At 37.0% G+C, this 72089-nt stretch overlaps 1 protein-coding gene and 1 pseudogene across 15 annotated transcripts; one reads left to right on the plus strand and one right to left on the minus strand.

Annotated features, from left to right (window-relative positions):
* Window positions 1-8107: 8107 nt before the first annotated feature.
* On the plus strand, window positions 8108-16634 carry LOC112923643 (ubiquitin-conjugating enzyme E2 variant 1 pseudogene; annotated as a pseudogene).
* A 3250-nt stretch (window positions 16635-19884) lies between these two features.
* Window positions 19885-57587, minus strand: YTHDC1 (YTH N6-methyladenosine RNA binding protein C1). Of its 15 annotated transcripts, none has more exons than XM_072748850.1 (17): window positions 57057-57587; window positions 47085-47186; window positions 46415-46743; window positions 45863-46295; window positions 41386-41475; window positions 40862-40915; window positions 40222-40316; window positions 38547-38655; window positions 38348-38465; window positions 30512-30596; window positions 29142-29308; window positions 26582-26664; window positions 25279-25315; window positions 25143-25206; window positions 24974-25036; window positions 23347-23481; window positions 19885-20891 (listed from the first exon to the last, which is right to left on the minus strand). In XM_072748850.1, exons 1-17 carry the CDS (start codon window positions 57082-57084, stop codon window positions 20667-20669), a joined length of 2217 nt encoding a protein of 738 aa, XP_072604951.1. In that variant the 5' UTR covers window positions 57085-57587; the 3' UTR covers window positions 19885-20666. The 15 variants fall into 15 exon arrangements, with proteins under 15 accessions (XP_072604951.1, XP_072604953.1, XP_072604950.1 ...); XM_072748852.1 differs by having other exon boundaries at window positions 25143-25182; window positions 57057-57505; XM_072748849.1 differs by having other exon boundaries at window positions 46412-46743; window positions 57057-57474.
* Window positions 57588-72089: the final 14502 nt, after the last annotated feature.

Raw genomic sequence — 72089 nt, forward strand, 5'->3', positions numbered from 1 at the left:
CCCTGGGCCAAAGGCAGGCGCCAAACCGCTGCGCCACCCAGGGATCCTCAAATGGACAGTTTTTATTCATATCACTGCAGCAGGGGAGATCACAGTATAAACTGAGTTCAACTCCAACTAAGACAAAGGTGACTGATGTTTTTAAGGGATGGCAGATAAAGAACAAAAAAGATCCTGGGCGGCTATGTGGAAATGGAAAATCACAGAAAATCACAGAGTAAGTAGAAAATTACTGAAAATGGCATGGCAAGATGAGTTAGACAATGTATGTGTTGTTGTCAGGATCACATTTTCTTGAGCAAAGATTCAACGTGGAAGGTGGGGACATTTTTAAGGACACAAACCATGACCTAAGTACAAATGGAAGAGAAGTTAAAGTTTGGTCAAGTCCCTTAACACAGTGTTTAAGCAAGTCCTTGTGTTTGTAGTTCACACAAAAATATTCTTTCCTGTAAATTTTCTTTGTTACAGGAATTCTAAGTGGTTCTAACTGGCTTCCTACCTAAACCTATGCAACCACTGAAATCTCTGGTTAAAAGGACTAAAGATATTTCCCCCCCAAAGCTTTGGATGTCTGAATTCCTGTTCTCATTTTATTGAACAACTCTTTATAACTGGATAGGAAGACACCAAAAAAAGCAGAGTAATAATGATAGGTGGGGCCCAGTGAGATTTTAGTCCAATCCCTATGGATTATAGTGTTAGATTTCCCTCCCCCTCCAATAAGATCTCCCATTTTTTGGCCTTACCTTGTCAAGTCAAATATTTCTAACTCCTTTAATACCTGGGATACTGAGGATATCAATACAGAAACTTAGGGACGCCTGGGTGGCTCAGTGGTTGAGCGTCTGGCTTTGGCTCAAGTCATGATCTCAGGATCCTGGGAATGATTCCCACATCGGTCTCCTCACAGGGAGCCTGCTTCTCCCTCTGCCTGTGTCTCTGACTCTCTCTCTCTGTCTCTCATGAATAAGTATATTTAAAAAAAAAACAGAAACTTATGTAACCTTTTATTAATTCTTTTCTCACATCACATAGAAATATAAATTGCAGATGGCATAAAGAGCCAAATACTGTAACAATTTTTGAAGTCCATGCATAACAAAGTATTTAAATAGCAAAAAGGTCTCCAAAGCTTTCCTTCAAATACTGGCAATAGAGTCTTTTTTTTTTCTTTTTAAGATTTTTTATTTATTTATTCATGAGAGACACAGAGAGAGAGATAGAGGCAGAAATACAGGCAAAGGGAGAAGCAGGCTCCATGCAGGGAGCCCAATGTGGGACTCAATCCCAGGACTCCAGGATCACGCCCTGGGCCAAAGGCAACCACTGAGCCACCCAGGGATCCCCTTAGAGCCTTTAGACTTAGAACACAACTTACAAAGTGAATCACAAAAAGAAAAAAGAAACCAAGTTAAGAGCAGGTCTTCTGCCTGACAAGAGATGTATTTAAACAGTTGGATGGGGTAGCCCGGGTGGCTCAGTGGTTTAGCACCACCTTCAGCTCAGGGCGTGGTCCTGGAGAACTGGGATCGAGTCCCACGTCAGGCTCCCTGCATGGAGCCTGCTTCTCCCTCTGCCTGTGTCTCTGCCAATCTCTCTCTCTCTCTCTCTCTCTCTCTCTCTCCTCTCTCTCTGTCTCTGTTTCTCCCATGAATAAATAAATAAAATCTTTAAAAAAAAAAATAAATGGATGGAAATGAGGCACACTTAGCACTTTTGATTATATGGAGATTTTTATAGCATTCTTCTATACAACAAAGATTACTTTTAGCAATAATCACTAATAAAACTAATGATAATATCCAGAAAGGAAACAATGAATATTTTTATTAAACTTGGAATATATAATTATGTCACTAAAAAGTAAAAAATAAATAGCAAAGTACAAAGAAAAAAGTAATGTATTAATGTTCTTCAATTGCATTAATATCTTCTTAGAAAAAGTCAGGTAGGGGAGGGGACTGAGGAGAGAAACCCTACACATACACATTAGCCTGAAGCACAACTCTGTGTGTACTACCCAAGCTGAATTTGAATTTACTTGTTTAATGAAGTAACTTCTACAAATAAGATAATGACCTTGTCAAAGTTGATCTTTGCAATCCATAGACCATATAGCCAGATACATAAACCTATGTCCAATCACAGGTGATCAAGAATTCTCTCATTACTTTTAATTCTGAAAGGCTTCATATAAAGCAATATAATACTTATAGTTAGAAAAGATGTAAACATAAAGATACATTTAGCAGAGTCACAAAAATCCCGTTATAAATTCTAAAAATTGCAGTACTATCCATGTGTTTCTTCAAGACTGATTCTAGCAGCTTTCAAATGTCTAAAAAGTCCAAAAAACTTAAACACAAAACTCCAAGTGGTTACACAGAATGACAGAACTGATGTAATTTTTTCATCTTTATAATCCCTGTACTAGTATTGTTTATTTCAAATATATTGCTTACAATCAGAATTATGTAAGCACCATAAAGGTGGAAGACAAAAATCAAATGATTATGAACTTAATAATAATGCAGGAAGCTGGGTCCATTAAGTCAGGAATTGTGTAACTAAGAGTTTTAACTTCCATATTCCATATATGGAATGTTTATCAAAGGATAAGTAATTCAAATATACTACGTTTTTTCTCATATTTTTAACTACATATTTAGGATTTCTTTCATTGTTAAAAATTCTATTTACTTGAGAGCTTGTGCACAGCGAGAGAGAGAGAGAGAGAGAGAGAGAAAGAAAATAGGCAAAAGCAGGGGGGAGAAGAGAGGCAGATGGAGAAGCAGACTCCTAGATGGGCAGGGAGCCTGATGGGGCTAGATCTCAGGACCTGGGATCATGATGGGAGTCAAAGGCAAATGCTTAATGGATGAGCTACCCAGGTGCCCCTCAGATGAGTAATTTCAAAATGAAGTTTATGAAATGGCAGCTATATAGAAGTCCAGCCTCAAAGATGGGGCTGAAGAAGTCTGTAGCCTCACTGATCTCAAATGTATAATCAGAATAGACACACTAGCAGGCTAGATTCTTTAGATTCTTTGTATGAGTGGTAGCTAGCACAGTAGTGGTTAAAGGGAGTCATTTTGTTAGGCCCCCATGTAACCATCTCTGTATATCACCAATCTGTTCAAACAGCCATCATAGTAGCACTAGAGTGATCAGTTACTTGGTGCCTCTTCTCTGGTGGAATCATTCTATTGCTTCATTCTTAAATATGAATGGATAACCAAAGATGAGCAAACATTTGGAGAAAACTAATAAAATGGCAGAGGTAAGGCTAAAATAGACACACACACATATAGCCCACCCCCTCAGAATAGACATAAGAATTTTGAGAAATGAAAGATTAGTAACTTCAGATACCAAAAATACTTCATTCATATAAAAAATAATATACTAATATAAAGAATATACTATAAAACAAAAAAGGGAAGGCTCTTGTATATTTTACCCCTCTTATGACCCATCTCGTATCTTTTCAGTCCATTTTTCCCTCCAGTTTTTGCTGGGACAAGGAGCTTCTGAACGGTTATAACCTAACAGCACAGAACTCTCACATTCTGCACTGACTGCATACAACTACTGACAAAACTCACCTCACACTCACATGTGTATAATCTAGCAGTATGTTCAACATAATCTCTCCTACCCTCTAGGTAGTCATTTGCAGGTATATTCCACACAGTTTTTCACTGGGTCTCAGTGGGATTAAATCCCAGATGTTCAGGCATAATCAACTTGGTAATATACTTGTACTGACTTTCCTCCCTCCCCTGGACTTCCCTGTTTCACCTTTCCCTGTCCCTTACTCCTGTAACCTTCGGATTTCTCAAAATACACTACTGCATTCTCATCTTTATCTCAGGCTCTGAGAAGAACACTGAGATCATCTGTACCAGAACTGGCTTTGTTATTATTTATTTATTTATTTATTTATTTATTTATTTATTTATTTATTTATTTATTTCTGGCTTTGTTATTTATTTACTTACTTACTTACTTACTTACTTACTTATTTATTTATTTATTTATTTATTTATGAGAGACAGAGACAGAGAGAGGGGCAAAGACACAGGCAGAGGGAGAAGCAGGCTCTATGCAGGGAGCCTGATGTGGGACTCGATCCTGGGACTCCAGGATCACGCCCTGGACCAAACGCAAGGCACTAAACCGCTGAGCCACCCGGGCTGCCCCAGAGCTGGCTTTATTTTTTTTTTTTTAATGAATTTATTTTTTATTGGTGTTCAATTTGCCAACATATAGAATAACACCCAATGCTCATCCCATCAAGTGCCCACCTCAGTACCCATCACCCAGTCCCTCCCACCCCCCGCCCACCTCCCCTTCCATCACCCCTAGTTCGTTTCCCAGAGTTCGGAGTCTTTCATGTTCTGTCTCCCTTTCTGATATTCCCCACTCATTTTTTCTCCTTTCCCCTTTATTCCCTTTCACTATTTTTTATATTCCCCAAATGAATGAGACCATATAATGTTTGTCCTTCTCCAATTGACTTACTTCACTCAGCATAATACCCTCCAGTTCCATCCACATTGAAGCAAATGGTGGGTATTTGTCATTTCTAATGACTGAGGAATATTCTATTGTATACATAGACCACATCTTCTTTATCCATTCATCTTTCGATGGACACCGAGGCTCCTTCCACAGTTTGGCTATTGTGGACATTGCTGCTATAAACATCGGGGTGCAGGTGTTAAAAGCAGATCCAAGGCAGCCCGGGTAGTTTAGCAGTTTAGCGCCGCCTTCAGCCCAGAGTGTGGTCCTGGAGACCCAGGATCGAGTCCTGCGTCCAGCTCCCTGCATGGAGCCTGCTTCTTCCTCTGCCTGTGTCTCTGCCTCTTTCTGTGTGTCTCTTATGAATAAATACATAAAATCTTTAAAAAAAAAAAAAAAAAACAGATCCACAAGATGAAACTTGGGAATTGGACAACTAGTAACTGGCAATAATCATCTCATTGCTGATGACATGTGCAATGGTGACACTCCTAGAATTCAGTAAAATCACAATTTATGATTCACATAGAGGAGTAAAGAATAGGGAAGGTAAAGTACTGATTTATGGACTATATGGACATAATAGTAATTACATAGTATATAGAACGGGAATGGCTTTTTTAAGATTTTATTTATTCATGAGAGACACACAGAGAAAAGCAGAGACAAGGAAAAGGGAGAAGCAGGCTCCTCAAGGAAAGCCTGATGTGGGAGTCAATCCTGGGACTCCAGGACCACACTCTGAGCTGAAGGTAGATGCTCAACCGCTGAGCCACCCAGGCATCCCCACAAAAATAGCTTTTGTTAACAGTTTTATTTTTTTTTAAGGTTGTATTTATTTATTCATGAGACACACACACACACAGAGAGAGAGAGAGAGAGAGAGGCAGAGACACAGGCAGAGAGAGAAGCAGGCTCCCTTTACAAGCCTTTTAAAACTGTTAACGTGGGCAGCCCGGGTGGCTCAGCGGTTTAGCGCCGCCTTCAGCCCAGGGCCTGATCCTGGAGACCTGGGATCAAGTCCCACGTCGGGCTCCCTGAATGGAGCCTGCCTCTCTCTCTCAATCCTCTCTGTGTGTTCTCATGAATAAATAAAATCTTTAAAAAAATAAAAGGCTTCTAAAAAGAAAACAACAGCTCAGTTTAAACAAATATCAAATCGAAACATGCTGTGAAAGCCAGAAGTTCTCCTTGGCAGTATTTAGACTTCTTCTGAAAGAGCAGAAAACCAAATTTAGAATTTAATTGCAAACATAACAGAGCTACAATGGAGACCCAATTCACAACTTCAACAGGCCTCCTACACCAAAATCAGCCCCTGGCTAGAACAATGGAATCCTGAGACCTAAGGCGGGGGAACAAGCCTGAAAATATTGAATCCCCATATTTTTCTGGGTTCTGCTTCTGGGGGTAGGGTGGTAAAGAAAAATCTATCAGGGAACACAGTAAGGTTTCTACTCAACTAAACCTATGACTTGGTCATTCTGGACTCATATCACTGAAACAGAAAATAGTTATTATAAGTGGGGACAAAAGACTCTGACAATTACCCTGATTAGGATCACAGTTCCAGGATAGAAACAACAGGGATTTTTCCACAACCCAGAAGATGTAGAGGAATACCTAAAATTCAGAGTGGTAAGAACTCGATGCCAAATGATAACTCTTAAGGGTGTACTTACAGCAACCACGATCCAAGAAGGACAAGGCAATAACTTGGGAATGAAGGCTCATGTCATCCCATCACACTAATAATTTAGAACAGCCAAACTGGTGGCCCAGAGAGGGAAATATGAAATTTGTAATAGAGGAGGAAGATGATAAATACTTATCCCCTCAAGCCCAGGTGCATAATGGGGACAAAAGTTTGTTATTAACACCCCTTTGTAAAAGCTGAACTTGGCCACCATTTTGAAAACTCTATCATTGATTGGACTTAATAGAGGGCACCAAGGGATAAGAGTATTGCAAAATGTGGACTATATTTATCATTCATTTTGTCCCACCTTACCTCTTCATTGATTTCTACCTCACCACCACTCTCATTTTCCTTCAGCCATTGCATTGCCAACCAATTTCCTTAAAAATTTAAGGGGTCACTTATCACCTGTCCTGACAATTTTGCTTTCTGCCCCAAGTTTCTCTGTTACTGTGTAGAGCATCTAATAAGAAGCTATGTTGACCACATGAATATCCAAATACGGCAGAGAGCACCATTCGCAAGCCTTGACAAATGGGAGACAAAAGCCAATAATACATTCTCTTCTTTACCATTTTTTAGGTGGCCTAACCTAAAAAGCATTCTACACACCACTTTAGATGGTCCCAGCAGGACAGAAACCACAGCAGGGACCAGGATGATAATGAAACTTGGTACTGGCTTTCCCTTCCTCCTTTTCCTACACACCTGTTTCATAGGATCAGTTCTAGAAACAAGCCCCTTTCTTAACTTCAGCTTTCTACAGGAAAATAAGCTCAGAGAGAGACTCCTAGAAGATAAATTATAGTAGCTGAAATGGAAATACATGAAAACAAGACATTTTGAAACATAAGGAAATCTCTGAAAATGTATAAACAAAAAGACAAAAATGACAGAAATTGTGAGAAAGTATTACTCTAGGTAGGGGTCCAAGTAAGATAAAATGAAGAAAAAAAGAACTGAGAAGAAAAAGAGCAGCAATTAGCAAAACAAAGCAATGAAGTTTTCCAGAATACAGACATGAATGTGATTTTCAAAAACAGCCAATGGAGAATCAAGCTGGATGCATAAAATATTCATCACCATAAAATTTTAAATGAGGATAAATGGAAGATCCTAAAAGATTTGAGAAGAAAAACTTTTGATTATCTGCAAAGGAATAGGAATTGCACTTCCCTAAGGGTCTCATCAGCAACAAGAAAGGCTAGAGGACAACAGAGCAATGTCTTTATTTTTCTGAGAGAAAAGCATTTTTTAATCTAGAGTTTTATATCTCTCCAAGTTAACTATCAAGTATTCAGAAAGTAACACAATTTCAAATATTTTAGAAATTAAAACAAACTCACATATCCTTCCTATATCAAAATATATTGTTATGCTGCAATAATAACTCAAAAATCTTCCAGTCTTAAAACAATAAAAGTGTATTTCTCTCTTATGTTTCATGTCCACTGCAATTAAACTGAAAGTTCTGTCAAATTATCCTCATCCCAGAAACCAGGCTGACAGAACTGCCACTATCTAGAAGATTTTTGGTAACTCTCACATAAGACAAGAGGCTTTTTCACTAAGGGAAAAGCAAGTTAATTTTAGACAACAGAAACATACAAACTTACAGTGTGCCTGGAAGGTCGGTGGTGTGTGCAGGGGAGAAAAATATATGGTAAACAGCACTAATGACCATTAAACTTTCTAAAGCAGTTATGTGAAGAATTTGCTCCAAAAAAACCCTCTAAATCAAGAAACAAAAAGAAATTGGAACCACTAAACAGTGGACTCTTGGTGCATTTGCTGTGCCAAGTCGTATGGTTAGGTTGGAGAAGGAAGATACACATGGCTCCAGGTAGAAGACCTCTTAGTTAAAAATGAATGAAAGAGAAGATGACTGAAGAACTGGAAGAAAGGGAGGACATGAGGAAGAAAATTATGGGGGGGCGGGGCTACAGGGAGTTTGAGGAGGAAGCAATGGCAAAGAAAGAGGAAAAAGAGGAAGAAGAAATATGGGGGTAAAGGGGTGAAGGAGTAAAGAAATGCAATTAAAATTTACCTTAGGAATATTATCCATTCAGGAGCATGGGTGTCATGACATGTGACACGTACAGAAGTAAACAATATTATTTGGCTTCGGAGTGGATAATAGTTGCAATATACAAAGCAAAGAAAATTATATTTACTGACTGTTAAGAATCAATCTACAAGGGATAGAAACTTTAACTATGGTTACAAAACAATATAAATGTCATTAACCTTGACAATGTAAAAGCAGTACATTTTAGAGTAGTTAGTTGAAGGCAGGAGGTTAATGGAGGTACAAAGATAGGTGCAAGGACAGAAGAACCAATGTCCTCATCTCACAAAATAAAGAGACGGGTAAAGTGATCTCTAAAAAAAGACATAGTGGTTGCAGTTTCTCAGTGAAGGAATGGAGACGAAAAATGTGGCTGATTTGGAAAGAGGCAGTAAGTTTTATGAAGGTTGGGTAAATTTATTAAATACATGTACATTATCTAAAATACAAATCTTGGAATAGCTATATATTATTTAGCTTTAGAGATAAACAACTATCAGCAAAAAAAAAAAAACACAAACTGAAATGGTTAAATAAGGCTGATTATCAGAAGATACATCTCTTTCAATATAAGCCTATAGATACCATTTTATCTGTCTAACCACATGGATGAATTCTTAAGTTTTTGCTAAGTTGCTTTCTTTTTTTTCCCCCTTCCCCAATGAAGTATTATCATTAAAATCAAGAATTAGACAAGAATGTTTAGTTGTTAGTCTCTTACTCAGTATTGTACTGGAAGGCCTGGCCAATTCAAAAGAAAACTACGTAAACATAAAATTTGGAGCACAGGAAGAAAATTTGTCCTCACTTGTGGGTAATATGGTATCAAGAAAAATCAAACACAACAAATGAAAAGTTACCACAGGTTATTTAAGTTCTCAGTATTAAAACAGTGTATTTCTGGGGCACCTGGGTGGCTCGGTGGATTAATAAGCTCGTGATTTCGGCTCAGGTTGTGATTTCATGAGTTGTGAGATTTAGCCCTGCTTTGCTTTGGGCTCCACATTCAGTGGAGAATATACTTAAAGATTCTGCCCCCCTGCCCCTCCTACCCCCGCACCTCTAAAAATAAATAAATAAATAAATAAATAAATAAAAATCAGTATATTTCCTAAGAGAAAAGAAGTCCATCATAAGGTATTGTAGAATTTGTCACAATAGCAACAGAAAAATAAAATAAATAAAAATAATCCGGGTGGCTCAGCGGTTTAGTGCCGCCTTCAGTCCAGGGCATGATCCTGGAGACCTGGGATCGAGTCCCACCTCGGGCTCCCTGCATGGAGCCTGCTTCTCTCTCTGCCTCTCTCTCCCTCTCTGTGTTTCTCATGAATAAATAAATAAATTAAAAAAAAAATAATAGTCGTAATGAGAAATGTGTAACACAAACTGGAAGAGAAATATAAAGATTTACTTAAAAACATAAAGACATGAAAAAAAAATGGCAAGAACTACCATGTACCTGGATGGGTAACCTCAAGATTTAAATTCTTCTCTCCAAATAATTAATGGGCTTGATAAATTTATTCAAAATCCTGAAAATATCTTTAAAAGGCATAAAAATGTTATAGTTATTATGGAATAATCTTAAATGCACAAAAATAAAAGGAAGATTGAGAGTGAACAATACACAGTTATAAAACACTGTGGCCCCTGGTGCAAATACAGATATATATGTAGATCAAAGAACAGACTAGCATCCAAAATTGAACCAGGTGTATATAGATACAGTGTGTATGATAAGAGGCTTGGAAAATCATTCAGACATGATTACTCAATGATAATGGTGTTGGGACAACATGCAATGAGATCTCAGAGCCATATTCTTACAAAATCAAATTTTAGGTCTGAGTATTACAGATTTAAAAAACAAAAACAAAACTTTAAAATTTAAAAATTTATGAAAAACTGAAAATGAAAACAGCAGAAAAATCAAGAACCCATAAATGAACTAATTACATATTTAAATGTATGAAAGATTTAAACTTTTAAATGAAGGATGATACCATAAAAAAAGATAACTATCATTAGTAGAGAATATATATCAGAAACCATTAATATTCATACATGTATTATTCATGCATAAAGTACTCCCAAATGTATGAGCAGGGACTAGGAAAAGGCAATTGCCAGGAAAAGAAATATAAATGGCTAAATGAATTTATGAAAGATGCTCAAATTTATAAATAAATACAAATTAATACAGAAATGAAATGCTGTTTTTCTCCTGTTAAACTGGCAGGAATTTTTTTTTAATATTCTATTTATTTATTCATGAGAGACAGAGTGAGAGAGAGAGAGGCAGAGACAGGCAGAGGAAGAAGCAGGCTCCATGCAGGGAGCCCGACGTGGGACTCGATCCCAGGTCTCCAGGATCAGGCCCTGAGCCAAAGGCAGGCGCTAAACCACTGAGCCACCTGGGCTGCCCCAAGACTGGCAGGAATTTAAGGGCTCTAAATATTCCAGTACTGACAAGAGAATAGGGGCAAGTCCCAGAGACTTATAAGTAAATTGTACAACTGTCTCAAGAATGACTTGACAATGCCTATCAAAATGTAAAATGAGGGATCCCCGGGTAGCTCAGCAGTTTAGCTGAGCAAATATGAATTTGCTCACCATTTTTAACAGAAGCTCTAAGACTAGATATTTGTGTTGGGACAATATGCAACGCAGTTCAAGACGGTAATGCAGAAAAGATCCTGAACTTGCCTCCTCCCACAGACACATGGAATCTACAGCTACATATGTAATAATTTCCTCTGAGAAAGACTTGAAAACTAGCTGAGCAACTCTTTTACATAGGGCAAATGAGAGAGGTCACACATTTAATAAGGCAGACAGGAGAGCCTGAGATCCAATTCCACCATAAACCCCACCCCCAGTGCACTGAACCACAATTAGAAGGGAACTCACAACCCCAAAGCTTCTTCCTGAAGAGCAATAGCTTAGTTTCCCAAAATTGGATACCCCAACTTTTAAGACCCCCAAAACATACAGTTTGAAAGCTCATGTCCATAAGACCCAAAGGACTGTAATGAACTGAGAACAGCTCTTAAAGGGTTTGCATGCTGACTCACCCACCACAGAGCCCAGCACAGAAGCAGCCATCTAAAAAAACCTCCAAACCTATGTGAAAGAAACATTTGCTAACCTTAGAAGCACTGGCCAGGGGGCAGGAGTTTTTTGGGATACTCTCAGGGGATGGAGGTTGCTGAGAGCCACTTTTGACACTTTATCTCCCCTCTCCTCTCATCACCTTCAGACTCTCTACCACTCTCCAGAGAACCAGAACCCCCCAGAGGGAAGCTTTTACACTCATCGGATGCCCAGGTCTTACAGCTGGTGTCCCTGATTTTATGGCTGCAACTCAAGGGAAGCTCTTGATTACTTGGCCCTGGGAGGCCTGTGGGGCTTGCATTTCTGGGTTCCCTGGGACTTAACAACTGGAAAGGCAGCTAGCTCTTGGCAGATTATTATCCCAAGGGTATTGCACAGATAGCAGACTGAAGCACATCCTCTTTCTGAGACAGAGCCTATCTCCAGGAGCTTTGGCTGAAGGGCCAGGCTTCTGGTCTGGCACACTTCTAGTGGCTAATGGAGATGCTCTCAGGGAACTGTTAAATAAATTCAGTAAAGTTAATAAGCTACAAAATCAGTATAAAAAATCTGCTGCATTTCTATACACTAATAATGAACTATCAGGGAGAAATTAAGAAAAACAATCACAATTACAATTGCATCAAAAATAAAATACACAGCAATAAATTTAACCAAGGAAATGATTGGCTTGTGTACTGAACACTACAAGACATTGCTGAAAGAAACTGAGGAAGACGCAAATAAATAGAAAGATATTCTGTACTCACAGATGGGAAGAATTAGTATTGTTAAAATGTCCATACTACCCAAAACAGTACACAGATTCAATGCAATTCTTACCAAAATTATCATTATCACAGAAATATTATCATTATCATTTATCACAGAAATAGAACAATCATAAAATTTATATGGAAACAAGTCTCTGAATAGTCAAGGCAATCTCTTAAGAAACAAAGCTGGAGGCATCACAATCCCTGATTTCAAACTGCATTAAAATGCAAACATAATTAAAACTGTAGGCTATTGGTGGGGCACCCGGGTGGCTCAGTCAGGTAAGTATCAGATTCTTGATTTCAATCAGGTATTGACCTCAAGAGTGGTGAGTTCAAGCCCCACCTTGGGCTGTTTTACATCAAATACAAATTAACACAAGTTGGATTAAAGACCTAAACTTAAGACGTGAAACCACAGAACTCCTAGAAGAAAACAGAGGTGGCAAGCTCCTTGACATTGGTCTTGGCGACGATCTTTTAAATAGGACCCTAAAAACAAAAGCAAAAATATACAGATGGGACTACATCAAAGTAAAGAGCCTCTGCACAGCAAAGGAAATCAAGATGAAAAGGCAACCTACAGAAGAGCAGAAAATATCTGCAAGTCACTTATCTGATAAAGGGTTAGTAACCACAATATAAAAAAGAATTCATAACAACTCAAAAGCAGAAAAAAGAATCCAATAGGGCAAAAAGAGGCACATGGGTCGTTCAGTCAGTTAAGCATCTGCCTTCAGATCAGAGTATGGTCTCAGGGTCCTGGGATCAAGCCCCACGTCAGGCTCCCTGCTCAGTGGATAGTCTGCTTCTTCCTTTCCTCTGCCCCTCCTCCCCACTCACGCTGTGTCTCAAGTATGTAAATAAAATCTTTTTAAGAAAACAGGCAAAATATCTCAATAGACATTTCTTCAAAGAAGGCACACAGATGGCCAACAGGTACATGAAAAGTGCTTATATTGGGGATCCCTGGGTGGCTCAGCTGTTTAGCGCCTTTGGCCCAGGGCGCAGTCCTGGAGTCCCGGGATCAAGTCCCGAGTTGGGCTCCCAGCATGGAGCCTGCTTCTCCCTCCTCCTGTGTCTCTGCCTCTCTCTCTCTCTCTCTCTCTCTCTCTCTCTATGTCTATCATAAATAAATAAATCTTTAAAAAAAAAGTGCTTATATCACTAATCATCAGAGAAATGCACATTAAAACCACAAGGTATTACCTCTTATCTGTTAGAATGGCTATTATCAAAAAGCCAAAAAATAACAAGTGTTGGTGAGGATGTGGAGAAAAAGGAAACTTGTGCACTGTTGATGGGAGTGTAAATTGGTTCAGCCACTGGAGAAAACAATGTGAAGGTCCCTCAAAAAATTATACAGTTGGGCAGCCCATGTGGCTCAGCGGTTTAGCACCACCTTCAGCCCAGGGCGTGATCCTGGATGCCCGGGATCAAGTCCCCAGTCGGGCTCCCTGCATGGAGCCTGCTTCTCCCTCTACCTGTGTCTCTGCCTCTCTCTCTCTCTCAGTCTCTTATGAATAAATAAAATTCTTTAAAAAATTATACAACTACCATGTAACCTAGCAATTCCACTATTGAGTATCTACTCAAAAACTGAAAACACCAGTTCAAAAATATATTATGCACTCCCATTTCACTGCATTACTTATAATAGACAAGACATGGAAACAACCTAAGTTTCCATCAGTGGACAAGTGGGTAAAGATATGATACACACACATATATGCATGTGTGCACACACACAGGAATATTACTCAGCCATAAAAAGAATGAAATCTCATCATTTGCAACAGCATAGAGAAACCTTGAGGGTATTATGTTAAGTCAAATAGATCTAACAGAGAAAGACAAAGATCACATGATTTCATTTATGTGAAATCTACAAAAAAAAAATCAAAACTCAGACTCAAATACAGAGAACAGATTGGTAGTTGCTAGAGGGGAGTGGGGTAGTGGTGGGAGAGCATGGTGAAGGTGATTAAGTACAAAGGTCCAGTTATAAAAGTAGTCATGGGAATACAATGTATACCACGGGGAATATAGTTATATACACAACACACTGCATTAACTTTGTAAGGTGACAGTAACTGTTGGTGGTGACCATTTTGCAATATATACAAATGTCAAATCACTATCATGTATACCTGAAGCTAATATGTCGTATGTCAATGATACCTCAATAAATGTTAAAATATGATTATTGGCTATGGAATTAAAACAATGAGGCTCAAAATAAAACAAAAACAATGAAGCTCAAAGCCTGACTTTATTAAATGCAATAAAGTCTGAAGCACCCACCAGAAATGCTGTGATGATTAAATGACATCATAAAAAGTTTTTGCTTTTCCTGATTTGCCTTGTGCTGAACACCTTTCCTCCACATCCACACTTAGATCTGATGGGTCTAGTTATAAAACATATCGCTGTAGGACTTCTGGATGAGCTGAAATGTACTTTAAAATGATGTTTGTCCCTATTGATCCTGTGCCCTCACCCTCTATTTTATCCAGATCCATGACCTCTTCCCAAATGCTTGTCTGTACTTTAGTCTTTGTTTCAAGGTCTAGTGAAAAAGCAAAGTTCCTCAAATATTAAAAAAAAAAAAAAAAGTTTCATTCTATTCTATCATGCAACACAATTTTGGCTTTGTCTTCTTGCTTGTTGGATTTATCTTAAACCAGTTTCCTGAAGCTGGCAAAATAGTTTAACAATTCCAGGCTTCAGTCACATAATTTAGTTCCCCGAGGTGAAAAAGGTTATTTCTTCCCTGAATGTCTCCTGAGAGCAAATAAACCTCTTTCCCAGAAATCCTCAAAAAAACTCCCATGGCATTTCACTGGCCTATCTATGTATGGTAAACTGCTCAGTTCTAAGCCAAGCCCTGGCAAAAGGAATGCCATGCCCTGACAGATTTAGGAGTTCCTAGGGAAATAAACTAATATAGGCCAATCAGGTCTACTCTGATGATGGGGCTAGCTAGTCTTGAATGACATGGGTTATAGTGGGACCAGATATGTAAGTGATAGTTAAAGAACTGTTTGGATAAAAGAATGAAGACCATATAGGAAATCAGTAACCCCATTAAAATTATTTAAAACTATAAATAAATAAATAAATAAATAAATAAGTAAATAAATCTTATTAATACAGTCAGTAGTGTCTGTTCTCAAAGCTCTCAAAACTGTGTGCTCTCATGGCAGCAATGACAGACAGCTGCTATACTACAATGTATAGTTCTAAAGATGTCTACTTATAAAGTATAATAGTCCGTTTTTGAATGACGTTTCCTATACTCCAGAACATGGGTGTGTAATTTTGAAATAAGACACGACAAAAATGAGGATTTAACTTTACCCAAAATCCCCAGAAGGAAATCTCTATGTAGTACATATAGATTTCATGTGCACTTAAAGTTTGAAAATACAAAAATAAGAGCAAAAATTAATCTCAATTAACATTCCATCCCCATAGACTTCAGTTAAAAACTCTTTAAACAGATGGAAAACACTTCTTTCATCTGATGAGAATGTTCTATGAAAACCACTTGTCTTAATTTGTACCATAATTCTCATCCACTTCTGAAACATACTACAAACTGGGAAGCATGCAGTTTTACATTCTATAAACTAGTTATTTGCCAACGGATATATATCAGCCAAAAACTGAGCTTATATTTCAGAATTAGAGTCCCTTAGAAACTTTGAGAGGCTAACTGCAGCTTCCTGTCTTCTCACCATATAATTTAAAAACAAAGTTCCTTTCACTATCATTCAAAGCCATATCTCTAACAAGCATTTACTGACCTGTTATACCCTGAATATCACTAGTAGGATTGAACAGTCTTTTGGATGCCACACAGAGACACACAGAAAGAAGAAACTGAAAGGGAAACAAAAGTAAAGATTTAGAAACAAGGAAGAAGCAAAAAATTAGATGATTTGTATGACTATAAATCAAGCTTTAAAATTCCTCCTATTCCTACTACAATGAACTTGAGGTCTAAAGTTTGCATCCCACCCCACAAAAAAAAGGTCTGGGCCAATGTCACACCTCATTTTTAATAAGCATATCAAATTGGATTAGGCATTTTTTCTATACGTTATCTAACCATTTTAAAAATCAGGATAGGAGCGACAGCGACGCAAGATGGCAGCCACCACGGGCTCGGACAATTTATGAAAACCGAATATACAGCCTTAAAATAGAATGTGGACCTAAATACCCAGAAGCACCCCCCTTTGTAAGATTTGTAACAAAAATTAATATGAATGGAGTTAATAGTTCTAATGGAGTGGTGGACCCAAGAGCCATATCCGTGCTAGCAAAATGGCAGAATTCATATAGCATCAAAGTTGTCCTGCAAGAGCTCTGGCGCCTAATGATGTCTAAAGAAAACATGAAACTCCCTCAGCCACCCGAAGGACAGTGTTACAGCAATTAATCAAAAAGAGAAACCACAGGCCCCCCACCTCACCCCCCATTCGATTTAAGCATTTTCCACAGTAGTACATTTTCTAGATACGTCTTGTAGACCTCAAAAGTACTGGAAAGGAAGCTCCCATTCAAAGGCAATTTATCTTAAGATACTGTAAACGATACTAATTTTTTGTCCATTTGAAATATATAAGTTGTGCTATAACAAAAAAAAAATAAAAAATAAAAATAAAAATCAGGATAAAATGATTTATATTTCAGTCACCCTTACCTTGAAGTCAGGGAATTCTAGAATAGTCAGGGAAATGCAGGCAACAATTCTCATTTCCTTCTTATTCCATACATCCAACATCCCCCGGGATAGTTTTAACAGTATGACAAACAGAATCTATGTCCTTCAGAAGACTGACCAATGCATTCTACAGCAGGATGAAAAGAAATATCCAGAAAGAAGCTATGCCTATTACAAAATATTCTCAGTGAGTGTAAAGTCAGACATTCAGATATTAGTTCTATATGAAATCATGCGTTTGATCACACATCTGTTACTTTGATTTGGAAACTGCTTTCTGATGTAATTTCCCTGCAGCTGACCATATTATCACCTGCTTCTTTTGCTTTCCATACTGCCTGGTCAAAGAACCCCACTTCCCTGAATACACATTTTATCAGAGCTGGCTCTGTGAAACTAGCATGGCTATTCAGTCCTTTTGAGGAAATGATACAGAAATTCAGCAGAAAACTGACACTGGTAAGTATATGGATGATGGAAGCCTGGAGGTGGTGACAGACTACAACTAAAAATAAAGCCATTATAGGAGAAAGGCCAAAAGAGAAGTGACATACCTGAATTCAATTTCATTCCCTTGAACTTTTACTCTAGCTAATAAAATTCCAGACTGATTTCTAAATTTTGGAGGATCCCTGGGTGGCTCAGCAGTTTAGCGCCTGCCTTTGGCCCAGAGCACAATCCTGGGGTCCCAGGATCGATTCCCGTGTCGGGCTCCCAGCGTGGAGCCTGCTTCTCCCTCTGCCTGTGTCTCTGCCTATGTCTATCATGAATAAATAAAATAAATTCTTAAAAAATAAATAAATTTTAAATACAGAGATTTTTAGGCTTAACATCATAGAGTTCATGGAAGAAATCATGCCTCTTACAGTAAGAAAAACTATCATGTCTTCAACTAATCAAACATTTCAATTTTACAGGTCTATTATTTTGACTCCTCTTCACAGGGGGTAAAAAATTTATAAAGCAATCTTTTACACTATGTTCCTGTCAGTTTTGTCATCCAAGAGAGAGAGAGAGAGAGAGAGAGGTTTTGGGAAAATTAAATGAGCTAATAGAAGTATACAGAATTAGTAAGAAATCAATAAATGTTAGCTCCTTAGAATTAAATGGAGAATTAATAAGCTTAACACCCAAAACACAAAGCATAGGGTAACATCTATGTGACTGGACAGGTCAGGAAAAGCCTCTCCTTAATAAGAAAGCTTGAAGAAAATATGTTTAATATCCTTAATAGAACCTACCACCAGTTTTAATAGATGTTCTATAAATTTATGTTCTGTTTCTTTCCAAAACAGATGAGGTAACTTCTTTAGAAACACCAAATTAGATAAAATATGGATGGAAACTTGCTCATCAATTGCTACTTTTGTACTCTGGGGCAAGTTTAATCTCTCTGACCCTGCCTCTCCCATCTATAAAAATAGGCAGTAGGATGTTACAGGATGAAATGTCAGTAATGGAAGCAGCACAAAGTACCTTTACATCCTGTTAATTTGATTTCTAATTTATTACTATTATTTCAGGGACATGACTTTAATATTACGTATTTTTGTATAATTGGTTATTTCTTAAAATAACATTTTTGGGGATTCTTGTACATCTCAGAAGATTTCAGTTTAAAAACCCTTAGCTATTAATTTCTGTAACTTATTGATGAATACAAACATCAGTGAAGTAACCTCCCTTGTATTACTATTTCCAGGCTAATTAAAGGCAATGCTGCCACTAGAACCCAGGTTTCCTAAAACACCCAGCTAAATGTTCTTTCTTCTCTACCACACTGCACACATTTAAAATAAATCCTTAGGCTTTTTGAAACATGTAAGTAAAACTACTAATTATGAATGCATGGAAAAAAATTTTCTAAATGCCACGGAGAATATAAAGCAGTAAACTGATAGTTTCAAATATCTTTCAAGAGTTAAGTTCCCTCAAGTCCTTTTCAGACCAATAGAGATTAAATGTAAAATTGTGATCGTGACTTGGAACAGAGTGCAATGTAAATAGGTAAACAGGACACTATGTGAAAAAAGTGGTCAAATATTTATATATCCCAAATGTTTAAATATTCAACCTAATAAAAGCCAAACTTTCAGGTATAACTCAAACTGAAATGCAAAAAAAAGGCTTTCATAAACTACATTCTAGCATGGCCCTCTATTTTATATACCTTGTTACCACTGGGAAGGATTGATGGTTAACTTAAACTACGCAACTGGGATCCCTGGGTGGCGCAGCAGTTTGGCGCCTGCCTTTGGCCCAGGGCGCGATCCTGGAGACCTGGGATCAAATCCCACGTCGGGCTCCCGGTGCATGGAGTCGGCTTCTCCCTCTGCCTGTGTCTCTGCCTCTCTCTCTCAATCTGTGTGACTATCATAAATAAATGAAAATTTTAAAAAAATTTAAAAAAACTATGCAACTGTAAAAGGTTAATTTAAAAGTGCATTTTAAAAGTAAAATAGGGGATCCCTAGGTGGCTCAGAGGTTTGGCGCCTGCCCTTGGCCCAGGGTGTGATCCTGGAGTCCCATGATCGAGTCCCGCATCGGGCTCTGCATAGAGCCTGCTTCTCCTTAGGCCTGTCTCTCTGCCTCTCTCTCTCTCTCTCTGTGTGTGTGTGTCTCTCATGAATAAATAAATAAATAAAATCTTTAAAAAATAAAGTAAAATAGAAAAACAGCTTTAAGGTAATTCACTTATCAAAGATGAAACAACAAAAAACCTGAAATAAAACAATCCTGTGACCAGAGTAGATCCAAAGCTGTTATCAGATGAATACTTAACCAAATATCAACATAATCCCATCTGTGCCATTAGTTCTTAGAATAGAACTAAGCTTTAATATAATTGGCCTAGTCAATCATTTCTGCTAAATAGGCAAGGGAGGAGGGGAGCAACCAGGGCTCCTACAGTTCCTAAACACAAAGCATTATTTTATGCCAGTAATGGTTAAAACAAACTTGCAAACAGACAAGAAAGAAGTACAAAAGGTAAGTGTCAATCTTTACCAATTTATTTTATACAAAACAGTAGCAATGTAGAATATGGGAATTATCTTCTGCTGCCACACACGCAAGTTGTGAACATTCCAAGCCAATGTATACAGTTTGGAGGGGAAAGCTAAACGAAAGCATTAACCATGCTACTGAACATAGGAATTTTTTATTTAAAAAGATTAAAAATTAGATAGCAATGTCTTCTTAATATTGCTCTCATCATTGAAGACTGAAGAAAAATAAAAAGTGACTTTTTAAGATTAAAAAAAGAGGAAAAGGGAGAAACAAAGAGGCTGCTACAACACTGCCATACTGTCAAACCATCATACTTCAATATTTGCATACTTGATAGCAGCATTATTTTTACTGAACCATGTGCAACTACATTTAGAAACACATCAAAGCAAAGTATCATGGCAGTCATCAATCAAGATCCAAAAGAAAGAAAACAAACAAAAAATAACTCTAGGATAAACACACTATAAGTAGATGAACATTTATGGAGAATGAATCAATATCTACATTCTTGGACTGTTCCATTCTGCTCCAATAAAAGTGTCAACTCAAATTGTCAACTGTGTATTTTTGGAGGATCTGAGTTTTTCCAGTTCTTATTATACTGCATGCTTGGAACAAAGAGGGATATAATAAACCCTTCTACACAATGAACTTTAAGTAGACCGCTGAAAATAAATTTACTACTTGTAAACACACACAAAAAAAAAAAATACAAGATTTTTTTTTTATCTTTAAACAATCAGTGCTTCCAAAAGCGCATTATCTTCTATATCGACCTCTCTCCCCTCGGTCTCTGTCCCGGTCACATAATCGCTCTCTTTCTCTTTCTCTATCACGTCCTCTATCTCGTTCTCTGTCTCTTCTGTTATCTCTAGGGCGGTCTCGCTCTCGCTCTCGATCTCTTTCACGAGGTCTACTTCTCCGACCACTGACAACAGCTTGTGTGCGACGAAGGAAATCATCCACCCTCATGTCATAATCATGCTAGAAAAGGTTAAGAAATGGGTTAGCTATGTCAAAAGTCAAATGGAACTTATGAGTCCCTATATTATGAATTACTGTAAAGAAAAAAAATCTACAAAAAGGCACTAATGCATTAATTTGCAAATGCAATTTTGACACTGCTTAGAAAAAAGACCTTGATGTCTTACTAACTAGACACCTACAACAGAGTATTTAAATCTTATTGAAACTTACTTCATGCAGTTTCCTATATAACTTCAGTGATTTTTCCAACCAATCTTTTTAATAAGATTTAGGTCAAAGTAATCAACCTAGTGATGATCATCAACCATCATGGATACAAGCCTGATGCCAACTATGCTAAGTATCACCAGTGTTTTTCTACAACTGAACCCTTTTTTTCCTTCTTTGATTCTACAAACTAACCCGAACCCAGTCTGCCCTCTTATGGTAAAATCAGGAATTCTTACATTACAGATTTTCTTTCAAACTAAACCACTGTTAATGACAACTTATGAAATACAATAGAATTTTAAGAAAATAAGTACTCTAGTAAGATTCTCCACATAGATCTACTCCACATAGATCTAATAATACATAAAAGGCTGATAATACATAAAAGGCTGAGGAAGACAAGAGAAGGTAAGATGAACAACTGTCCAAGTGAGGTACAAATTATCATAGTGGCTACTTCTAAGCTTGAGCTCTGCTCTAGCTTTCTACTCTTAGTTCTCATCTTTACTTACTGACCTTGGTCTTTTTTCAAAAGTCATCTTAAATATTCAGAATATAAGGTTCAAAAACACAATGCCACCTTACCTCTCACACACAATGAATACATGAATATTAGCATAAAATATATATACTAACCAAAAATTTACACAAAAAAGACAAATACCCTTTAGTAAAAGACACTTACAAAGAATTCCTATTTTGAAAATCATGTAATCATCTATATAAAGCATTTTTTTAAAATACAACTCATCGGGGATCCCTGGGTGGCTAAGCAGTTTGGCACCTGCCTTCACCCCAGGGTGTGATCCTGGAGTCCCAGGATCGAGTCCTGCATCGGGCTCCCTGCGTGGAGCCTGCTTCTCCCTCTGCCTGTGTCTCTGCCTCTCTCTGTGTGTGTCTCTCATGAATGGATAAATAAAATCTTAAAAAAAAAAAAAAATACAACCCATCTAGCCAACTAAGATTTCATCATACATAGGCTGTGTATGTCTTCCTGTGTGAATGAAAAAAAGCCTCTTAGGATTCTCAAATTGTTTCACTATTAAAGAACCTAATATGATTTGGTTTTGAATTAGTATCTTTATGAGAATAAGAAAATAAGTAACATAAAAGTATTTCAAAGATAGGCTAGGCTGCTCTGACTGGCCCTCTCAAACACGCATGCTCTTCAACTAAGTGGGAAGATTAAAAAAAAACTCATCACCTCAAGGGCGGGGGGGTGGGGGGGGCGCACAGGAGGTGTCCAAACTGTACATCCTATTTTTAACAACTACTTTTCTAAGACTATCAAATTTACACACAAAGGAACTGTAATAACAAGTACAAGGAGACAATTTCAGTTTAAAAAATAAAAGTACTATTAAGGGGAAAAAAATGAACATCAATCATTTAATGAACACACACCCAACTAGTATAATAAAAACCCAGAAATCTCTAACTAGAGATTGCCTTTCATTCATCCTGTTTTGAAGTGATCAAAAACACTTTTCAAATCAACCATATCAAATTATTATTTTTTAAAAGACTATTTATTCATGAGAAACACAAGAGAGAGACAAAGACACAGGCAGAGAGAAGCAGACTCCATGCAGGGAGCCCGATGTGGGACTTGATGCCAGGACTCCAGGATCATGCCCTGGGCCAAAGGCAGACACTCAATCACTGAGCCACCCAGGCATTCCCATATCAAATTATTAGAACCAATAATTACTAAAGGACAACCATTCATCTGCCTTCCTTATTAATATGTTTATCGTTTGTTAGCATCATCTTAAGAATCAGATACAGGAGGAGAACTGACAAAATTTGGAAGAGAAATAATAAGTAAATGAGACTAGAGATGACCTGTTAATTCACTACATACCATCTATCCTATGAAAACTGAGTCAAAATATACAGAAATCTTAGAAATATCTATTTGCAATAATATTACAGTTATAATTGAAGACCCCTATACAGAAATAAAATATCCTAGTATACTTTATCTCTAGGATATTACCTAGGACTTATATGTAGGAGTTGCCTCAACATATACATCTGTTTGATCAGTGGAAATACAGCCTATTTAAATAATCCAAAGGGATTAGCCATTTCTAATAAAAACAAGTTGTAAATTACTTCAAAACAGTATGCACTATGAATATGAAACAATCTACCACTCAACATACTCTGGTATCCCTATAGTTATTATCTACAGAATTCAAAGTAGTTCCCTCACACTTGAGCCTTCTCGTGCACTTACTACTCGTTTATCTCTGTATCTTGCTTCATGTGGTACTGGGTGATGTCCTGAGTAAGGGGGATGAGCTTGAGGAGGTGGAGCATGGTGCTGATAGTAAGGATGGTGTGGAGGTTGTTCCATTCCAGGATAAGGAGCCTAAAAAAGAAAACCACTTCCATAAACATCTATCAAATACCCTTGTAAATAAACTGTTCTTAGAATTCCCCTACCCAAACTACCTATCCCAAATAAATAATTTAATAATCTGTACTATCCATTTACTTTGATGGCATTAAGGTTCTTCAAAAACCTTCCTAATGTACTTGTTGAAAATATATGTGTGATGAATTAATTATACATCCTTTAGGATTTAACATGCTTACACTTTCAGACCATATCATTTAAATAACAGAACACAATGAACCCTCACACAGTGCTTACAATGAGCCAGGCACTGTCCTAAGCACTTTCCACATCTTATTTCTCACATCAACCCAATGAGATTGGTACTGTTATTCCTAGGTTACATAAAAGAAAACGGAGCCACCAACTGGTTAAGCAATTTGCTTAAAATCAGACTGCTAGTAAAAAGGTGGAGCTGGGTACATCGTCAGGCATCCTGCCTCTAGAATCAGTCTTGACCACTATGTAAACATCTACCCTCCAGGACCTAATTAATTTTTAAATGCCATTATAAAATAAGTAAAGGCAAATCAAAGGTTACTTTCCTAGTTGGCACCAAGATAATATTTTGGCTTTTTAAAACTTTCACAGAAAAGGAAAGTAATCTTATAATTCATCTATCTGTATACAGTACCTTAAGTGAAATAAGTCAGATGAAGAGACCACATTACAGGCAGCATTTAAAAAAAAAAAAAAAAAAAAAAAAAAAAGATGAACACAATAAGAACTACTTAAACATCCAAGTTCTTTATTTCTCAGGAATTAATGCTTCAGCTATCCTCAAAACCTTAAAAGATACTCTAAGAATAAAATTCAGCTTTCTTACAGAAAGAAAAAAATTAAAAATTATATATGGGAAAAAGTTATGTGCAGGATTTAATCTTATTTTATAGAAAGAATTTACTAATAAGCACTGGGATCAAGCACTATGCTAAACTTTACATGTATTTTGTAAATTATCTTCTCAACACTCGCATGAGGTCAACATTGATATTCATTATATTTCAAACCACACAAAGATAAGCACAATGCCCGTTTAATTCACCAACCCAGTGTAAAGCAGAGCACCTTGCACAGAATGAGTGCTAAATACTAATTTGATGGGCCAAAAAATGGACAAATACCGAGTTTTATAGATAAGGAAAACTAAGGAACATATGAAACTTGCCCAAGGGAAGAAAAGGGAATTTGCAGAAAAGGGAAGGCATTTGAATCCAGTCAGTTTGCAATACTAGCCACTACAATAAACCATAACACTTATCAAGCTTATATTAACACAAATCAAATTATTCATTAGTCATTTTTTAAAAAAAAAAGCCTCCATCTATTTATCACTGAAGATATTTATTTTAGGTCTCTTAATGGGTAACTTAACAATCACATTCTAAAAAAGCATTCAAAATAAATGAAACTGTGAATGAAATTAAGTAATTTGCAAAAAAAAAAAAAAAAAATGAATACAAACCATTCCTTGCCAAGGTGGTGGTGGTCCCATGTTATGAAACTCCCTCACATAATCATTGTAGGACTAAAATGAAAAATATTAATGTCAATAATAAAAATCCAACCCAGCACTATAAAATAAATCAGATCCTGGTTTTGTGAACATTAGATATATAAAATGAAATACTTACCCCATTTAAAAACACATCTCGGCGAACTCCTGAAAATCGTCTGTTGGGAATAAGATTTGTGAAACTAAATTCAGGTAATTCATAAACTAGTTCCAAGAATGTAATTTAAAACTAAGCAAGAGTGAACCCAACTTACCTGTCTACTTCCTGGTATCGAGGATCCTTTAAATACCCTGTTCAAACATCAAGCATTTTAGTAAATCAAATTTATATTTTTTATTATGGCATTACAATTAAGCCTTCCTTACCACTCATTTCAATTCTTCCCATGAAATATAGTGATGCTATTATTGTATTATTCCATTTTCATTTTCTTCTCAGATTACATGATAATCTAGGAAGTAACTAAGTAACTTACTGATATCACAGAATTATAAACTGCTAGAGAGGTTTTCATATGAATCTTCTAAATCCATACCCCAATTCTCGCTAGATAGAAAATTTCTTCATTCTGCACCATAAGGAAAGTAAGGGCAGAGGAATTATCTTGAGGACACTGTAACAGGACTTCCTTAAAACAAATGTTTACCTTCCATCTTAGGTATGCACAAGCTTTGCTAAGTCAACCAGATAGTTTTAAAAAATGCAGACTTAAGGGGGAGAAAAACAAAATTGCAAAAGTCACAAAAACGAAGCTTAGACATTAAGTGAAAGAGCCATAGTGAAAAAAGAAATATTCTTTCTCAAAAAAAAAAAAAAGAAAAGAAAGAAAAATATTATTTCTCCCCTTCTTTAATAAAGGACTCAGCAAATTAAAATGTAAAAACATTTGCGTGGCCATGTTACTCTCTGGAATGTCCCACTTTGAAGAATGAGGTTTTGTTTATCAAGCCACTTGTTAGGTAAAAATGCTGTTATGCTAACACCAATTTTCAAATTACCTAAATTTTATATTACGGTTTTAAGTATTATCTTCTCTTAAATAGTTTGCCTTTTTAAATTCTGATTAGAGGGAACACTAACTGAAAAGCTGCTATGTAAATTACAAACCAAAATATTTCTTATTCCCTCTAAAAACATGTTAAAGATTTTTTTTGTTTAGAAAAATATGGTATAATTTCAGTTTCCAATTAAAACTATGCATCTCTTAAGATACTAAGCATATTAGGAAAAATAAGCATAATAAAGTGTAAAATCACTGCTTTCCCTAACCACTTTTAATCTTGAAACATTTGTGCAGTTTCCATTTGTGAAATAATTATAAATTAGCAACTCTGGGTAATTAACGAATTATGATAATAAGTCACACTAAAATAGATTAGATAACCTTCACAAAGTAGAATTTAAGTGACAACTATTGATAATTTCTTATGTTTAAGTAGTCCTGTCCTAAAGTTTTCTCACTTTTAGAAATACAGGATTACAATAAAATGGTTTTGTGTTGTTGTTGCTGTTTCATAATTTTAAGTCAAATATCTGCAGGATTATAAAATATTAACCTGGTCTCTGGTGAAACTCAGGGGCATAGTCAATCCTTGGTTTCTTTCTGCTGTTATGAATATCATAATCTTCTGGTCGACGCCTACACAAATTAGACACATTAGAAATTAAACCAAAAACTGCTGGGAGAACAAACAGCAATGCAAGAGTTTCTGACAGAAGTACGTACAAAGAATAGCCCATTATTTCCTTTAAAATAACATCCTAATTTCTGGTAAACAAATCTTAAAATTTCTAAACTTTACTTCCTCTAATTATTGTGAATCAATCGTTGAATGTATTGCTGGAAATAGATATTCTCTATAATCCTCATACTATAATGAAAAACTTGGAAAAAGTAGTCTGCTCAAAATATATAAATCAAATTTCAGTATTCTAAACAAAAGTAAATGAGCTGCCCTCAAATTAATGTAATTTCCAGTTTAACAGAACATTTTCTCAAAATCTCCATTCAGATGAAAAATAAATTTTAAAAAACTATCATCATTATACAACAGGTAACTCTATAATCTATATATTCAAACTTAATACCATTTTAGAAGAACTCTAAACAAAATTAAGAATTTCTTAGCTCTTTTTGTTTTGCACAAAATTAAGCTTTTCACATGATCATACAGAAAATTTGATACTTATTAAAAGTGATTTTACAGGAAAGTTTTGAAAATCTTAATACTTGGAAAAACTAATTTCTATAGTTAATAACATTTAGGAATTAAGGGAATTTTTTTCTAGAGACAATGTCTTAAGATAAAATTGGAAAGTAATGGGTGGTTTTTAACAGAGTTCATAAAACATGTTCAAATTCTTTTACTGTCTTCAGAGGGCTGCTCCTTTCAATCTCCCATGAATCTCAATGGTTACTGTAATACATCATCAGTATACTTCATTTTATTTAGCATTTTAATAAAGAGCTACACAAAATAAAAATTCCAAGTATTTTTGGTATTAAATATATCTTTTTACCCTTAATGTCAAATAAAAACTCTATAATAACCTGGCATCACTAGTTTTCCAGCTATTTCTTTGAGTTATCAACTGCTTTCATTATCTTTTCCAACACAAGTTCACTTAAACTTCAAAGTGCAATAACCCCAAATCCCCCCAACAAAATAAAAACAGTTGCATCTACAATAAATAAGACTAAGAAAATTAAAAGCTGGTTTAAAAAATAAACATACCGCTTTCTTGTAGTTTGGGGAGTGCATTTACGACCGGTATAAAACATGATAGTAACAGTTCATATAGTAGTCCAACTACTGACTTTAAGCTGTAAGCCACATACATATATGGAGGCCCTGGCAGGCTTGAGAGAAGGTGTAGTGGTGTAATAAGTATAGTTTGCAGTCCATTGCAAAACTGAGGTAAAAACTTCACTTGTATATATTGTATTGCACTGGAAACCTCTTAGCTTAAAACTTCAAAAGACATCTTGGTGTTCAGTCCTTTAAGGCCAAAAATAAGGGGGCTCTGCCAGGTTTCCTCCTACCTACTCGACAGTGTCCTTTTTAAGCTCAAAGAAATGGGGACTCTCTTGTTGGATTATCTGTACCTACCACAGGATGTTTCCACCAAAAGGAAACTTAACCAAAGGTTTCATCCCATCAACCATACATCCAACAGTCTTTAGCAGAATATTTTAGGTTTAGCTGTATGCAAATCTACACAGGGGAAGGTGTTGGGTAGAAGGGCTTAAATCAGTCCTTTGCAAAGACTTCTCCAATTCTGTAACAAGTTAAACCCCCTTTTCCTGGAAAATGCTGCTTAGTTCATAAAGTAGTGATCAATAACCATGGCGATCCTCTAAAAAACACTTTAAGTCCACAGGTACTGCCAGCATCTGGAAAAGTTGTAAACAGACACAGCAACAGCCCTTCTTTTCGGTTTGTTGCCGGGTCTCCCAGGGCCACTTGATCCCCTTTGGAAAGAACCTATTGTTTTCAGAAGCTCAGCAAGATGTGTGAATTCACTGGGTACATGTTAGAGAATATCTGGCAATGGGGTTAACACATCACGGTGATAAAATTTGAAACAGTCCCAATAATGCTCCTCTTGAATATCAAAATAACTTAAAATATTTTATCCTCTAAATGAGGCGTCATCTTCTGAAAAAACATTAGTGATCCTTTATAAAAGTCCCATATCTGATAAGGCTTATCCAGAGACACACCTGAAAGAAAAGGCTTTTTACAAAATATTAACAATTTTTGCAAATAAAGACTTCCTCCTCTTCCTCCTTTCTAGCCTGTTCTGAGCAACAAAGGCCTACCTCATTTCAATCGTATACATTGTATAATCAGATTATCTAATTTAAACTGGTTATCACTCTTTAGCAAATTATTTTTTCTGCATAAGGAAAGATCCCCATTTTCCTCTTGAAAAATGACTGAGACCAAGGTGACCATGTGAAATCCTCAATGAAGCCACAAACTAGTCCATGCAGCTTGATTTGAGGATTTTCTCTTTCTTCTTTACCGCAGGACAAACTTTTGACGAATCACATTCCTCCATCATGTTATTCTGATACATGTGCCTATTATCAGTCCAAAGAACGTTTCTAACCTTCCCACATCCCGGACTGGTTCTCGACGGGATGGACGTCCTCTTGATCGGGGCTGAGAATGCATTCTTCTCTTGTGACGCATTTTATGAATGACCTGATACAAGTCAATACTTTCATCAGGGGGAAATAGAAGACAAAGCTGGGTTCCACATTCAAGTTCAATTTCCTAGAATAGGAAAGTAGTAATTTACAAGACGAGAACAGGAGAAACTTTCAATAGACTTGTATTTTCCTGAAGTACAAGAACAAAAACAGACTGACTTGGAGACTTCCTTCTCAAGGTTGATGTTCATACAGGATTCCAAAAACTTCCTTAAAAGATTTTGAAAAAAACCTTTCAAAAGTGTTTCATGGGGACGCCTGGATGGCTCAGCGGTTGAGCATCTGCCTTCGGCTCAGGACGTGATCCCAGAGTTTCGGGATCAAGTCTGGCATCAGTCTCCTGCATGGAACCTGCTTCTCCTCCCTCTGCCTTTGTCTCTGCCTCTGCGTCTCTCATAAATAAATAAATAAATCTTAAAAAAAAAAAAAGTGTTTCATATATTCATAGAAGGATAAAAACTAAAAGTGTAAAATCTCCAAAAGTGTAAAATACACCAATGTAGCTACTTAAAACTCTGACAGTTGTCCTCTGCGAACAAAGGAACATTTCTTCGTGCAAAATACAAAAATATCAGGACAAAGTTATCTACTTTAATTCAGCGGAGGTAAAGAGCATTAGTTAGTGTGTGCCAAAAACTTTGATAATTAGGACTGCTAAATACACTAATGCAGTAGATGAACTACAAAGACTAATGTATGGGCTTTTTTAAATGAATTTTTCACTAACAGTTTCATCTATGAGCAATGAGAGTAGAAGCATCTATGAGCATCTATGAGAGTATACCACTTCTGGTTCAAAGTTACTTATAGAAACTATGAGGGTCAAAGATTTGGGTTTATTTTAAGCCACCACGCTTTTAACTTCGTTTGCAGACTTGAAAACCTGGGCACATATACTTTTCATACAGCTTCCTTCTTATTGAGAAAACCTCAGTGAAGATGGCATATATAATGGCATTTCTAAAATTATACAAAGTGCAGTAAAAACATAATGAAAAACAATTTAAAATTAGGACCAGAATTTCTCTTCAAAAACTTTTCTTTCAATTTTATTAATGAAAGTAACATATAAAGATATCTATCTTTCAACATTTATGGAGGTCTTACTAAATGATCAAAATCACAGTAATCATGAATTCCAAAGAGAACATTTTCCTGTAATCTTTTACATGAATTATTTAAAAATATGGCTTTAAAATGTCCTTCAATAAAAATCTTTAAAAGGATTAAGTGTGTGTGTTTTAAATAATCAATTAAAACAACAAACCTGTCCATCACGTCCAATCTTTACTGGTTTATGTTCATTCCAAGGATTGGTGAGATGAGCTGACTTAGTGAAGGGTAATTCACGCCTAAATACAAAGTAATATCAATTATATTCTTTTCTAGAATCCTTTCGGGACCTTATACTACACTTCAGCAGTTAATCCTGATTTAAATGTGACTAAAATTTAAAGAATCACTTAGACTAGTAGCACTTATCTCCCATAGAGGGAGCCCCTTTAGAGATGCATTCCTTCTGCATTCTCCAGGGTTCTAAAAAAAAATTTTAAAATAAAAAAAATAATAAAAAGCTAAATAATACAGTGCTTAAGAACATGAGCTTAAAAACCAAGACAGTCTGGGTTTAAATCTCCTAATTTCTCTTGAGCCTGAGTTTCTTCTGCTTATAAACAGGGGTATAATTACCTACACTTCAAACTTGTTCTAAACAGTGTGCAAATGAAATGATATATAAAATGTTTAGCTATCTCTTGCTTCTGTGTTCTCAAAAAATTGTTTGTATTAACTCGTCAACAAAAAGCTGAACCTTAATCAGTTAATACCAAATGAAAAGTAAGCATCCCTATCCTTGGTTCAGAGCTGCTCTCCCAGATTCAAATATCCTCCTCCTCTTTTTCAAAATAAATATTTTACTTTTTATTTATTTGAAAGAGAAAGAGCAAGAGAGAACACACTCATGAGCATGAGGGGAAGAGGGGGGCAAAGCTGAGGGAGAAGCAGACTCCTCGCTGAGCAGGGAGCCTGACATGGCTCCATCCCAGGACCCTGGGATCACGCCTGTGCCTAAGGCAGAAGCTTAACTTCTGAATTAACGACTGAGCCACCCAGGCATTCCAGGCCTCCTCCTTTCAATAATGCAATACTTCCTACCACCCATGGAATGCCTCTTGACAATATATTTACTTATAAATTCATGTATCTCCATACATTAATTATGCTCTTCACTTATATTATAGTGCAGTACCTATATAACTTAAATCCTGGCTCTAAACTCTGAGCCACAGGGCAAAATGGTCTCATCTCACCAACATAAAGATATCCTATACTTTTATATTCTTTACCAATCTAGCACAATGCTGAGTGCAAACATGACATGTAACCTGTTACTTGTCAAGGAATAATCAAATTAACATGTAACCTGTTACTTGTCAAGGAATAATCAAATTAACCTGATAAGGTTTTATCTATGTGTGCATAAAGTAAGGCCAAATTAAATAAATGCTTTAAGGAACTATTCATTATATCCATGATACACATAAAATTGCTCAGCCCAAAGACATACAAAGATGAGTAAGAAAAAGAGCTGTTTGAAGGGTGGTTCAGTTGGTTTAGCAGCCAACTCCTGATCTCAGCTCAGGTCTGACTGATCTCAGGGTCATGAGCTCAAGCCCCATGCTAAGCTCCTCACTGAGCATGGAGCTTACTTTAAAAAAAAAAAGAAAAAAGCTGCTTGCATCCCTTAATTTTCTTTCAGTTACCAAAAAAAGAATAAATGAACATACATAATTATTTGGGTAAAAGAATGGTTACCACAAATAGAACAGAGAAGTTTTGTTGTTTTTAATACGGATGGTCATATCTATTTTGGAGAGAAAGAAAATAATCAAAAGATGTTTCCTGGAAGTAGCATATGGAATATGCCTCAAAGAAGAGTGACCCAGGAAAAGTCAAATGTTAGTAGCTAAGGGTCACATTTGAAGCAAAGAGCTTGTGCAAAGGTATAAAATAGAGAAGAAAAAACACAAACAAGTGATTTGATCCAGTGGATAAGCTATGTAACTATTTATTCTGATCTTATACGAATTTTCTTAAAAATGAACACAGAATGCTAAATTTTTTAACTTCTTTAAACCTTGGGAAAAAAGAAAAGTGTATCTAAAGTCAAAGTAACACAGTGGCATACTCTGTGGTGGTGGTGATGTGAACGTACAGGGGATATGGTTATGAATGCTGAAAATGCCCACTAGGTTTTAAAGCTTGAATTCCTAGTGTAACACTCATCTTACTTCACACATCAAGAGTGGTTCAAGAATACATATGTCTAAAAAAATAAAAAATTTTAAAAAGAATATATACATCTACAAAATATATACACTTTTTTTTTTCAACTTTTCAGGCTATCAGAAGTTAGGAAAAATAAGACTATCACTAACAAGTCTATACACAGCCTAGAATATCCAGAGGGAAATCTCTAGTTAATGATTCTTTGTACTTTAATACTTTCTTAGATTTCCCCTCTAAACTGCCAGTTATTTTGTTTCAAAGATTTTATTTATTCATGAGACACACACATACACAGAGAGAGAGAGAGAGAGAGAGAGAGAGACACAGGCAGAAGGAGAAGCAGGCTCCATGCAGGGAGCCCGACATGGGACTCGATCCCAGCTCTCCAAGAGCAGGCCCTGGGCTAAAGGCAGCACTAACCTGCTGAACCACCCAGGATGCCCTAAACTGCCAGTTAAAAAAGGTTCCGGAAAGGAATAAATAACCTACAAGCCACCAAAATTTAGGAAAATTACAATTATTACTGCATAAAGTTATTAGTTATTTAAATATTAATGGAATACTGAAGGTCCAAAGCAAAACCATGTTATGCTGGTTGAGTCCCTTGGAGTTACTAATCTTTGGTGGCACTGGTTCTAACTAGCTAGATTCCAGAGATATTTTACCACGTTGACAAATCTCCACCAGGTATCAAGTGAGAATTATGAGGTCCTTGGAAAAACAAGACTCTGAATACATTAAGAGAAACCGCAGAACTGCAATCCTCACAATTACAGAATAAGCATCCTAAAAGGTACCTTTGGAACAGATGTGTAATGACGAAGCCTACAGATGACTAGCTTTACTGTGAGTACTTTAGAGAACATTGAAATAACTCACTGATTTAAGGGGCCTGGTTAAATGGGGCAAATTTAACAAAAGAACATATAACCATACAAAGGTTCTATTGTACTAGGTAGTGTTTGATTACTAAAGTTAAAAGAAGTAATGGAGAAATTCTAAAAGAAGAGAGAAAATGGGTTATTTGGAATGGACACTAAAGGGGTGATCATAAAATATCAGTAGATTTAAATCTGGATAAATGACATTTCATAGCGTACTGCCTTATTTTGAGCTAACTCTTAGTGACAACTTAAGAAAGTCACTTTTTGTGGCTCCTCTCGTATCTAACATGTATCATGCAGTCGTAAATTTCAGTGTGTCCACAAAATACCTGAACTATCAGAAATTCAACAAGTGTGGGGTGTCTATCAAGATACGGCATTTTGACAATCAGATACTACTGATGCAAGTAATCTATGGACCACACCTAATGAAACAAGTTTAGTTATTAAATTCAAAGGGTACTTAAACAAGTCTATCATGACTTTTGTATCTGAAAAAAAAAAAAAATACTGAGAGCAGTTACTGTTACTGATAGCAAAGCCTTAATTGTTTATAAAGTTTGATACAGAAAACTTAAGAGTACAAGAGACTTACCCTAAAGAAATACCAATGTAATAATTACATGACCCTCCAGAACTTTTAAGTATAATAAAACTACTCTTGAACATAAGTATTTTAAAAATTAAAGTTACATATAGAAAAAGATTAAAGTTATAATTTTATTTAAGAATATTTTTTTCAGGGCAGCCTGGGTGACTCAGTGGTTTAAGCGCCTGCTTTGGCTCAGGGCGTGATCCTGAAGTCCCGGGATCGAGTCCCATGTCGGGCTCCCTGCAGAGAGCCTGCTTCTCCCTCTCGCTGTGTCTCTGCCACTCTCTTTCTCTATCATGAATAAATAAATAAAATCTTAAAAAAAAAAGGAATATTTTTTTTTTCAGGAGGTGCCTATCTACTGGCTCAGTCAGTTTAGTGTCTGACTTTGGCTCAAGGTCCTGGGATGAAGTCCTGTGTTGGGCTCTCTGCTCAGTGGGGAGTCTGCTTCTCCCTCTCCCTCTGCCCCTCCTCTCTCAAATTAATGAAATCTTTAAAAAGGTGGGGGGGTCCTGGGCGGTTCAGTCAGCTAAGTGTCTGCCTTCAGCTTGGGTCGTATTCACGGAGTCCTGGGATAGAGCCCCCACACTGGGCTCACCACTCAGCAGGGAGTCTGCTTCTCCCTTTCCCTTTGCCTCTCCTGCTTCTCTCTCGATCATTGTCTCTCACTCTCTCGCTCTCAAATAAAATCTTTTGTTTTTTTCCAAAGATTTTATTTATTCATGAGAGACATAGAGATAGGCAGAGACATCGGCAGAGGAAGAAGCAGGCTCCATGCAGGGAGTCCAATGCAAGATTCCATCCCAGGACCCCAGGATCGTGACCTGAGCTGAAGGCATATGCTTAAAAGACGCTGAGCCACCCAGGCATCCCTCAAATAAATAAAATCTTAAAAAAAAAAAAAGAACATTCTTTCGGGGGATGGGGTGGCAGTCAGTTAAGCATCTGACTCTTGGTTTCAGCTCAGGTCATGACCTCAGGACTGAGAGAGCAAGCCCCAAATCAGGCTCTGTGCTCAGCATAGACTACCTGAGACTCTCTCTCATACTCCCTCTGGCTCCCTCCCACTCATGCACGCATGAGCGTGCTCTCTCTCTCAAGTAAGTCTTTTTATTATTTTAAAGATTTTCTTTATTTTTTTGAGAAAAAGAGTGAGAGCGAGCAGGCACAAGCAGAGGTAGGGGCAGAGGAAGGGGGGCTCCCTCCCCGCTGAGTAGGGAGCCAGATGCGGTGCTCTATCCCAAGACCCTGGGATAAGGACCTGAGCCGAAGGCAGATGCTTAACCAACAGAGCCACCCAGGTGCCCTCAAATAAGTAAATCTTTAATAAGAAAAAAATAAGAAAGGGCAGCCTTGGTGGCTTAGTGGTTTAGTGCCACCTTCAGCCCCGGGCATGATCCTGGAGACCCAGGATCAAGTCCCACGTCAGGCTCCCTGCATGGAGCCTGCTTCTCCCTCTGCCTGTCTCTCTCTCTCTCTCTCTCTAATAAATAAAAATAAATCTTAAAAAAAAAAAAACAAAAAGGAAAAAAAACAATTTGGAAAAAAAAAAAGAATAAAAAAGAAAAAGGAAATTTTTTCCAGGTAAACCTAAAACTTAATTAAAATACAATAAAGCGGGCAGCCCCAGTGGCACAGCGGTTTAGCGCTGCCTGTGGCCCCGGGTGTGATCCTGAAGACCCAGGATCGAGTCCCGCGTCGGGCTCCCTGCATGGAGCCTGCTTCTCTCTCTGCCTGTGTGTCTGCCTCTCTTTCGCTCTCTCTGAATAAATAAATAAATAAATCTTAAAAAAAAATACAATAAAGAAACTTTACAACCCAAAATCTTGTACAGAGAGTTGGTAAGATGGACTAGCTGGTTTTGTACGCCTTCTGCTGATATACACATTTCAAACAAGTTAATAAATTAGCTGATATGTCAATGAAGAGAAACAGGAAGACAATAATACATGAACAAATTAGGCTCATCTTCTGAAATTAAGAAAAAGGGCAGCCCAGGTGGCTCAGCGGTTTAGCGCTGCCTTCAGCCCAGGGTGTAGTCCTGGAGACCTGGGATCAAGTCCCACATCAGGCTCCCTCCATGGAGCCTGCTTCTCCCTCTGCCTGTGTCTCTCTGCCTCTCTGTCTCTCATGAATAAATAAATAAAATCTTAAAAAAAAATTAAGAAAAAGATTTCTTTATCAAGAATTTGGAAACAAAGGTTAATAGAAAAAGTAACATTCAAAACAAAATTTGCTGCAACCAGTCTAAAATTGGGTATTTTGCCTCCTAATCCTAGGACATCATCTCCAAATATTTTCCAGTAACATCATTAACATTTCTAATCGTAAAGCCATGAACTTCTTTGGCCTTCACAGTTATAGCCATCCAAATAAATCAGTCAATCTGCTAAGAAATTGGAAGCACTTTGTTTTCCCTATAAATTATTTTTTAATTTTAGGATTTTAATTTGATTATAATTTAAGTATAACTTAACTACATTCCTAATTTCTAAACAATCACAAATTTATACTTTAAAACCGTAGCTGTAATGGAAGTAGAGTAATATGACCTACAGTCTCAGCACCAACACTGCATTCCAAAATTACAATTATCCAATTTTTCATTATGTTTTTCTATGTTGTTACATGGCTAATTACTTCTGCATACTACATTTAAGTGACAAACCATAATTTACTTAACCAATTTCCTATATGGAAGAATTAAGATTGCTTCTAATTTTACACTATAGAAAGTAATGATGGGATGAGGAGTAATGATCTATTTATGCAGATAGCTTTTTACCACTCTATCAACAATCAACCTAATGCACTATTTTTAACAGTATCATCGCCCACCTATCTTCATAGTCCTTCACTGTTCCTTAAGTAAAAGTTTAACTCCTAGGGTGGCCCACATTACTGTTCATCTTTGCTTTTTTTTGTTCTCTTTAACATCTGCTTCATAAAAAAAAGGTGGCTCCCTATTCTACTCACATATCAACCCCCACCTTCCCACCTCCTTACCCTTACCCCCATGGTTTGTGTTTTCAAGCTCATGGGCTGGTTTGCCTTCCAGAGTATTAATAGCACTTTTTATTCTTATTATCCAATCTCTCCATCTCCATCAAAATCCAACACCTAAGCTAACTTTAACTTACAAAAAATACATATGATCTGTTTCAGATTTTTTTTTTTACTGAAATTAATTTTACAGGCAACAGATGTGTGCATGCCACATAAAGTTCACTCAAATAACTAGCTTTTTATGTTAAAATAACTTTCTAGGTCCAGAATAGAACTGCTTGTGTCCAAGAAGCCATTTCAGCAAGCTTATTTAACTTTTGTATCCCTGTTAAGTGCTCGGTTTGACAGAAATGCAGTATATCCAATCAGCCAATTCCCAAACACCAAGCCACCTCAGTCTGGACTTTCTCATCCCAAACAAGGCTGACAACATAGCCCTATCCAAACATTTTCTATTTGTCTCTTCCTTTCTCCGCATTCTTTATCCTACAAAAAGCCTTCTACCTTCTGCCTCATCCTATAGTTCTCCACAGGACACTGACCTGAAGTGTTAAAAGTTTATATCACCTAAATTTATTTTAATCATTTTTAAACAATGTACAATCATTCAGTAAGAATATAAAAATAGGGATCCCTAGGTGGCTCAGCGGTTTAGCGCCTGCCTTCAGCCCAGGGCATGATCCTGGAGACCCGGGATCAAGTCCCACATCAGGCTCCCTGCATGGAGCCTGCTTCTCCCTCTGCCTGTGTCTCTGCCCCTCTCTCCCCCCGCCTCATGAATAAATAAATAAAATATTAAAAAAAAAAAAGAACATAAAAATAGTGGTAATAACTAGGAGCTCAAAATGAGTCTATTCTTCTAATAAATACATTTAAATCTTAATTACATCAGTATCAAAACATTATAATGCCAACTAAAACACGATTTGCCAACTTAAGGAGCCAGTTTTTCACAACTAAATTAGTCACCTCCAAAATGTTAGCCATGTTAAAAAGTGACTATTTTCCTACTCCAGTTACAAACTTACTATTCTATTACTAACATAGAGAATGGAATACATAAAACTCCTGACTAAATAAACTTTTGCCCTTCACATTATTATATTAGATTATGTAGACAGTGAACAAGACAAGCAAAACACGGTGGTATTAGCTTTATTTTAGTACTGCCAAACTTTCTGGATCCAAATCAGCCTAGGAATGAGACCAAAAAAAGAGTAATAAGAAAAAGTAAATTAAAACTAAATGACTGTGGAGTTTTAACATTACTCCCAACTGGTAGCCTATTCAAAACAAAGGCAAATTTAATCATCTACACAATTGTGTAATTTACCTGCAAATCCAGTCAATTTTAAAAACTCCTCCCAACATCTTAGCATTCATTCCAGCTGGCAGCACCCAATGTATAGGAGATCCTCCATGATGTGATTCTGAAGAAAGCCTTGCAAATCCTAAGGGAATCAAATCATAATATAAAATATACATGCTACTATAAATGATGTTTTTATATATCCACATTATTGTTTTCTTACCTTGAAATTTTCCACTCTCTCTGACAGAAAATATTAATATAACACTCCTTGCAGATCTGAATGCAGCATTTAATTTCTTCTCATTTACAGGCAGTGTGGACCAAACACCCTACACAAATGATGTAAAGATCAGACAGAAATTAATGCAAATCTTTCATCTTTGCAATTTTATCTGCAATCGATCAAGACTACTGATACTGTTTTGCTTTAACTTCAAGTAAGCTATAATAAAGAAAAGTCTTATTCATCAACTGTCAAAATAATGTACTAATTTATTAAAAACTCAAGAAAAATAGAGAAAATTCTCAACCTTCACAAAGTCATTAAAGTGACTAGAAAACACGTTGGATCAGGGGTGTCAAAACTTTTATGAGCTAGAATTCTATAACAGAAAGAACCACCTACAGCTATTTTAATATCACAACCAGCTATTTAATATCACAACCACAACTATGGTAAAAATAAGATGCTTGAAGGTGAATAATACATATATATATGTGTGTGTATATATATATATATATATATATATATATATATATATATATATATATATTTCTCCTTTAAAAACTGCCTAAGCTAAAATAATTTAAAAATACTGTATCGGTAAATCCATCAGCGAAGAATTTGTCCAGTTCCTAGCCTTTCTCATTTTTTCTATTTAAGTTCAAATTTTTATTCATCAATAGTTTGACTAAGAAACCTGTGTTGCACATAGCACCAGAAAAAAGCTATTAATTTCTAAAGCACTTTAATTACTTGTTTGTAACAAGATTAAAATAGAATGATAAAGTAAGGCAGAAACTCTAATTCAGTTCAAACTGTTCATACAATCAAGATCTCATTCACACTAAGTGCTTAATACTTTTACTTTAAATTCAATCTAGCAGAGCAACAGGATAAACTTCCAGTACATAGCTATTTAATATATTATTCCTTCCATTTAAAAAGTTTGTTGGGTAATCATTAATGTGAAATATATGAGATTTTTACACTGACAAAAATAGGGTTGGAAAAATTATTTACTTTCTAAAAATCAATAGAAGCTGTAATGACTCCTTTTAAACCAAGAAAAGAAATAGTTTATAATGCTGTAGCAAACAGATGTATGTTTGTAGCAAAAACATAAGCAGAAAATTAGTATCTTATAAGATCCTATAGCAACTGGGCATATCATTTTTGCAAAGCCTTGGGTGGGCATTTAAGCTAACTCTCCCTTTTCTTCTAAATCCAAGTGATGTTACTTCTAAATATAAAAAAATAAAAAAACCTCTCCATAATAGAATGATTTCTTCTCAAGAAGATCTCAAGGTATAAAATCAGCATTGATATAAAACAAAAAAGTGTTAATTGCATAAACTTTTAAAGTGTTGGTACAGTAACTTAGCAACCAAATTCAGAAACACAAAAATCAAAAGAAACACTACTTTACAGTACAAAGTATGAAACACACATATTCTTCAATATCAAGTATTTTGACTTCTAATATCATCTTTAAAAGACTTAAATTACTACCAAGATGCCTCATCAGCCACAAAGCAGACCCTAAATGGCAACTGGACTGTGAATCCTGAAAGCTTTAATGAAAATCACAGTATACTACTCAAAATATTTTAAGTCTACCTCCCATTTAAAATTTTCAAGATTGGGATAGTTTCAACAGAACTGATGCTAATACCTTAGCTTTGGCAAGAGACACATTCTCATGGTTGTTACTCTTTATGAGAAAAAATCTTGCATCCTGTAGGACATATTTGAGTTTACTGGTTTGATCTGAAAAAAAGAAATCCAAAGTGATTAACCGGAGGCCATTATCACAAGGGTGTAAAGCTGTACTGAAATTAGCCCTCCACAACCCAACTAAACTTAAAATTCATCATCGCCCATTCGACCTGGAAAGCTGAGCCACAACACATAATAGAGCAAAGCTAAGAAAAGACACCAGCATTCTGTAAGAAGTTAAATCTAATCTAGTGATGTTCCGATATATCAGATTCACATTTAATTATGAAACGGCTATAAATTGTATTGATCTCTTTTACAAGATTATTCATTTAAATAGACCATTATATGCTATTAAAAAATACATATTCCATCTACTGTGTCCAAAACTAAAATACCTTGCTATCGTTCTAAAAGATATGCAGTAAGTATATGTGGAGCTGTACCTTTTGTAAGACTACATTATTAACCCTTTTTTTTAATGTAATATATCAGAACATTACTACATTAAAACCAACCATTAATGGAGAACTAATAAGGCAAAATAATGACTTTATGCAGCATGCAATGAAAACAATTTCAAATTTAAATGATACCTTTTCGGACAGCACGAACGGAAGATGATAATTTCTCATGCTTCTTTTCTGAACCTGTATTTAGCCAAAGTACATTTGTTCAGATTGAGCTTTAATAGAGATAAGACAAAATTTCTACAGTCTTGTCACATAAAGTTCTCATTCAAGACAAATTATTCTTCCTGGCGCACCCACACACACAAAAAAAAATACTTCTCAATGTGTACGAGTGTTTTGTTTTTTGGGTTGTTTGAATTTTTTTTAAGTATGTATATTTGAACAGTTTCCCACTCAGAAAACTAGTCACTGAATCATCATCTTCCAAGAAAAAAAAAAGTGAAATTCCACTTAAGCAGTAACAGAACAGGATTAAAATAATAAGAAAAAGCTTAGTTTCCTCTAGAAGTATTACACTGAACATGCCAAAAATCAATACTAATGAACATCAACAAATTCACACTAAACTACAGCCTCCACACTTTCTACAGCAAATTATATTAGAAATCAGTCAGATATGATCACAAATAAAAGTAAAATGAGGATACCTGCATATGATTCCGATGCAGAGCTTCCACTTCTATCAAAAACAATTGGAGAAATGCCTCTAGCTCTCTTCCTTTCCTTCTTTTTCTCATCTAAAAAGAATCAAACAAGATTTTTAAAAACATTACAATATAGGTACAGGTACTCAAATAAGAATACATCATATGCCTGGTTTTTGCACAATCCCTAAATACTACTCATTGCTAATCTCTTCTCTAATCCCTCAGTTTCCTCAGAAGGTATTCCATTTCAAAAACACTGTTCAGGGCCTTCGGTCTGGGGCGTGATCCTGGAGACCCGGAATCGGGTCCCGCGTCAGGCTCCCTGCATGGAGCCGGCTTCTCCCTCTGCCTGGGTCTCTGCCTCTCTCTCTCTGTGTGTGTCTCTCATGAATAAATAAATAAAATCTTAAAAAAGAAAAAAAAAACTGTTCAAAAAACAGAAACATGTTGTTTCTCCCATCAACTTCAATCAAATTAAAAGCACATGGTCATAACTGAGAACTACTTAACCTACATAAAAGTAGTACTGAATAACATTTTCCAAGAGAAGGAAAAATCTGGAAAGTAAACACAGCTTTAATTTCAGTAAAAAAAAATAGTGTTTCTTTCTATGTACCAGATACCACTGTTCTAGTCATCTCTCTAAAAAGTATACTATCATACATTACAATTCCAACGCTGATTCTTAGATGTCTGACAAACCCCAGAACTCAAAACTTTTCAACTGTCAAAAAATAGTAATACACTAGAGTAAGTTAGTGATTCCTTTTCTGGCTGCCACTGCTTGCTTTTATGTCTTCAATTCCATTCTTCTTGACCATTTCCCTCTTGGATTACTGTTCTTTTCAAACTGAATTTAAAATTTACTTCTAAAATGTTATGAATAGCCTATATGTTTCTACTAAAAAGCTGAGAATGTCCAGTCGACAGAAGAGGTCTGCATTACCCGTCATTTTAAGAACAATTTCAAGCTTAATTTGGAACTTTATAAGCATATAAACAAAGACTTAAAATGGAATTAGGCTCTCCTGTCTACGTTTATTGGTATTTTAACTATATCATTATAAGTTACTTTTCAGCCAGGAGAGAAGGAATAAACATGGCAGAAAATGCACACATTTATTTTTATAAAAATAACAAAAGCTAAAACGAAATGATCCTGCACACAATTTTCTATTATGTAACAAAAAGGAGTTACCTATTTAAAAAATTTAGCTAAATTACCTCTCTAATCCTCATAATAAGCTCATAAGATCCTTACAGCTATTATTCTCATTTACAGAAAAAAGGAGTAGCTAGGCAACTTGGCCAGGGTCCCATGTTCCTGGATGGTAGAACCTAGTTTCAAATGCAAGTTCCTCTACCTTGAAAGTACAAGCCCTGAGCTCTCTTCTGATTGAGCAAATAGAAAAGATGTTTTACTACTACTCCTGAATTCCAAGTCTAATTAGTTTGAAGATGGAAAATTCCAACGACACTCTACATTCCTTTTTTTTTTTTTTTTTTAATTTATGATAGTCAGAGAGAGAGAGAGAGAGAGAGGCAGAGACATAGGCAGAGGGAGAAGCAGGCTCCATGCACCGGGAGCCCGATGTGGGATTCGATCCCGGGTCTCCAGGATCGCGCGCCCTGGGCCAAAGGCAGGTGCCAAACCACTGAGCCACCCAGGGATCCCATTCCTTTTCTTTTAAATATCTTCTTTCCTTTTATTATGTACTGCTGTCTGTCCAAAGACACATAACACAAAGTTTGTTACGTGATGATTTTCCTAACACAGGGCTGAAAGAAGAGCAGGGCAGTAAATACTGGCACAATTACAAAACCAAGCTCATTTAAAGCCAGCAACCATGGGGGCATAATAATATCTCAGACAACCAGCTACAGAGAAAAGCATTTATTTCCAGGCTTGCTTGCTTTGAATGATGTCTGAACTTCTAAAAATTTTAAGAATCCTTTCCCTCAGGGCCAACTATAAGACTTCAAGTGAACAGACTAAAGACTTTTTAGTGTAAAATTACTAGAAAACCTCACCCAAATAGATGATATGTTATCCCATCAGTTTGCAAAAAAAAAAAAAAAAAAAAAAAAATGTGATGGGAGAGTGCAATTAAAGATTCTACATAGTTTGGGGCACCTGAGTGGCTCAGCTGGTTAAGCCTCTGCCTTCAGGTCAGTTCACAATCCCAGGGTCCTGGGGTCAAGCCTCACATTTGACTCCTTGCTGGGGGGGGGGGGGGGGGGGGGTCTGCTTTTCCCTCTCCCTCTGCACCCTCACCCCTGCTCACATTCTCTCTTGATTTTGCTCTCAAGTAAATCTTTAAAAAACAAAAAAATTCTACAAAGTTTTATATCAACTGCAACTACTCATCTACTCAGTTTAACTCTTTAACCCCCTTCAAAATCCTCACTAGGGGCACCCAGGTGATTCAGTGGTAGAGCGTCTACCTTTGGCTCAGGTTGTGATCCCAGGGTTCTGGGATGGAGTTTTGCATCAAGCTCCCTGTAGGGAACCTGCTTCTCCGTCTGCCTATGTCTCTGCCAATCTCTCTGTCTCTCACGAATAAATACATAAAATCTTAAAAGAAAAAAAAAAATCCTCTCTAAACTCCCAAACCTAGAATTCCAGGGAGCAAAAGGTTGAAAGCACTTCAGTTACCAATCTCTAGAAAATAACTGGCCATCTGGTCTATCATCTATTCAATTTTAAGAATATGATTTACTAACAATGTACTATTAAAATGATATTACTAAGAATGTACTATAAAAGTGATAAAATTTTATAATAATGAAGTTATGGGCTGCCCTGGTGGCGCAGCAGTTTAGCGCCGCCTGCAGCCCAGGGCGTGATCCTTGAGACCCTGGATCGAGTCCCACGTCAGGCTCTCTGCATGGAGCCTGCTTCTCCCTCTGCCTGTGTCCCTGTGTCTCTGCCTCTCTCTCTGTCTCTGAATAAATAAATAAAATCTTTAAAAAATAATAATAATAATGAAGTTATAACGATCCTATATAACAAAAGAATGCATTTTTAAATATTCCAACGTTTCATTCATTTAGCATATGTAGCGTATCTGGCTGTATCCTGACAAAGGATAGCCATGACAGTAAGCATAATCATCATAAAATGGCCAATAGATTTCTTAAGTACCCTGACCACTCCTTGTTGTACACTCTGAATTTCCCCTCAAAAGAGCCCCCCACCTTAAACTAGTGACAACTACCTACCATTCCTATTATTTACATCTCATAAATTAGATAGGGATAAAGTGATAGGACATGTAGTACTGAAGGAATGACCCAAGAAAGCTCTTATTAATTTCTCCACAAGAATTTTAAACTCCTATTTTCCACCTCTTGTACTTTTACACCCAGCCTTTGGGAGATCCTACCCAAGTCAGTCAGCCTACAGAGAATTGGAAAAAGTGTGTGTATGCACAAGAGAAAGAGAAAGTTGTTTTAATTTCTATTACCATATGACAGAAATCTAGAGGCACTGAACATAGAAATACTGTAATACCTAGTAGACAAGTTCCATATCAATATATTTCAAGTACATGGGCAGCCCCGGTGGCTTAGCGGTTTAGCGCCGCCTTCAGCCCAGGGCGTGATCCTGGAGACCCAGGATCAAGTCCCATGTCAGGTTCCCGGCATGGAGCCTGCTTCTCTCTCTGTCTTAAGATTTAAAAATAAATCTTAAAAAAAAAACAAAAACATATATATGTATTTCAAGTACATCAGACATCAGTGTTTAAATAACCTGTTCACTAGTATGAAAATCTAAGAATTGGGACACCTGGGTGGCTTGGCAGTTAAGCACATCTGCTTCAGCCCAGGGCGTGATCCTGGAGACCCAGGATCGAGTCCCATGTCAGGTTCCTGGCATGGAGCCTGCTTCTCTCTCTGTCTTAAGATTTAAAAATAAATCTTAAAAAAAAAACAAAAACATATATATGTATTTCAAGTACATCAGACATCAGTGTTTAAATAACCTGTTCACTAGTATGAGAATCTAAGAATTGGGACACTTGGGTGGCTTGGCAGTTAAGCACATCTGCCTCCAGCTCAGGGTGTGATCCTGGAGTCCAGGGATCAATTCCTGCATCAGGCTCCCTGCATGGAGCCTGCTTCTCCCTCTGCCTGTGTCTCTGCCTCTGTGTGTGTCTCTCATGAATAAATCTTTAAAAAAATTTAAGAATTTATAACATTAAAACCTGAAATACATTTCCATACAGTAATCAGATTTGTATTCATTTAGAATACAATCAATATGAAGCTGGGAAGCATATTTACTAAGATATATAAATCTTACTCAAATGTATTTATAATACTCAAAAGCATATAATCATAAAAAAAAAATCACAAGACAACCTTACTAACATCCCACATCTCAAAGTATTTCATAATTCAACTAAAGCATGTTCAGAAAAAAATCAGGTTTTTTTTTTTTTAAAGACAAACTTGTATATACAAAAATTAGTACCTGATCCATCTGTGCCTGAACCAGATCTAACAGATCCATCTGTGAAGGAAACGGATTCAGAATCAGAGTCGCTAGCTTCACTTCGAGTATCATAATCATTTCCCTCTTCCTTCTGGTCTCTCTCATCCTGTTCATATTCTTCCTCCTCCTCCTCCTCCTCCTCTTCTTCCTCCTCCTCCTCCTCTTCTTCCTCCTCCTCCTCCTCTTCTCCATCTTCATCTACTTCTTCATCTTCCTCTGCATCTTCTTCTACTTCTTCATCTTCCTCCACATCTTCCACCCCTTCCTCTTCATTCTCAGTATTATTGCCTTGTTCATCAGAAGAACCACTGCTGCCAGTCTCATGGTCAGAGCCATATTCTTCAGAGTTTACTTCTTCCTTAGAAGATTGGCTGGATCTGCTTGCACGTCTATCCACTTCAAGCCCAATTCTCTGATGTTTAAAGAAAAAGGGAATCAGCAGTCATATAACAGACAAGGTCAGAGTGAATAAATAGTTCTAAAGCCTCAATAAAAATTGCTTTGTTTTACATCTGCAATAACACTTACTACCTCAGAACCATCTGGTGTAGGGGATTTGGTCCTCCTTTCAGGATCTCTTTTCCGTAGACAAGTTTTTTCAGGTTGACTCTTATAAGGTTCTCTAGAAGCACTGCTAGACAAACGAATCTTCCGATCAGCTTCTAAACGCTTGCTTCTTTCAGATCTTTGATATTCCTCATTTTTATACTCTCCAACTGACTTTCCCTTTGTACTAACTATTCTTTTGTTATTGCTAACAGATGAGCTCAATGGCTTAGAAATCAACTGTCTTGAATGAACAGAAGGTTTTTGTCGCTTGATGTCAGTAGATTCCATTCGGTCACTTTTTCTTTTTGATCCTTAAAAATACAATTTAAAGAAAGCATATAAAAGTGTTTTAGGCATTCTATTTGTTTCACCAAAGACTGACAAATAATATGTATCAGAGAAAAAATAAAAGGCAAATTTCTTTAAAATGTTTTCTAAAATGTTAATCATTAAAAAAAAAGCTTGCAAATATAAATATTACACATTTGAAAAACAATAGATCACTTTTATTCATATAGAATTGGGTACCATAGTTTGTTATGATTGTACTTTTGGTGTTAACAGATTCAAGGAATAAGAAAAAAAGTCACTTTCTTAATAAATTAAATCTCTATTTAAACTTATTTTAACAAAATTTAAAAATATTACATACCCTTCTTCTCGTTTTTATCTTGTTCACTCTCTGGATTATAAAGTTCATCATCCTGTTCTGGTACTTCAGTCAAAATATCATCAAGAACATTAAGTTCTCCATCTGAAAGCAAAAAAATTAAAAATAGGGAAAAATCATTACCATGAAGCATTTATCTTTTACTACTACTATGTTGGGTTTAAGTAAATATGAAAACATAACCCTCAAAGACTTTTTATTTCAGGACCAAATACAAGACTAATTCTATAAAACCATTCACAGTAAAGAACATGATACAAACCTCCTACGAAGCCAGGAGTAGTATACACCCACCCCATAGGATATGAAAGGATTAACTACGAAAAAAGAAAATGTCAAGAACTTCTATATCTGTATCCCATCGTATAATTTCTCATTTTTCTAACTGCTCTAAAACGTACATAAAATATTAGTACAGAAATACATGCAGGTAACATAAACACACTTAATAAGGATGTGTACTCAAGATACTTATTGATTACCAAGAAAAAAATAATTTTAAGTAGAGGAAGATGACAGATTCAAACTTAACCAAGGTGAGCCAAATCAGTATCACAGACCACCTGGCATGATGCACACAACACATCTGTGATATTCCTATAAAAATGCAAACTCTGAACTTATATGTGAGAAAATATCAAATAAACCAAAATAAAAAGTCATGCACTACAAGCAGTAAGAAATTACTCCGGATTAAAGGAGAATAAAAAAGACATGATAACTGAATAAAAGACATAACTGGGAAGCTAGTGAAATTATAATAAGGTCTGTAGATTATAATATCACTGTTTCCTGATTTTGATAGTACTATCATTAAGTAAACGTCCTAATTCTTAGGAAATACATACTTAAGTATTCAAGAACAAAAAAGTATCATATCATGCCTGCAACTGACATTTGGTTCAGAAAAAGTGTGTCTGCATGTATCCACAGAGAAAATTAGGGGCAAATGACCTCAAGAAAAACAATACAGGAAGTTAACATTTGTGGAGTGGTTGAAAGGTAAAATAATAATAATAATAATAATAATAATAATAATAATGTACTATTCTTATAGCTATTCTGTCCAAATGTCAAAACAACACTAAAAGTAAAAAAAAAAAAAAAACACCACACACACAAAAAGAGTACTTTTGTGCTACACAATCAAAAACATTTCAGGCTGCTGATATAAACTATGAAACATGTTAACTTGTTTAGACAAGAGAACTATTGACTATAACTGACATACTAATGATCATGAAAACCTGTAACTCAGTATTTGCACTGCATCCTTAATTCCTGCCACATCCAACAGAACAAAATAAATCCTAGAAATACATGCATATATTTACTACTTTAAATTTTTTTTAATAGGGGTGCCTGGGTAGCTCAGCTGGTTAGGCATCTGCCTTCAGTTCAGGTCGTGGGACTGAGCCTCAGGTCCAACTCCCTCCTGGGGGGGGGGAGGGGGGTCCTGCTTCTCCATCTGCCCCTGCTCATGCTCACTCTCAAATACAAAAAATCTTTTTAAAAATAAAATAAATAAAATTGATTTTTTTTTTAATAATACACTAAAGCTAATGGTAAATGCTTTGAACCTAAGCATTCTGGTGCTTATCTTCCCAAATTTAAAGTGTGGTAAAGGGAAATATAAAGTCATGAACACTAATGAAATAGGACAATTACATTTATGGTTCCAGTCAAAAAGCAAAGCTCATTCAAAATTATAGCAAGGGTTATTGACCTGACTTAAGGTCTATAAACAGGATAAATTAAAGTTATCTCCAAAGGGGGACAGAAATCAGTGACTGAAGAGGACTAAAATATTTAATGTAGGTATATGAAAGAAAACAAGGTTACACAGGGTACAGAAAAAGTAACATCTCAGTATCTGGAGTCAGACACAGTTGCTGTTTAAGAGCACATCTTCCTTAGTATTTTGAGTCAGACACAGTTGCTGCCAAGAACATCAAGGGGGCACCTGGGTGGCTCAGCCGCTGTGCACCCTGTCAAATAAATAAATCTTAAAAAAAAAAAAAAAAAGAGTGGACTTTACTATTTTTCTAAAATGAATATACATACTATATGGATTTCCTTACTTTACTTTAGCTCTCTAGTCAATAAAAAAGTAAATCCAACAGATCTTCACAAAAATTACATTTCTAAACAAAAAAAAAAAAAACCTATCACAATGAAATATGCAATTAAGTAAATATAGTGCTACACAAATCTTTCCATGAAATTACTAGCTCTGTATTACAGAATCAACCGGAAAGCCTGAACATTTAAATGAAGTTATGTACTTTATATATGCTAAATCTAACAAAGAATAAAGAAACTGCTCAGGTTAATTTAAATCAATGCAAATTTCAGGCATATTTAAATCATGGGTTCCCTATAAAAAGGTATTGTTTAAAAAAGTCTTAACTGTATTAAGTCAAATGCAGAGACTGGCTGCTGTTTTTAAGCTACAAATTTTTAGGACAACAAGTATTAAGCAATACTTACTTTTCTTAACATTTGGCACTTTCACACGTATCTTATATACATATATGAAACACCTAAAGTATGGTTTATCAACTATTACTTCATAGATACGTAAGTATAGGGTGGCCAAATTCATGTCTAGAGATAGATGGGTACAAGCCTACAGTTCAGGTTTTCTAAATCTAGAGTTAAATTAGATGGGGAGTATTAAAAAAAAAAAAAACTTTAAACAAAGTATAACAAAAATGCAAAATATTATTAAAGAGTCATGTTTAGGGGATCCCAGGGTGGCTCAGCGGTTTGGCGCCTGCCTTTGGCCCAGGGCGCGATCCTGGAGTCCGGGGATCAAGTCCCACATCAGGCTCCTGGCATGGAGCCCGCTTCTCCCTCCTCCTGTGTCTCTGCCTCTCTCTCAATCTCTGTGTCTATCATGAATAAATAAATAAATAAATCTTTAAAAAAAAAAAAAACGAATGCACCACAGAGCTCTGTATAATTGACATTATAGCATCTTGAAATTTACTTTAAGATCAAACACTACATCCTCACTTGACAGTCTACTTATTTTTATCCATTTTATATTTCATGATATCAATAATCGAACTGTGGGGGCAGCCCTGGTGGCGCAGCGGTTTAGCGCTGCCTGCAGCCCAGGGTGTAATCCTGGAGACCTGGGATCGAGTCCCACATCGGGCTCCCTGCATGGAGCCTGCTTCTCCCTCTGCCTGTGTCTCTGCCTCTGTGTGTGTGTGTGTGTGTGTGTGTGTGTGTGTGTGTGTGTGTCTCATGAATAAATAAATAAAATCTTAAAGAAAAAAACATTAAAAAAAAATAATCGAACTGTGGTATTTAATCATAATACTGGCAAAAGACCTGCAGAACAAATTCAGCCTATGGTTTATTTATCAGTAAGAATGGTTTTTGCATCCTAAAGAGGTTATGTTTAAAAGGGGGGGGGGGACATAGAACAACATGTGACAAACCCTTATGTGGCTCCCAAAGCCTAAAATATTATTTACTATCTGACCCTTTACAAAAAAAAGTATGCCAAGCCTTAATATAAATGACATTTTAAATTATTTTCTCCATTACTAAAACCCCTTATATATTTACTTAAATATAATATACAGGAGAAAGAACTGGATCTAGAAGAAAGAAAATCCAGGTTATCATATAAGAGCTAGGTATCTTCAGGAAGGTCCCAGTCTGAGCTCCAGTTTCTTCACTTCTGGTAAAAGGCATTTAGAATAAAAAGACCAGTGTTTGGGGAAAGGAAAAGGAGCACACTTATTTGAATGTGTTTTAACCTATAAGCCATTCCCTATCACTATCAGATTCTAATAAGCCCTGCCTGCCACAAACCTTGTGTTCATGACTAGGGTACATGATAACACAAAATCTGGTCCAGAACACAAAAATCCTCTTCTTTTTTTAATAAACAAATAAATACATGTTCCGAGTACCTATTGCTGTATAACTACAAATCCCCAAACTTAGTGGCTAAAACAATATAATCATTTGTTATTTATTTCTGCTGATGGTTCTGGGGCTCAACTAAGGTCTCTCATGTGGTTGCAGTTCAGAGGGTGGCTAGGGCTAGAATCACCTGAAGCCTTGTTCATTCCGTGTCTGGCTGGCACCTATACTGGGAAGACTCAAAACAGCTAAAGCTTCGAGGGTGCTTCTTTCTGTGAGCACTCTCCACCATGGCAGCTTCAAGGTAGGCAGACTTTCTTACATGGTGGTTTAGAACTCTAAAGATGTATATCCCAAAAGAGAAAAGGCCAGGTAGAAGCTCAGGTCAGTATTTTATTCAGAGGTAATCACAAAAGTCAACCAGAGTTTCAAACAGAGGAAAACAGACTCCACCTAATAGATGGTAGAAGTGTCAGATACTTGGTGGGTGTTTTCAACTATCACCAACCATCAACTTAGTTTTGTTTAAACTTAAGGATTTTAATTACAAATGTAAGGTGTGTTTTTAAAAACCGAAATACAGTTTTAAAAGGTTGAGTATTTATAGTACTGAGTTATTACAAAGCTAATTTAAGCTGCTTTCTCTGACCACTTCTTTCATTGGCTTAGAAAAAGTACACTTTGTACATATTTCACTTTTTCAACCCAGAATGAAGTAATTATAAACCTATTTTTAAAGATTTTTTTAAATTTATTTATTCATGAGAGACAGTGACAGAGGCAGACACGGGCAGAGGGAGAAGCAGGATCCATGCAGGGAGCCTGACGTTGGGACTCATCCAGAGTCTCCAGGATCATGCCCTGGGCTGAAGGCGGCGCTAAACCGCTAAACCGCTAAACCGCTAAACTACCCAGGCTGCCCTAAAGTAAACCGTTATTTTAATTTCTCAGAAGCTACTGCTGCTGAAGACTAATCATCACTGGAATATCCTTTTTAGGGAAAAAAAATTCTCTTAAGAGACAAAATAACACCCAGTACTCTAGAGTGATCTTTAAAGTACCTTAATAAATTTAATTTTATTTTAAAAAAACTTAATTTTTATTTTATTTTTAAAATAAATGTTTAATAATTTTGAATCACTGTCTTAAATTATACTGCATATTGTATTATTATCATTCTGTGTATTTTACCTTCAATTCCTTCATAGTAGCCTGACAGCTGCACCCCAACCTAAGACTATTAAAAGTGAAATGAACAAAGGTTAACAAATGTCAGATTAAGAAGAATTCTATGAACATACAATTCACATACTACAAAAATAACTCGTAATATCTGAAATAAAGCACTTCATGTAGTTTTTGGGTAAGTCTGTATAAAGAATACAATATTTTGGGGATCCCTGGGTGGCTCAGCGGTTTAGTGCCTGCCTTCGGCCCAGGGCGCATCCTGGAGTCCCAGGATCAAGTCCCACGTCGGGCTCCTGGTATGGAGCCTGCTTCTCCCTCTGCCTGTGTCTCTGCCTCTCTATGTCTATCATGAATAAATAAATAAAATCTTTAAAAAAAAAAAAAAGAATATTTTTTTAAATTATTTTAAAAACTCAAAACTGTTTAAGATGCCACAAAATGAATTTTGTCACAATTAGCTCAAAATTATTCATTAAATAGTACTGCTATTTACAACTAAAATTCATCCAAAAGTTATACCCTAACAATTATAGTATGAATCTAGCTCTTAGACACTGTTGTGAAGACTACAAGGATTCAATACAAAAATGCACACACCTTGCATTTTTAGAAGGGCTATTTGGTCATTCAAGACCCAGATTCTCACCTGCAAGCAACCAGCAGGAGCAGTCCTGATACAGAGAAGGTGGAATGTCAAGGCTTACAAAAGACAATCTGGCTTTATGCCTGGTAAATATGTATATATATATATATATATACAAATACTGCCTGCACACAAACTATCCTTGCTCTTTTACTTTTCTTTGGCCTAATACCTACATTAACTATCAAACAAGTACTTTATCTGCCTGACCCCAGTATGCAGTAACTCCCGAATAATGTTAAATAGCTGCAAAAAAATTTGGCATGTAAGAGACTTTATGAAATAGAAATAGCAAGGACAATCCCACACAATTCTAGTGGATTAACTACTTCAACAAAATTCAAGCACCATGTTGTCCAATCTTCCAAAGTTTCAAGAGGATTCCCAAACTGGTATTTCCATTTGAAATTGACTGACTTAAATGTTGCTTCAAAAATAAAACAAAAATGAACAAAATAAAATAAAACAAAAATGAAAATGCAGGTTGCTGCTAGCTTGACTCCTCTGGGGAACTGCAATCATCTGTGAAAAATTCAGTGCTCTTAGCATTATACCAGAATTACACCTTAATCTTGAAATTCCTGGCCCAGGAAGGCCAAAAACCTTAACTCTGGGGTAATCAGTGTAGAAAATTAACCTTTATCTGAGACACAGCCACAGCCCTTTGTTTAGGACCCTAAAGCTTCTGGATCAGGAGATACAAAGTATTATTTATTTGAGGGTCCAGAAACAAACTAAGACCTAGAGTACTTAAAGAAAACCTGGCAGTTAAATATTCTACACATCCTGTTTTACAACACAGAACACCGAAATACACTGTATCTTTTAATTCATTTAATATAGTTTTAATGGGCTTTGACACCAAGATTTTCTGGAACCTCCCCTTCTGTTACATTTAACATTAGACCAGTCTCAGTTACTGTTTTGTCATTCAAAACTGTCATTCCGCTAAATGAAGTGTAGAGACTTAACATTTTTCCGCCCCACCCAAATTTGCTGCTCTCCAATAAGCATACAATCTGAAGTCTAAGGAGAGCATTTTAAATTTTTTATCCTATTTCTATTGAGTAGAACAAATACACTGGAATACCAAATACAGTCCATGCTTTCTAAAACTCTAATTAAAGTGGACCAAAATAAGGTCAAACACTGGGGCATTTGGATGGCTCAGTGATTGAGTATCTCTGCCTTCGGCTCAGGGCAAGATTCCGGGGGTCCTGGGATATGAGTCCCACAACGAGAGTCCCACATCGAGCTCCCCGCAGGGATCCTGCTTCTCCCTTTACCTCTCTCTCTCTCTCTCTCTCCCCCCCCCCCATAAATATATAAATAAATATTTTAGAAACAGTCAACCTTTTTCTAAGCACTTACTACAGTGAGGGCTATACTACGTACATAGACCATGTGTATGTATATATACAACTGTGTGTGCATATTTATATGTACTTGCCTGTGTGACTGTGTGTACAGACAAATTAAATGGAGAAAACTCTTAGCTTTGGATAGCAGTAACAAATGTCTCACAGTTACCGATGAAATCCAACCTTGGAAGTCATTTATTCAAGGCACTGAGTCATGATTAACTGTTTACCAAGAATCTGGTGAACAAGAGAGACACTCTTGGCCCAGATGGAGCTTTCAGTCTGGTAATGTGGAAAGCACGTTACTTATTAAAGTGGTAACTCATTATCCTCATTTTGGATATATTAAACTTTTACATTGTTTTTCGGAGAGAACTTCCTAAGAGCTTAAGAAATAAAATGAACACAAGAGGTTTAAAATAGAAAAGACATGCATTCCTTACATAGAAAAACTACCATTAGTTAACACCACCAACATTCCAGTATCTTTCAAATCCACTTTTTGGACATAGAATCACCACAGGAATCAGAGGGAGTTGGCAATTTGTCATATATAGGTTTCAGCTTCTAAGTATGGGTATTATAGAGCATTATAAAAGTTAATGTCTGTTATACAGTTAATGTACAAAGCCCAATAATCCAAGGACGCTATAACCAAGTCTCTTAACTGTTCTGTGACTAACAGCAAATTTCTGCAACTTAAATTCAGTTCTTATCATCATTCTACACCATTCATGAAATCATCTAAGGCCTGTGACAAGCCTAAGATTCTTACAGAGCTTAACTTTATAATTTCATAATGTTTCATAGAAGATTACTAATGACAGTAAGTACTTCACTTCCCACTTTTTCTTGTGAAGTATGGGAAGGAAGAGTGAATTAGGTATTCTAATTCTGCTTATTATTCTAGTTGTGTGACAATGATTAAGTGAGACACCTTGGACCTTAAGTCTCCTGACTTGCAAAATAAGTTATCCTAGAAATCTTACTACACAATAAACAATTCCAAGTTTGTATCTGCTAGCTTTCCCAGTAAACTAGACACAATCTTTGATCTAAACTATAAAGGTAAGCACTTATATCAGAGATTTTAAAATAGATGTAAATTCAACTACAGAAATTAAGTTTTTTAAAAACTACACAAATGTAAGGTCTTTCAAAAGCTGGAGGACTTATCCTAAGTACTGCTAATAGGTGGCATTTTAAGTCCCTAAAAATGTTATAAAGTGTGTTTGGATTGCACTAAATCCAGTTCAAAAAAAAAATGTTTTAAAACATAACCTACTTCTCTTCCACAATGTACATTACATTACTGTGTCTACTTCATTACTGGCAACAATTATGTTCGTTTTAACAATGAATTCTTGGGAAGTACTTGACTTTTACTCATTTTGTATTTGGTTTATTTCACCCACCACAACCACCACGCACTCCCGCACACCCAGCTCATAGATTACGCTCTGATACAAATGGTGACCGAATTAATTTTTATTAATTAAAATCATCTACTTTAATAACTGACTTTACTAGTAATTAAAAGCAGTTTCTTCTCATCACTATCACCGTGCAACCTGAAGTGCACATTCCTTCCAAACTTCTCAAGGGCGGGGGGGGGGGGGGGGGGGGGGGGTAAGATGGAATGAAAATTCTTTACACTAGTACAACCTAATCACTAAATTGCCCTAAGACAGCATCAATATCTTAAACATATTGCACGCACCACTTCCCAAGCCTGTCCCTATCCTTGAGCAGTTTGCTGAAGCATGAAGACTCTTCTTCCTCTTAAAGAGAAAAATTAAAGAGATCATGGCCTAAATGCAACTTGACCCTAGAATCCATCTAACAAATCCCCCACCCCCAGGTTAATTAGCCACACAGACAAGCAGACCTGTGAGACCCAGAGCAGCAGCTGTGCCATATTTTTTTATCAACTATAACCTTTCCAAAACTACCAAGGTAATCTTTAAGTCGGAAAAAGACCCCCCCTAAAAGCAGCATCCAGTGCAGATCACTCGCTAGACGGGTAATGATCCGGGATACGTATTCATACCTGTAGGCCTGGGAAGTCGGTATTTCAAAGCACATGACATTCCATTCTGCCAACACCAGTTCTTCCTGTATTTCACTGTAATGTTATTCCTACAGCTTTCTATAAATTACTCCCATTTGTTCCCGGTCGTCTCCTTTGGGGGCTATAGCACAATTTGTTTCTATCAGAATAGTGGCCAGGGTTTTCTTTCTTTTCTTTTCTTTCTTTTTTTTTTTTTTTTTTTTTGTGCCAAGTCTAAGTCAGATAAGTATCTTTCCAAACATACTGTCTTCCAAAATAAGGGTCCGAAAAACCAAAAGGGCAACTCTCGCCACTTCGCCTATTTAACAGGAAGCGCCATAAGTTAACTTGCAGGTATTTTTCGAGATCACTTACTGCACCTGCTCAACTTCTTAAAACGTTGCTCTCACTCGGCCACCAGCTTTGATCGTGGCAGTAAGGGCTTTCGAAATTTTGCCTAAAAGAAAGAGCCGTTCGGGAAATACGCATTACATCTGCATCCTCCCACCGGGAAATAAACCTGGGGGCCTGCCACTCGGAACAGGCCCTCTCCGCCGCGCCCAGGACGGCTAAACGGAAAGCCAGGAGGGGGACAGGATGGACCAGCACCACCCTGGGCGACCTGGAGAACGAGGTCGGACGGACGCCGAGGACGAAGAGGCAGGCCTGGTCCGCCAGGGCGTCCGAGCGTCCCGGATGGGCAGCAGCGGCCGGGCCGGGGCAAGCCAACCCCCACCCCCACCCCCACCCCCACCCCGCCACGACGCCGCGGCTCACCCACCACCCCAGAGCGTCGCCGCCGCCCGGTCACCTTCCTCCGCACTAACCTTTCTCCTCCCGGCTGTCGGCCGCCATTGCTCCCCTCCTATTTCCGCCGCTGCCGCCGCCGCCGCCGCCGCCGCCGCTTCGATGCGACTCGCGCGGGCGCCGCAGCCGCGGCAGCCGTGGCTCGGGCACGTCCGTCAGTCCGGCCGCTGGGCTGCGCGCTGCTCACTTGGCCTCCGCCGCTCACCCTCCTGCTCCTCACTCGCCCTTTTCCTTCCGGCCCCTTCCCTTTCTCCTGTTTCTCCTTTCCCCCTTTCACCGCAAGCCCTGGCGCCCTAGGCCCGGCCCTCTCGTTGGGGTTCGGGGACGGGAGGGGGTGCGGGGGAGGGGAGGGAAACAGATGGCGACGGCGGGCGGCGCTAAAATGGAGCCTGCTTCCTGCGCGGAACAATCCCGCTCCCGAAGTGCCCTGCGCTGTTTACGCTTCGTGCCTCCCTGGGAGCGTCACAGTGCGGAGAGGGGCGGGGCGGCGGGGCGGCGGCGGCGGGCAGGGGCAGCGTGGTGACGTCACGTCGCTGCGTCTCCCGCAGCCCGGATGTCCGCCGCGGTCGCCCGGGTCGTGGCCTGCTGGGCGGTGGGCCGCGCTGGGTGCGCCCGGTGGTGCCGTTTCCTCCCTGGAACAAGCCGGCTGACGGGCCCCGCTCGGGGCGAAGGTGCTTCCGGCTGTGCAGCGGGACCGCCGACTCGGCTCGGAAACCGGGGGCGGGAGGAGACTGGGCCGGTCCACCGGGTGCCCGAGGCTGAGCCAAGGCAGCGCAGGATGCACCGGTGACTCGTCCCAGAGGGGCCTGCGGCTTCTGCTGCTGATGTGGGGACGTCAGTTCTGTTGTACTTAGTGTAGCTCTGGGATTCGGAGCCCCAAATCGGATTTACACTTACCGAGGCGCAGGGGCGACTTTTGAGAGATTGAAACCACGGAAGTGACCAAAATTTACCTAACTACATAATACGGTAAAATCTGCAAGGAAATCTTCATAAAGTTCATGGTCCAAAAAAATAAATTAAAAAAATTAAAAAATTAAAAATAAAAAAATAAAAAATAAGTAAAAATTTAAAAATTAAAAAATTAAAGAATTAAAAAATAAAAAATAAATTAATTAAAATTAAAATTAAAAATTAAAATAAATAAAAAATTAAAAATTAAAAAATTAAAATTAAAAATAAATAAATAAAAATTAAAGATTAAAAATTAAAAATTAAAGTAAAAAAATAAATGAAAATTAAACATTAAAAATTAAAAATTAAATAATAAATAAAAATAAAAATTTAAAAATTTAAAAATTTAAAAATAATAAAATTATAAAAATAATAATAAATAATAATAAAAATAATAAAATAAAAATGAGTAAAAATTAAAATTAAAAATTTAATTTTATTTTATTAATTTAATTTTAATTTTATTTTTAATTTTAAAATTTTAAAAATAAAATAATAAAATGATAATAAAAAATAATAAAATTAAAATGAATAAAAATTAAAATTAAAAATTAAAAAAATTAAAGATTAAAAATAAAAATATAAAAAAATAAATTAACTAATTAAAAAATAAAAAATATAAATAAATAAAAACTCACAAAATTAAAAATAAGACAAAAATAAAAATATAAAAAAATAAAAAATAAAAATTAAAAAATTAAAATAAATAAATAAATAATTGATTAAAAATTAATAAATTAAAAATAAAAATAAATTAGAATAAATTAAGTTCATTGTCCAAAAGATTGAAAATGTCCCTTAGCTTCACTGTCCCGTAACTGAGTTCACAAGGGAAGGAAATTTTGAAGGGAAGAAAGGGTAACATTGTCACATAAGAACTAACAGCTTGTTCAAAGGAAGACAAGTAGTGTAGAGTGTCTTGGTTTTTTGCTGGCCTTTGTAACAAATTGAGGCCAAGCTGATGTCAGTGGGAGGAGCTCAAAGAGGGCCTGCCTGCAGGAAAAAGAGGAAGAAAAAAACAGGTAATGTAAAACCCAGCTGCTTATCAGATGCTTAGGAATGAAGGATAAACAACAGTATTTCTGCCCTTAAGGAATTCTCCAGTAAAATGTATGGAAGAAGCAAGACAACAGAAGATTCGTGTGTAATAGGAATAGCTGAAAATTGTGTGTTCTTACTGTGTGCCCAGGTACTGTTCTAAGTATTTGGCCTAGACAATCTAATATCATCTTCCAAAAGCCCAATTCGATTATTTCTAGCTCCATGTTACATAAAGGGAAAGTGAGGTAATAGGAAATTAAAGTGCTCAAGGTCACCAGGAGTGGTAACAAACATCATTCAAGTCCAGGCAGTTTACCTCCGGCCCCCACCCAATTGGTAGTCGTGCCTCAAGTAATCACAGTGTTATTGGGACTTTCAGGGGTGTGTCACTCAGACTGGTGGAGGGTACAGAATAGAGCCAAGGAAAGCTTTCTGGGGAAGGGACAATTAAGCCTACCTGAGAACTGAAAGACTATTATTAACCTAGGAAGAAAGGGTAGAGGTGGTGGGTAGAACGATGTTTTTCAGGAAAAAAAGGTCCAAGGTGGCAGAGCTGCCCTGGTTGGATTCATGTCGATATTCAATGGTTAGGTAAGAGAAGGCTGAATCAAGAAAAGCGTCATATGTTCTACTCGCTTATTGATTCAGTCAGCGAGTTTTTTTAACTTCCTGTCCAGTCCCAAATATTGTTACAGACTCTAGGGTTTAAAAATTCATTTATTATATAGAATCTAATTTCTTCAAGGAGTTCAACTGTACATTCTAATTAAGGAGACAAGACATAAGTAAAAAAAAATTTAAAAATCATGATGAACTCTATGAAAGAAACAAGTAAGAGGCAATTATAGTGAGGCAGGGTTGGGGAGGGGAGCTTTTTACCTGGAAAAACTAGTCAAGGCCTTATTGAGGTGAAGTTGAGACTGATACCTAGTAACAGGTGAAGGAAAGAGTCTTCCAGGAAGAGAACAGCACATACAAAGGTTCTGAGGGGAAAAGAGGCCACAGTATGGTCAAGGATGTAAGGAGAATGCCAATGAAAGGGATCCCAAGGGCCTAATCGGGACCTCCCCTGAAACAAGAGCAGTACAAGATTTGAGGAGACAGAGTTTCAAGGTTGAGCCCACTGGAGGGCAGGAATGGAAAACACCTTGCACTTTCCAAAGATTAATGCCTATAAAATGTAAAACCAGTCATACATAAGTTCAAAGTCATCAGCACTCCTCAGAGGAAAACAATAAAATCTGGAGTCTCTGAAACATGTTTTTCACAATACTCAACATTAAATCAGGCAAGACTAAAGAAAAAAGAATAAATAAACCAGGCAAGACTAGATTACTTTACACAGCTTGCAAATTGATGCCTGCTGATCTAAGACTGTCTTTGGACCAACACAGTGTTTGTGTGCTTTTGTTGACATGTAATGCTTTGAATCACTTTTCAATAAGAATCATCCCTCTCAATTGCCTTTACCTGGCCAATATGACTGATTGAAGTGTCTATGTATCAAGTGTGCGTTTGCCCTGGAAAAGGTCTATAGAGTAAGGAAGACTCAATCCCAAGTCTTAAAGAATATCAACATAGGGAAGGCAAATATACAATGTGAATCAAAGACATCTGATCATACCGGAAAACTGATCAGAGGATACTAGGATCCTGTCAAAATGACTCAGAAGAGCTGCTAACTGAAGTGGCTCCCACTAGCCAAATATGAGACATTTTGTTCCTCTGTAAAGATAAAATTGCATTGGATTATGTTTCAATCGATAAATTCTATAATAGTTAAAAAGAAACAGACCCCTCAGTCCTCTTTGGATGATGCTAACTAAGGAACAAGTTATTTTAAAAACTTGTAAACAAAGAGAAATCATCATTAATCTTGTGTTTCCAGGTAGAACTGTATCTTGGGGTTACCAAGCAAATAGTTGATAAAGTTTCTCTATGAACATATATGAGCTAATACATGGCCCGGGCGAAGCAATGATAAACCTAGGACTGCTATTTTATAACTATTAATGAAATACAGATCAAGGCAATGATTATTAAAGGTTGCTAATTTATATATCAGAAAGACAATCAGATTGTATGTGCCCCTTGATGGAAATACATAACACTATCTGTGAAATAATCTTGCCAAAAAACTAAACCCAGTGGTTTTCAACCGGGGAAAATTCTGTGCCATGGGGATATGTGGCAATTTTTGGAGAAATTTATGGTTGGCCCAACAGAAGAAATGCTAGTAGCTCATAATGGGTAAGAGCCAGGGGTGCTGTTAAACACCCTATAATGCACAGAAGTCTAAAGCTATCCACATACACACCCCTACCCACTAACAAAGAACTATCTTACCCAAATGCCAATAGTGCTCATGCTAAAAAATCATGCTCTAGGGAATAGGAAAAGCACAGGTGAAGAAGTTAAGTAATCCATACAAATACTATTAGCAAAATCCAGACAATAGGAAATTCTACAGGATTAAGTATTCTATACATTAAACATATGAGAGATGTAAAAAATATAAACCAATTATAGTACATGGATGTTATAGGTTGAATTGTGTCCCCCAAAAGAATATGTTGAAGACCTAAACTGAAGTACCTCAGAATGTAATCTTATGTGGATATAGGGTTTTTTTCATATGTAACTCATTAAGGTGAGGTGATAGTGAAGTAGGGTGTGCCCTTAACTCAGTATGACTTGTATTCTTACAAGAGGAAAAGAGACACAGTGATATACACAAACACGCACGTGACAACAGAGTTGGGTTGGGTGATAAAGCCAAGGAGCTCCAAGGATAACGTGCTAAAACCAGAAGCTAAGAGAGCCAAAGAAAGAGTCTCCCCTACAGGTTTCAGAAGGAGCATGACCCTGTCTACATTTTGATTTCAGACTTCTAGCCTCCAGAACTGTGAGAATAAATTTCTATTGTTTTAAGTCACCCTGTTTCAGGCACTTTTTTTTTTTTTTTAGCAGCTCTATGAAACTAATACCTTGGACCTTATTTAGACGCTGATTTGAATACATGAGTACACACACAAACACATATTCATACTCACATATACCTATCACAAACTTCAAAAACTGAGTGAATTAATTTTAAAAACTTGCTGTTGATTTTTTTTAGTTGTAATAAGTTATGTTTTAAAAAGAATTCTTATAATTTCATGACACCCACTAAAATATTTGCAGATGGTATGATACAGAATCCAAGATTTGCTTCAAAATAAGCGATATAAGAACAGAAGTTATAGGGTGGTTAGCTATGAAACAAGCATCCTTATGAGTTGAAAATGGGTGATGCATACATAGAGACACATACTCTCCTCTCTACTTTCTTAAAAATATATTTGAAGTTTTCTTTAATAATCTTAAAGAACAAGAGAAACAGCCAAAAAAAATTGAGATGATATCAAAATACCATTTGATAATCCATGATTATGTTATCAGAGCTAAGCAGTAATATCTTCTCTCATGCATCCTAAAGATGAGATCTTTTTATAAAATAACACAATCAAGAAGTTAGAGAGGGAATGTCCTGAACCATGGGAGATAGGTTTATAAAGATTTAAAGAGGGACTCCTGAGTGGCTCAGTGGTCGAGGGTCTGCCTTCGGCTCAGGGCGTGATCCTGGGGTCCAGGAATTGGCTCAGGACACAATCGAGGATCAAGGCTCACATCAGGCTCCCTGCGAGGAGCCTGCTTCTCCCTCTGCCTGGGTCTCTGCCTCTCTCTCTCTGTGTCTCTCATGAATAAATAAATAAATAAATAAATAAATAAATAAATAAATAAATAAACAAATAAATAAATCAATCAATCTTAAAAAAAAAGATTTAAAGATACCTTGATGGGAATCAATAAGCATATTTCAGTATGTATTCTGCACCATCTTCTGGAATCAGACTGAATTCAAGTTTGGTTCCTAGTAACACTAGGTCCTTTCTGGTTAACAAATTGCTTGAAACTCTTCCAGAACTGCCAAAGAATGAGGAAGGATCACATTTACCAAACCACAGTAAATATTGCTGAACAATTGAATGTAATGTAGCAGAGTGCTTGGTGTAGCGTGTTCTGGCTTGCACAATTCAGCATATTATATAGTCTTAAAATAACATTTGACTGGCACGTTTACTTAGAACTTTTCTTTCACATATATTATCTCATTTAAACTGCATGCTCAGCTGGTGGAGTTATTTACTATAACAACCAACTTTTAAGTTGAAAAAGTCAATAAAAATATGAATACTAATTAAGTATTGCACAGTATTCTTACATTTGAAATTATATTAGTCTTCTGATTTGAAACCAGGTACCTGAACCTTTTCTTCTGCATCTAGATATCAACATCAAGTTTCTTTTGGTGTTTGTTTTTGTGTGTACCACAGAAGACTGCCTTGCCTCCTTTAACGAAAATTATATTGGTTTAATTCTTGAAATAGGAAACAGATTTTCGAAATATAGTATTAAAAATAACCAGGGTTTTGCACAGCATAAAAAATAATTACTCCTAAGGTATTTAAAGATTATGGGCTTCTAAAATTGTTCTATTTCTCAATAATATCAGTAGCTGGCATTTACTCAGTACAGACTGTGCAACTCAGCTACAAATGCTGGCTATATTCTTCCTCACTTAATCTGGATTCCATAGCACTACACTAGGCTAGAATGAGAAAATTCAGGGTGAAGTTACCAGAATCCAGATAAGATAACTGTATAGTGTTGATTGCTAGGAATTGGGGCCATGGATAGAGGGACAGAGCCAACCTCTGGTAACCCTACAGGGAGGGAGTCATGAAAATCAACAGGTAACCCTTACTTTCCTCCTACTTAACCCTGAATATAGGTGTCCTTGCTCCAATGTCATTCTCAGTCTTCTGTTTGTTTGTTGGGGCTGTAATGGGAATCCAGGCTGGCAGAGCTGGAGCGAGTTAGGGAGCAGGATTCAGGGAGCTCTACAAAACCAGTAAACCAGTAGCAAGTGCTCTGAAAGGCACAAGCCAAAAAGTAAAATGGACTTGAGGTACTAAGAGCCTCTCGTGACCTGCTTGGGCTAGCACAGCGAAGAAGGAAACCGACAAACTCATGTTCCACAGAATTAAATCTGTGAAGCAGAAAAGACCTGAGTTTGAGACCAGCTCAGTCCTCCAGCTCTGGGGTTGTGCAGGTCTGGGAAATCTAAGGAATGTGCCTAATGGTGCTCTATTTCCAGTTCTAAAAAGAAAAGAAAAAAAAGAAAAGAAAGAAAAGAAAAAGAAGGAAGGAAGGAAGGAAGGAAGGAAGGAAGGAAGAAAGAAAGAAAGAAAGAAAGAAAGAAAGAAAGAAAGAAAGAAAGTCCTTTTGTTCCCTTTTTCCTCTTTGAATGGGTACAAATTTAGTTCTCTTTAGTACTGGAAGACATTCCTCCTACCCTTTCTCCCTCTTGGCCAAAGAAAGCACCCACAAAACAGTCAGACCTGGTCTCCCAGGTGTTAGGGACAGTTGGATCACTGCTTGGATTCTGTTTCAAAGTAGGACAGTAAACGCACTGCATGCATGATTTACCCTCTCCTCCCCCATCCTGTTCCCATGTCAGGCCTCTCTGGTTATTACAGAGTTTCATTGAGCCCAGCTGCAGCTGTCTGGTGATCTGGACATTGTCCTCTGGATAGCCATATGATACATTGGGGGCTGAAGCCTGTTTTTCTCCTCTGCTCAACACGATGTCATCATAGGAAACTGGGAAGAGAATGTGGTCTCTCTTGTGTCCCTCTCTACCTCTCACTCACTCTTGTATATTCCCCATCTCTTGTTCAAAGGAAAGGAAGAGGCAATAAGGAAGAAGACTTTGTATTACTTATCCATTTCTAAATAAACATTTGTTACTCTTAAAAACAAACAAACAAACAAACAAAAAACAGGGAAAAGATAGCATCTGTAATATATGGTGCTAGATATCTACATGCCAAAGAATGAAACTGGGCATCTATCTTATACCATACACAAAAATCAGCTCAAAATGGATTAAAGACTTGAATATAAGACCCGAACCATAAAACTCCTAGAGGAAAACATAGGGTTAAGTTCCTTGACATTTGTCATGACAATGACTTTTTGGATTTGGCAACAAAAACAAAAACAAGTGGGTCGGCTTGGTGGTTCAATGGTTGAGCCTCTGCCTTTGGCTCAGGGCATGATCCCAGGATCCGGGAATCGAGTTCCACCTTGGGCTCCCTGCGAGGAGCCTGCTTCTCTCTCTGCCTATGTCTCTGCCTCTCTTTCTGTGTCTCTCATGAATAAATAAATAAAATCTTAAAAAAAAAAAAAAGTGAAACTACATCAAACTAAAAAAAGCTTCTGTATTGTAAAGGAAACTATCAACAAAATGAAAAAGTAACCTATGGAAATGGGGAAATAATATATCTGATCAGGAGTTAACATTCAAAATGTATTAAAAAAAAAAAAAAAAAACTCCTACAACGCAAGAGCAGAAAAAAAAAGACCAAAAAAAAAAAAAAAAAAAAAAAACCTGTCCAATTAAAAATAGGTAGAGGAACTATTTTTTTCAAAAGAAGATGCACAAAAAGAAGATGCACATAGCCATCAGGTATATGAAAATGTGTGCAACATCACTGATCATCAGAAAAGCAAGTCAAAACCACGATGAGGTATCTCACCTCATACCTGTTAGAATGACTATTATCAAAAAAGAAAGAACAAGTATTCAGTAGATATGGAGAAAAGGAAACCCTTGTGCAGTGTTGGTGGGAATGCAAACTGGTACAGCCACCATTGAAAACAGTATGAAGGGGCAGCCTGGGTGGCTCAGCGGTTTAGTGCCACCTGCGGCTCAGGGCGTGATCCTGGAGACCTGGGATCAAGTCCCAAGTCAGGCTCCCTGCATGGAGCCTGCTTCTCTGCTTGTGTCTCTGTCTCTGTCTCTCTCTGTCTCTCATGAATAAATAAGTAAAATCTTTAGAAAAAAGAAAACAGTATGAAGGTTCCTCAAAAAATTAAGATAATATTACCGTATGATCCAGCAAGTCCACTTCTAGTTATTTATCTGAAGAAAATGAAAACATTATCTTGAGAAGATATCTGCACCTCCATGTTCATTGTAGCATTATTTGTAATAGCCAAGATGGAAAAGCAACCAAAGTGCCCATGGATTAATGAATGGATAAAGAAAATATTGGTATGTGTGTGTGTGTGTGTGTGTGTGTGTGTGTGTGTACAATAGAATATTATTCAGCTATTAAAAAAAAAAGAAGAAGAAGAAAATCCTGCCTTTTACAACATGGTTGGACCTTTGGGACATTATGCTAATTAAAGTAAAATAAGTCAGACAGAGATAGACAAATACTATATTACATCATTTATATGTGGAACCACATTTATATGTGTGAACCACAGGCACCTAGGTGGCTCAGTCAGTTAAGTGTCTGACTCTTGTTCTTAGCTCAGGTCTTGATCTCAGGGTCATGAATTCAAGCCCCACAATGGGTTCCACACTAGAAATTGAACCTACTTAAAAATATAGAAAATAAAATTAAATAAATATAAATAAAATTTAAAATAAAATAAAATAAAAAAATTTAAAGCTGAATTTATAATTATAGTTATATAATATATAGTTTATAATCAACCAGATTGATGGTTGTCAAAAGCAAGGAGTAGGAAGGTAGGCAAAATAAGGATAGGTGGTCAAAAGGTACAAACTTCCAGTTGGAAGATAAAAAAGTCCTGGGAGTGCAATATATATCATGGTGACTATATTTAATAATAGTGTATCGCATTTTTCAAAATTGCTGAGAGAGTAAAGCTTAAAAGTACTCATCACAAGGACAAAATTTGTAACTATGTGTGGTAATGGATTTTAACTAAATGTCCTGCGGTAATTATTTCACAATATATACATATATCAAATCATTATGTTGTACACCTAAAACTAATACAGTATTATATGTCAATTATAGCTCAATTAAAAAAAAAAAAGTAAAATCAGCAGAAACAGAAACAGATAAGCCAGAGGCCATGAATTAAAAAAAAAAAAATCCACAGGGTCAAGAGCAGAAGACTAAATTTTAAATGCTGTTTATGGCATAAAGAGCAGCCAAAGTAAAAAAACAATCAACACTAACTCCCCATAATGATGACTTGATTCTGGGAGAAGGAAATAAGAAAGATATCTGCTAGAAATGAGATTAAGTCAGCAAAATCTGTGAAACAATCAGAGCTATTTCTTGTATCTTAAATTATATTCCAGTTGTTTTTTTGAGGCACTTGCCTAAAAGGCTGTGCATTGGTACCCTCCGTGCTCTGTATAAGGAATCAAACATGCTTCCTAACTGTGACATTTTCTTTCTACTTTTCTTTTATTGACCGTAATTTTATTTGCTTTCATTTTTAATGATTTTATTTATTTATTCATGAGAGACAGAGAGAGAGAGAGAGAGAGAGGCAGAGACACAGGCAGTGGGAGAAGCAGGCTCCATGCAGGGAACCTGATGTGGGACGGGATCCCAGAACTCCAGGATCACGCCCTGGGCAGAAGGCAGGCACTAAACCATTGAGCCACCCAGACGTCCCTATTGACCTTAATTTTTAATCAATGTTCTTTAAGTATGTATACCTTGTATAAAGGAAAACTATTTAGTATTGTGTGTGTGTGTGTGTGTGTGTGTGTGAGAGAGAGAGAGATATCCCTCAGTTTGCCTCAAGTGACCACAGCATGCTCTGTAGTCCCATTACACTTGCTGTTCTCTTTGTGGCTACTTGTGTACATGGCTATCCAAACACATAGTGAGCAGTAATTTATCCTCTTGGTGAGCAGTAATTTATCCTTAAAACCACCATCTTAGTTTTCGAACCAAAATTGGGATGTATATACTTGGAGTACCAGAATAGTACAATTCTTTATAAAGTGTTTATGAAAATAAATGGTAAACAATTTTTAACATTTTTTGAAAATTTTAGAAATGTATGATCCGGTAGCTCAGGTGGCTCAGCAGTTTAGCGCCACCTTTGGCCCAGGGCATGATCCCAGAGACCCAGGATCAAGTCCTATGTTGGGCTCCCTGCATGGAGCCTGCTTCTCCCTCTACCTGTGTCTCTGCCTCTCTCTCTCTCTCTCTTTCTCTGTGTCTTTCATGAATAAATAAATAAAATCTTAAAAAAAAAAAAAAGAAATGTATGATCCTTGAGGTACTTGGGTGGCTCAGTTAAGTATCTGCCTTTGATTCAGGTCATGATCTCAGGGTCCTGGGATAGACCTCCACATGGGTCTCCCTGCTTAGCAGGGAGTCTGCCTCCCCCTCTTCATCTACCTCTCCCACCACATGCTCTCTCTCTCTCTTTCTCTTTCTCAAATAAGTAAATAAAATATTTTTTAAAAAAGGGAGGGGTACTCCTGGGTGACTCAGTGGTTGAGCATCTGCCTTTGGCTCAGGGCATGATCCTGGGATCCAGAATGGAGTCCCACATCGAGCTCCCTGCATGGAACCTGCTTCTCCCTCTGCCTCTCTCTCTCTCTCTCTCTCTGTGTGTGTGTCTCTCATGAATAAATAAATAAATAAATAAATAAATAAATAAATAAATAAATAAAATCTTTTTAAAAAATGTATGATCCTTACACTATCTGTAGTTTTATCCTCCCGTAGTACTAAACAAGGAGCTGTGCAACCATTATTTGTTGAATGCAGACATGAAAATGAACTCAAAATGCTTTTTTTTTTTTTTCCAGTAAATGTTTGAGATTCTAACTTGGAAATCTAAATTGAGTACAGGCCCATTATACCGAGGCAATGCATAGTACAAGGGTGAGGGTATTATACATGTGTGTTGGGAGAGTTAGGGAAACTAGAGATGAAGCAACTGATACATGGACAATAATGTCCTAAGATAACAGTTCAAAATTTACTGAGTAATGATTAGCTGCCAAGCACTATAAAAAATGCTTTATGTGCACTGTCATTTAACCCTTATTTTATAGATTGCTAGATAGAAGTTCATGGCTAGTATATTGCAGAACTAGAGTCTGAACTTGCCTTTTCTGATTCCAAGATCTGTCTATCCTCTATCCTTTACTGCCACTGGTATTAGAAAAATATAATTCAATCATTTGAAGAATGAATTCTACTATAAAGAGTATATTTGGATGTGGGTGCCTTTAAAACATCACAATCAATTAGATTCAAATCATGCTAACCAGGGTACATACTCAGTTTTCTTGTAACTTGGTTAGAATATCAAAAATCAGGAGGACCTGGGTGGCTCAGTTATTTAAACAGCTGCCTTTGGCTCAGGTCATAATCTCAGGGTCCTGGGATTGAGCCCAACATGGGGCTCCCTGCTCAGAGGGGAACCTCCTACTCCCTCTCCTCCCCACATGTACTCTCTTTCTCACTATCTCTCTAAATAAATGAATAAGATCTTAAAAAAAAAAAAGAATATCAAAAATCATAAAAGAAACTATTGTATTAGAATCAATTGTGTTAAAGCCAGTTTAAAGGAATTTATCATCTAGTGTAGTAGAAGTAGTAAATAGTAAAGGGTAATTGGACTCCTTTAACTGGTGGTGAGCTGGTAAATATTTAAAAACCAGCTCTCCATAAGGAAAAAAAGTCTTCTCTGTAGTGTTTGCCCATTTCTGTGGTATAAATACTCCCACCATGACCTATTTCAAGCTACATATGTGACATCACATCACTCAATAAAGTTGAGAAGTATGCAGTAGCATACGTATACATTATTTCCACTCTGCAGATGCAATAGATGTAAATATAGATAACCTCAAGAACATAGACAATACTAAATTTTAGTTGAAAAAATTGGGAAGTGATCAGTCTTGAAATTTGTTACTTTTGTTTTAAATATAATACACTTAACTATCGCTTTATATAAATCTAATTTTTAATAATCCGTGCGTTTAACAACCAGCTTCCAGGGGCGCCTGGGTGGCTCAGTGGTTGGACGTTTGCCTTCGGCCCAGGGCATGATCTTGGAGTCCCGGGATCGAGTCCCACATCGGGCTCCCTGCATGGAGCCTGCTTCTCCCTGTGCCTGTGTCTCTGCCTCTCTCTCTGTGTCTCCCATGAGTAAATAAATAAAATCTTAAAAACAAAACAAAACAAAACAAAACAAAAACCCTACACCCAACAACCAGGGTCCAGAATTTCTGAAAATCTAACAATTGACACTTATAGGGCATTATGACCAGCCCTACAACTGTGCTTAACTGCTCCTCAGATAAACAGCTATTGGTAGACACTTTTGTATAATGGCAGAGTTACCTTATGGCCACAGCTTAGGAAGGTGAAGTAGGAATAGAAATAAGTTCCAAGTCACTTCCCCCAGAATTTAGAATTCAGGAATCAGACTGGGAATCATTTTCTCTGTGTGGCTAAAGCTGTAAGTAACACATGAATATTTAAAGCTAATAATTTTTTACCATAATGTGGACTGAACAGCAGATAAGATGAAAACATGATGGACCAAAACCTTTGGGATGGAACAATGGCAGTCATAAGGGGAAAGTGAATAGTAATACAGGCCCACCTCAAGAAGCAAGAAAAATTTTAAATATGCAATCTAACTGTGGAGGCTGAGAAAAATTAAGGCCATCCCACCTAAAATTTAGCATTAGCACAAGTACAGCCATCTTAGGCCCCTGTGAATAAGAGCTGAACTTTATGGGGTGGGGGTGGGGGTGGGGGTGGGGTGGGGGAGACTACAGAATGTCCTCAATGTACTTGGCAGAGAATCCCATATCAGAAAGACAACAGAGCCCACGCCCAGGCAGAAAGTCCCATATTAGAATGAGAACAGAGCTCAATGCCCTTAAGCCCCATATCAGAATGTAAACAGAACTTGAGAAATTCCTCCCCCCCTTCTGAAAAATCACCTAGACCAGCCTATAAAAAACCCAGCTGTAACCCACTTCGGGGTCCAAGTCCCTGTTCCGCTGTGTCGGGTGTATTTGGACCCAAGCTGGAGCTTGCAAATAAACCCTTGTGCTCTTGCTCCTTGGTGGTTTCTCGGATTCTCAATCTTGGGCACAACACTAACCTTACACCTAAAGAAGCTAGAAAAAGAACAACAAAAGCCTAAAGCCAGCAGAAGAAGGAAAATAATGAAGATTAGAACACAAATAAATGATATGGAAACAACAACAACAACAACAACAAAAAGAACAACACAAAAACTATCCATTAGAACAGTAGAGCAGATCAATGAAACCAGGAGCTGTTTCTTTGAAGAAACTAATAAAATCGATAAACCCCTCCTAGACTTATCCAAAAGAAAGGAGAAAGGACCCAAATAAATAAAATCACAATGAAAGAGGAGAGATCATAACCAACATCACAGAAATACAAACAAAGAGAATATTGTGAAAAACTATATGCTAACAAATTGGGCAATTGGGAAGGAATGGGTAAGTTCCTTAAAACATATAAACTACCAAAACTGAAACAGGAAGAAATAGAAAACTTGAATGGACCAATAACCAGCAAAGAAATTGTATCACTAATTAAAAATCTCCCAATAAATAAAAGTCCAGGGCCAGATGGCTTCATAGGGGAATTCTACCAAGCATTAAAAAAGAGTTAATTAAGGATCCCTGGGTGGTTGGGGGGTTGAGCGTCTGCCTGCTGCCCAGGGCTTGATCCCGGGATCCTGAGATCCAGTCCTGAGATCCAGTCCCAGGATCGAGTCCCACATCAGGTTCCCTGCATGGAGCCTGCTTCTCCCTCTGCCTGTGTCTCTGCCTCTCTCTCTCTCTCTCTCTCTCTCTCTCTCTCTCTCAATCTCTCTGTGTCTCTCATGAATAGATAAATAAAATTTTTTTAAAAATCACATTGTTGCAGGGATCCTTGAGCTCAGGATGGTCAAGAAAGAACCCGTGAGACATTTTACGTTGCAACTTAATATATTTAAGTAGCACCGGGACCAGACTGATGTGCAGAAAAGGCTGCGCTTTGCCTGTGGGAAGCTGGTGGTTATATACTTAGTGTTCAAGGGGGAGGGCCGGTGCAGGGAGTATTAGGTCATAAATGTTTGCTTCAAATTTCTTTCTTTCTTTTTTTAAA

Source organism: Vulpes vulpes, chromosome 2 (assembly GCF_048418805.1).
Source record: "Vulpes vulpes isolate BD-2025 chromosome 2, VulVul3, whole genome shotgun sequence".
NCBI lineage: Eukaryota > Metazoa > Chordata > Mammalia > Carnivora > Canidae > Vulpes > Vulpes vulpes.

Coding starts and splice junctions, on each gene's coding strand:
- YTHDC1 (XM_026003528.2), bottom strand. CDS start 56,269: ATGTCATGTGCTTTGAAATACCGACTTCCCAGGCCTACAG. Junction 30,597..38,347: donor AAAATTGACTGGATTTGCAG/GTAAATTACACA, acceptor CTTTGTATTTAG/GCGTGAATTACCCTTCACTA. Junction 25,316..26,581: donor TGAGTTTCACCAGAGACCAG/GTTAATATTTTA, acceptor ATGTTTGAACAG/GGTATTTAAAGGATCCTCGA.